Source organism: Dipodomys spectabilis, unplaced genomic scaffold (genome assembly GCF_019054845.1).
Source record: "Dipodomys spectabilis isolate Male_0828 unplaced genomic scaffold, ASM1905484v1 ptg000140l, whole genome shotgun sequence".
Classification (NCBI taxonomy): Eukaryota; Metazoa; Chordata; class Mammalia; order Rodentia; family Heteromyidae; genus Dipodomys; species Dipodomys spectabilis.
The window spans coordinates 4330111-4402199 of NW_024870817.1; positions in this window are offsets into that span (position 1 = coordinate 4330111).

Below are 72089 nucleotides of genomic sequence, written 5' to 3' on the forward strand. Positions count from 1 at the left end.
CAACAATGTAGTAAGGTTCCCTTTTGGCCACATTCCCTCCAATATCTGTTGTTATTAGAGTTCTTGGTTATAGCCATTCTAACTGGGGTGAGGTGGAATCTCAATGTTGTTTTGATTTCCATTTCTTTTATGGCTAGAGAATTTTCAAGTGTCTCTTGGCCATTCTTATTTCCTCTTCAGAGAAGTTTCTCTGTAAGTCTTTAGCCCAATTATTTATTGGACAGTTGTTTCTTTGAGGACTTGTTGTTGGGGGATTTAATTTTTTGAGTTGAAGGTATATTTTAGATATGAGACCCTTGTCCATTGTATGGCTAGTGAAGATCTTCTCCCAATCCACAGACTTTCTATTTGTCTTGCTAGCTATGTTCTTTGTCATGCAGAAGCTCTGCAGTTTCATGCAATCCTGTTTGTCCAACCTTTCTTTGATTTGTTCTGTTTCTGGATCTCTATTAAGAAAACCCCAAGATAAGTATTCAAATGTTTTTTTCTTTCTTAATTGTTTCTAACATATTTATAAGATGATTCCTTTGTTGCTTTGTATGTCCCTCCATTAGAAAAAATGACATCACCTCTTTTGTTAGGAAATGGAAAGACTTGGAAAAAAATTATATTAAGTGAAGTAAGCCAGGCCCAAAGGAACATAGGTCCCATGGTATATATATATATATATATATATATATATACATATACACATAGTATATGGCTAGTACAAGCAGAAAAGTTCAAAAGCTATGTACATATGACCATATAAAATGAGGTTAACCAAAATGAACCCCAAGATAGGGACACAAGTGGTTTTTTTCTTTCTTGCTATTGTTTTTAATGCATTTATAATGTACTATGTGATTTTTTTGTTTCTTTGGCATGTTCATCTCCCACGGTATAACCCCTGTTTTCACTGTATTTATTTCCTGTGCCCTGCATCTTATATATTCAATTTTCTAATTTGGGGAGAGGAAGGGAAAGAACAAAATGCTTAAATAGGAATACAGATTGATCCATTGTAACAATGAGATGTACCAGGTACTATGTTGAAAACAAACTATACAACTTCAGGTGGGGGTGGGGGGAGAGGGAAGGAAGAGTTGGGAAGGTGGGGAGGGAATAATATAAATGTACTCATTACCTTATTCATGTTACTGTAACCCCTCTGTACAGTATCTTAAAACTTTTGGTTTATTTACATCACATTTCCAATGACCATATAAAATCATCATTGTCTTATGGCAATATTATGCTTGACAGGTAAAATTTTAAATCAAAATCAAGTTTGAGTAAGCATGCCCTAATTACAAGAGTGGGAATTAACTTCATGACACAGTGTTCTATTAGCAATTCATTATGCTATTGTTGCTGGTGGACACTTACAAATATCACTTAATCGAGTCCACACGAAGTTATCATAATTGCATTGTGATTAAAGAATGGTACAAATTTCTCAGTTTAAAATTCTCACTAGAAAGTATGTGTTTTGTTTCTTTGGAGGGGTTTGGGCTCTTTTTCATCTTGTTACCTTATTGATAAATTCTGTGCTGTCTGATATCATGATAGCATTTTCGTGTCAGGAAATCAAATGGGTCTTCCTACCAACAGTAGTGAAGTCTTAGTCTGTAAGACTTTGCATGGGAATAGAAGTAACAAGAAGAGGCAACAAGGAGGAGCTGCCTGAACAGGTAGCCTCAGGGCCAAAAGTTTGATTGCAAATGACTGCCTCAGCCCAAGGACAGCAGGATATTGAGTAACTGCCCACAAGACAGAAGGTGAATCAAGGCTGGTCTCACATACTAAGCTCTCTATGCCTACTGGGCATATGAGTTTTTAAATATATATGTACATATATATATATATATATATATTACTGTAAAGATACTTTACAGAGGGGTTACAGTTACATGAATAAGGTAATGAGTACATTTCCTACCCAGCATTGTTAACCCCTCTTTTGTTTTTCTCCTACCATTCCTTCCCTCCCCACCTCCTCAACTCCTCCCTCCAGCCCCCAAAGATGTAAAGTTCATTTTTACTATAGTGTCTTGTACATCTCATTGTTACAATGGGTCAACCTGTATCCTTATTTCAGCTTTTTGTTATTTCCCTTCTCCTCCTCAAATTAGAAAAATGTATATATACAAGATGCAGGGCACCGGAATCAAATACAGTGAAAACAGGGGTTATACTATGGGGGAGAACATACAAGAGAAATGAAAAAACAATAACATAATACATTATAAGTATACATTTAAAACAACAGCAACCAAGATCTTGGGGTTCATTTCACTTAGCATCATCTTATATGGTCATGTATACATAGCTTTTGACCTGTTCTGCTTGTCCTAGGCATATACTAGTTATTGCGGATAAGAGAAACTATGGAACCTATATTTCTTTGAGCCTAGCTTACTTCATTTAATATAATAGGGCTCCCCTTTGACCCAGCAATCCCTCTTTTGGGCATTTACCCAAATGATCACAAACAAGGCCATACCAAAGCCACCAGCACAACTATACTTATCGCAACATTATTCACAATAGCAAAGATATGGAACCAACCCAGATGCCCCTCAGTAAATGAATGGATCAAGAAAATGTGATACACACACACACACACACACACACACACACACACACTGAAATTCTATGCCTCCATCAGAAAGAATGACACCGCCCCATTTGTTAGGAAATGGAAAGACTTGGGCATATGAATTTTGGAGTCACTGGACTGAGGGCTTGGGAATTTCATCATCTTTGAGAAGTCTGTCCCAAACAGAGCTTCCTGTAGGCCATAGATCAATGTTTCCAGCTGTTTTCTATAGAAATAACCTTAGAAAGAAAGATAATCTCCTAAAAGTCACATAGCAACTTCAATTTGTCCTCAGGTCTATCTCAGTTCATTTCCTAAATGTTCTGCCTAGTCCAGGTCACAAGAGTCTTTATGTAAGGTAGTTTGGTAAGGGCATAACAGTTAAAGTATTCAAGTCTTCCATGTGCCTTCTTTGTATGTAGTAGCTTTGGAAGCTAAGTTTAAATGCGTGAACTTCATGTATATGGTTTAACATTATATTATCTCTAAGTATTTGAAAAGTTAATAGCATTTTCCCACTTCTTGCCTCTGTAATCTTTCAGAGAACAGAAGGGAATATGCAGATGCATATTCCAGAGTAATAGAATTGTTTCTCTCTTGCTACCCATATTGCACTTATATTTTCATGGGCATTTTCAAATATATATTGAGAGTTAAGGAAGTGTGTTTGTGTGTGTGTGTGTGTGTGTGTGTGTGTGTGTGTGTGTGTGTGTGAATGTGTGTGTGTGGGGGTAAAGAGATGGGAAAATGAAAGAGTGGAAGAAAGGAAGAAAGAAGAAAAGAAAGAAGGAAGGAAGGAAGGAAAGAAAAACAAAGGGAAGAAGGCAGGAAAGGAGGAAGGGAGGGAGGAAGGGAGGGAGGAAGAAAGGAAAGAAGGGTGGAAGGATGGGAGGGAGGAAGGAAGGGAGGGATGGTCGGAGAGAAGGAAGGAAGGTTCTATGGAACTTTACTTCATTCTATTTCTCTTCCCCAAATACTATAGTTGTCCTACTATGAAGAGTATCTGGCTAAATCTAATGACGGTTTCTTCTTTTTATTATGCTGTTAATGTTGTTAACAGGTAAACTTCGTGGATAAAAAATGAACAGTCAGGGGCTGGGAAGATGGCTCAGTGGTAGAGCACTTGTCTTGCATGCCTGAGGCCCTGGGTTGGGTTCCTCAGCACCACATAAGCAAAAATGAAAAGAGCCGGAAGTGGCGCTGTGGCTCAAGTGGTAGAGCACTAGCCTTGAGCTGAAGAGCTGAGGGACAGCGCCCAGGCCCAGAGTTCAGGCCCCACAACCGGACCCAAGGAAAAAAAAAAAAGATTAAAAAAAAATGAACAGTCAAATCCTTGGTAACTAAATTGCTGGTAACACTAAATTCTGATAGTAGAGGTAGTTTTTTTCTTGAATTCGGATTATAACTATAATGTATGTAAAACTGTTTTGGATATACACCATGTGCAATTCTTCACGATCTTGTGATTTGATAAATGCTTGATTATAGGACAGAATCCCCAGGTACTACCCTTAATAATTTCAAATAGCACTGCTGAAAAAATGTGTCTATGTGCTTTGAAAGTAATAGAAATTGTTTGGAAATAATAGGAGTTGCATAATACAGACACATTAATGAATAGTGCAGTGTCTCCTCGCTTTTGGAGTTAGCACTCCTTTCAACCTCTAGGTGGCAGCAGAGCATATCCGAACAGGTGGAGGCTTGTGGCCAGCGACCAGGGAATCTGGGGTATCAGGACAGGAGAACCCATCTATAATGTAGAAGCCAAGGGCACTGTTGAAGACTGAGTAACTGACCAAAGTCACAAAGCTAAAAAATCCTGTAGATGAGCCACAGTTAAGCCTGCAATTAATCACATACAAGCAGGTTTGGGATTCTGAGTGGAACTGCAGTTTTATTTAACAATTATGAACATCGATAGACACATTCCAGGACTCTAAGGAGTTTAAAACACCTCAGTGCATCTTTTCTCCTTTGTTGAGACCCTGGATCAGAAGGAAGCAGGGCTGGGTGTATACTATGTTTTGAAACAGGGGATAATGTAAGCCTCCGTTTTCTCATTTAGAACAAAGAATTCTCCAGGGTTCTTTCACCTTCAAATGTTAGGACTCTTTTTTTTTTTTTTTAATTGTGAAAATACCGTATAGAGGGGTTACAATTACATGGGCAAGGAAATGAGTACATTTCTTATCAAGCATTGTTGCCTCCTCCTTTGTTTCTCCTTCCCATCCCTTCCCATCTCCCCCTCTCCTCCACCAAAGTTGTAAAGTTCGTTTTTGGACATAACGTCTTGTACATCTTATTGTTGCAATGGGTCCACCTGCATCCCTATTTAAACGATTTGTTTTTTCCCTTTCCCTCCACAGATTATACCAATATGGGGTTATATCATGGGGGAGGGACATACAAAGAAACATAGGTCCCATGGTTTCCCTTATTTGGAATAACTGGTATATATCTGAGACAAGCAGAAAAGGTCAGATAAGTTGATGTTAGGTAAAATGAACCCTAAGATAAGTATTCAAATATTTTTTCTTTCATGCAATTTTTTCTAACATATTTATAAGATAATTTCTTTGTTGCTTTGTATGTCCCTCCCCAATAGTATGTTAGGACTCTTCTAGTCTTCGCTACCACTTGCTGATACTTGGATGTCTCCTGATTATTAGTAGTCACAATTTTACATTCACTGTTTTCATCTGGTTGTTTTCCTAGTTTTTACCTTGTTCCATTAACCTGTTTTATCTTTGATCTGTGATTAGGCCTGATTTGCTTTGGTGGTTGTGTTTTGCGCTCTGCTCTCTGTCTACTCTCCCTCCCTCCCTCCCCCCCTCTTGCTGGCTTTCTCTCTGTCTCTCTGTCTCTGTCTCTCTCTGCTCGCTCTCTCACTGGCTTTCTCTCTTTGCCACCCTCCTCTCTCTTCCCCTCCCCCTTTTCCTGTGCTACTTAAGTGAGGCCTGTCACAAGCTTGGGTTAGTAGACTTCTATCCATTTCAGCTGTGATCTTTCCAACCCAAATGAATTCCAGAGTTTAGAGTTCTTAACTTTAAAGGAGAACAATATAAAAAGATGGGTTTTTTTTAAGGTTGAGCTGAAAATTACAAAAAGTAATGAAACTTATAGGCAGCTGGCTTTTTGTTATTTAATGTGAGTAAATTGTGCAAATCAATTGAGCACTGTATAAGAGTATTCAGCATTTATTGCAAATGCTTGGGATTAACTGAAAAAAAAAACACATTTGAGGAAACAAATACTTGAATTTAAGCAAAGATTATTTATCAGTTTTCATATCTTTAAATTAGACTGTCATACATCTTCTTTTTCCTAAGAATAGCAACAGCTATTAAGAAACAATAAAATATATGGAATTTTAATTTCATGCAAAGCCCTGCTAATGAGGACAATGTCTCTTCATTCACAATTCCCTATGGGAGACCCACAGCTTTCAAATCAGTGTGTCCTTGTCATGCTCTGGCTCTGTTGTAGTGTAGCATTTCCTACATGTCTTTCAGCTTATACTCATTGTCATATCTGCATCTTTCAAATCTGGCACACTACGGGGAAACTTGGAACTACAAGGATAACGTAGCCCTATACATGGTGCACTGGGTACACTTCTTCAATTGTGTTAATGATTATTGTAATGCTTATTACAAAGAATGTCCTCATATGTAAGGTAGTTTGGAGGGGTCTTAAGGCCAAGTTTCCAACGTACCTTCCTTATATTCAATATTTCCTCAAAGCCAGATTGTCTTCTAGAAAAATAAAAGCAACCACTAGATTTTGTAGTTAAAGTAGGCTTGGATTCATGCAGCCACACTTGTCTGAGAGATGTTTGGCGAAGCCCTTCAGCCTCTCTGAGCCTTATTTCTCCTTCTTCTGTAAAAATCAGAGCAGTCCATAATGACTATGGGCTTGAGGGCTGGATAATTCTTTGTGGTAAAGGATCCCTGTGCTTGGTAAGGTGTTCAGCAGTGCCTAGTCACTATGCAGTAGTTGCTAGTAATACGTCTCAAGTCACTGTGACCTGAAATGTCTCCAGACATCACCATCCTGTAAGGCAACACTTCCCTTGGTTGGCAATATTTTGAAGCATCTGAAATATGAAAATAAGGGCTGATCGATTGCTGCTTCCCTTTTCGATAGCACATCCAACTCTGTTGTAAGTGGATATTTGGATGTTGACAATAAATTACACCGAGAAATGAGTCAGGAGCCAAGAGCCTGGCGATCATTAGAAGGAATTTAAGGGGTCATTGAGCTGGAATCAGGCATGGAAGCAAGATGAATAATGAATGTGCGTGACCTATATTAGAGTGTGACACCAAACATCTGAAATCTCCATCTACCTGTCCTTCTTAGATAGAGGTGAGGAATCTTTATTGCTTATTTTCCGTATTCTGATCAAGCATTTAATCTTGGGAGACCAGGAGTAATGCAGACAGGTAGGATTGGCCAATGACATTGTTGGGAAGTTTCTAAGAATGATAAACAAAGAAACAAGCAAAGGAAGAACCAGAGCCATCAAGGAGACTGCTATCCTGAGAGAAATACCTATTGTGAGCCAGGATCTGTTTTTCTTCCAGCCAGATCTTACAAATGTCTCCCAAGGGAAGGTTTCCACTTTCAATTGTCTCTTCTCTGTTGTTGTTTTATTGCATAACATGCAATATTTCACTATGATTTACAATGCAGTATATGAAATATTAGTTAAGAAATCCAGAAATCTGGGCCCATATTTTCCTGTGCAACGATAAATATTGCCTTAGAAATCTTTGTGGCAACACACTATATACTCTGAGTATTGCTCGATGTAGTGTGGACAGTTCAATAAATTAGCTTGAAAGGGAAAGGGTAGTAAATGTGAGTCATTGCACCACATGCCGCTATAAACAAACTGGGCTAGGCCCAGCGACATTTCGAAGTCATTCAGAAGTGTTCTGTGAGGTCACCTGCCCCACTAGATGCATATTCTTATTAATGGTTTCTCTGCATTCTTCCTTGTTTTTTTTTGAAAGAAACTTGGAAAGAAATGAAGGAGTAGAGGTGGATGGGAGGAAGTGTCAGCACTGGCAATTAAATTTATTAACTCAATTACCTGGGGTACTAATAAAAGCTATAATCATGAGGCCATCTAAAAAGCATTAGCTGTTTTACTGCTAATGGGGCCCTTGCCAACAGGAAATGGAACCAGATGCTCTTGGTGGGCGCCAGCAGCTGTTTGGTAGCAGAAAATCAAATAGCTTGGACTGTGGTAGGGCATCTGCACTAATGACAAAAATGCTTTGTATTCATATAGTGTCTCCATTCAAGAAATACCAATGCATACTTTGCAAAAAAAAATGAACACATGAGTCCTTATGGGGCTTCCCATGGGAGAGGCTCATAAAGGTAGGATGAGGATTTTATGGAAGGAAAAAAAAAAGCTATGAACTAGGCCTCCCAGGGATGTGCCTTTCCAGGCTATCTGTGACAGAATGAGCTGTAAAACCCTTCTGAGTATGCCCTGGGTTTGCCTTCTCCTTCCAGCTCTCTAGCTGTGGCTGCTCTAGAAGTTTTAGTGCCATCTTTAAATCTGTCAACCTAAGTATCCAGTAAGCTGCTTAAGAGGAGACGTCGACTTTGTACTTTTGACATATGAAATAATTTATTATTTCATGAATGATTTTATGCTGGTCCTTGCATATGTAGATGTGAGAGATGACATCTGAATAGTGAAATCGTATATTAATTTACATGCAGATATTAAAAATGAGCTAAGTGTTCAACCCTAGTTTGAAGAGAAAAATCAAAGCAAATAGTGCTGTCCTAGAGTTCTCAGGACAGCCCCTTGGGACCGTTTGAGATAGGCACACTATCTAATATATGTATGGGCAGTTAGGAAAGACTTTGTGTGATTCATGAAAAACAGAGCAAAGAGAGAGCATAAGAAAGAGATAAAAGGCTATCCAGGTAAAGAGATGCCTGGCAGTCTGAAGCAGTTTTGTTTCAATGAGAAGTTTGAAGGCAAAACCAAGGTTGAACAAAGGGAGATGAGTAAAGGAATTATTGATAGGACTATATTATTACAGGCATATGAAGAACTTCAGATTATCTAGTGATTTAACAAAAGAGCCAGTCAGTTTAGAGATACACACACAATGGCTCACTTATGGAATCAGCCTAGTAGCTCATTAATGAATAAACAAATAGAAATACAAGGCCATGAAAGTTGAAAGCGGGTGATGAGTGAAATATAAAGGAAGAGGGGACAAGGGAGAAGAGAAAAGGACGAGAGAAGAATGAGCAGGTAGGAGACTGTGATGGAAATAATTTCATGCACATATCAAAATCACTTGACCCCAAGAACTTATCCTGTGGGAATGGGAGGAGTGGGAGTGGAGGGGCTGAAGTAATTCAGAACTGAGCAGATGAGAGTAGGACTGTGTAAGAAATCATGGAAGGGTTTTAGAAATAAACAGCACACAGGATCCTCAGGACTTCATAATTGTTGAGGGCAGTGAATACATTGACCTCAGTTTCTGCCAGAGTTAGTGGATTTCGGACTCTGTCTTACTCTGGAGTGTACCCTGAAGAACTAATCCAAGGTGACTGCATATGGTAATGTTCTGCATCTTTGGCGTATTTTCTGCTCTGTTATTTCCCTCTAGCTTGGTGTAGCTAGCCAAAAATGGATCTCAGATTGTTGTATTTACAAGGTCAAGAAAACATTAGCTTTCTGTTTCTTGTAAACAGCAGTTTCCTTGTGATAGCTAGTCGTTATATTAGCTTTACAGGTTGTTTAAACTGCTTGGCAGACTGGAAAACAGATTTATAGGTATAAATAATTTCCTACTGTGGAGTCTCTGTGATGATTATTCTAACGGGACAATAGAAGAAAGATAATAATACACTGGGATGAAAAGTAGAGAAAAATCTGTCAGTTTAAAAGGTAGCAATTAATTTAATTGGCAATGAATGTGTGTGTGTGTGTGTGTGTGTGTGTGTGTGTTGCATGCATACATACTATCATTGGAACTTTCTTTTTTTTTTTTCTGCTCAAGACCAGTGTCCTACAATTTCAACCACATATTTACTTCTGGTGTTTTTTGGTGCTTGATTGGAGATGAGTGTCTCTGAGATCCGTCCACTCTTGCTGGTTTTGAACATTGATTCTCAGATGTCAGCCTCCTGAGAAGCTAGGATTATAACCATGAGCCAGCAGTACGTGGCTCAAAATGACAAATTATATTCACTTATTTGTAGTGAGATGAAGTTGGATATTTTAAATATGTTATGGTGGTTTTTTTAAAAAATAATTTTAACATTTATTTATGATTTTATCTATAATGTTAATTTTTTATTGTATACAGAGCTTTAATAAATCATGGCCCTTCATCATAAGCCTCTTAATAGAATATGTCAAAGGTGATAAGATTCTATCTCATTGTCTAACATTTCTTCTACTTAAAGTTCCCTGTGGCATTGAAGAAGGCAAGTGCCCTGTTTAGGAAGGTCTGGATGCTAGTCACTTGGGAGGAATTGCTGCTTGCATCTGGTAGCTGAGAATGGATGCTGGCTAACAGCCAATAGGAAAATGAAGACTTACATCCTACAACCAAATAAAACTATATTATGTCAGCATCTCTGTGGTGTTGGAAGAGGACCCTGAGCTACAGAGCACAACCAATATGACAAATTGATAGTGGTCTTGTGGGAACTTGAATAAAGGTTTTGTTTTGTTTCAACTTCTACCTTAGAAGATAAATGGCTCATATTATTCTGCAATGTTTGTCATGATTTGTTATGCAGCCATAGATAACTAATATAGTGTTTCTTAGATAAAACATATTTTGTGTAATTTTCTTACTGTTTTAATTTTGTAGAAATACATTCTGTATCAAGATTATTAAATAATCCCCAGCTAGTCAGAATAAATACAGAGTATTCATTAGTAGAGAATTTGGGCATGGTAGCTTATGCCCCAAATCCTAGCATTTAGAAAGCAGAGATCTGGAGGATTGTAGTTCAAAGTTAGTCCAGACATAAAGTCCTCAAGACCTCATCTCAACCAACAAGTCATGCTTCATAGCATGAACCTGTGGTTCCACCTGCTTGAGAGACATAGGTAGGAGGATCAGTCAGAATAAGCGCTGGGCAAAAAATGTGAGCTCTTATCAGAAAAAAAACTATGGAACATCAAAAAGGGGTTGAGGTAAGGTTTGAATTGTAGAGCCACTTACCTACTGAGCAAATGCAAAGCCTAGTTTTCAAACACATTACCATCAATGGAAAACAGCAAAAAAAAATTTACAGAAAGGTCCATATGACTGTTCTGTCCAGCAGATCCTGGAGTGACTGATGAAGAAATGTCCTTCAGTGATATCTCATTTAATAATTTTAGTAGTAACTAAATAATAATCAAATACCACCATGGAGTAAGGAATGGGTTAACTAACAGGCATGGTTAAAGCACAGGTGTCTCTCCACCCTCTGCTTTTATAGGACAAGATTGTCCAGGCGGGCTAGATGAATTGAACTAAGGGAAAATAAACAGAAAGGCCACATTACAAGTGGTAGATGACAGGCTATCAGGAAGCACAGAGGTAGATAGTTTTAAGTAACAGATCCAAGATGCCAGGAATTACTGAGCTAAGTAAATACAAGGATACTCCTCTCCTTTGAGAGGATGACTGAAGAAAGTCAAGCACTCAGCCACACAATCAGGGTTTTCCACTGGTGTCATTCAAACACCAGTGAAATCTCCTGCAGCCAAGCACTGTTTTACAGGGCTTGAGGCTTCCCACATCCATATCTTACATGGGTTCATGTAAGATTCATTCACTTACCTAACAACACCTTGACCTCTTTACAACTTTCTGTTACAACTCTTAACAACTTTCTGTGAGGCACATGACAAATAAGCCAATGATTCTTTGAGAGATTCTTGTACTTTGTTGAAGACAGATGTTGAATTAAAATAAAATTGTCTCTGTAATGGAGAGAAAACTACAATGCTGGCAATGTGCAGGGTTTATTAAGAATGTATAAGAAAAGACAATATTTAAAGAGATTACACCACAGAAAGACTTTAAAAAAATATATTCTTGACCTATGCCACAAGATGTGTTTGTCAGGCAAAAGTGGGGAAAGGAAGATAGTCCAGGAAAAAAATTCCAGTGCTATCAAGACATTTCAAGTACGTTTAAGTTCGTTGCTGGCTTTATTACTTTTACCTGAACACTTAGCACTGGGCTGCCCCAAATGAGTCTTTAATATATCTTGAATTCATAAAAGGAGTATATGTAATCATACAGATATAATGAGAATTTTTCAGGGAACAGAAAGTTGCAAATGCAGCATGTGATGGTCTGTTCATGGCTGTGTGGCCAGAAGCAGCATCAGGAGTTGAAAGAATACATTATGTTGGCCCTCACATTGATATTGTCAGATCTTCACAGAACAAGGGGTCACTATTTGGACTGCAGAATGTAGTTGCTTCCTTCTGTTTAATGTAATAATGTTTAAATGCTAATATATTTAGCTTTTGTAATTTAAATTAAAAGATTTTTTCCAAATAGTAACTCAAACACATAAACTGAATGGTACAGCTTTAAAAGCATTGATAGGATTATTAATGTATCCATGAGCAAAGGTCACACAATGAAGGTGGACTCTTGCACCATGAAGCAGAATTTATTCTTTAGCATTTTTTATACCACACTGAAGGATTTCATGATCTCTATTATCTCAGTATGTTGCTAGGATATAACTTGTACTGGAATTTAGTGTTTGTGTCCTCCAAAAGGTGTCCCTGCACAGAACTCTGGCCACAATTTATCAATATCTGTTTCCTAAACCTGGAGTTCAGAAACTCTGTGACTATAATATGTTATGAAAACAAAGTTGAGTAAAGCCAATGATGATAGAATTTCCTCTTTCATGCAACTCTAAAAATTGATTTGTGAATAAAATGCATTGCTAAATAAAACTTCAAACAATGCTTAATGGCCAGAATTGCTCATAATGAGATAAATGTTGCTTGTTTTAGATCTAGAAGAAAATAATATTTCAGACACATAAATGAATACACAGATACAATAAATATAGAAACTATAAGAAGATTTTACTGAGTCAATATCATTAAAACAATTCAACAATCATTTGTACAGTCCTTCATGACCCCATGAAACACTCCTAGACTTTCAGCACTCACTGGTAATAAAGATATGTTTGCATTTTGTACTCATTGTTGCAGACATTATATCACTGGAAAAAATTTAAATTTCCATAAAATTGCACCAAATTTAGGGTCTGCTGTAACAGGATAACGAAGTATGATCAATGCTTTCTCAAATGTAGCAATAGTAGTCTCGTGTTTATTATTCTTAGAAAGAGATCATTGCATCCCTTGTTCATTAATCATTTCATTGAAATAGAAATGTTAAACTATAGCAGTGTATACATGTGTGTTTGCACAATTACATGGTTATTAAACACCTCAGTCTTATGCAGGTAAAGTAACAGTATTGGGTGATGGGTTTGCACTGGTGCCCTGTCTATTTGCTCTCTGATTCTTATCTGAAAGATTGTCTCTTACTTGGTTCATTGGCATTACTGTGAAGTACCTGAATCAAGGCTGACAAGTTTGTTGCTATGAGATGGCCTATATGTTATAAAGATCTATGACAATGCAATGAATGACAATCGATTAAATGCCAACATTTACACAAGGAATTAGCTGGTTATTGGAAAATGTTACTGAGTCAATACTTTATAGAGTTCATGACCATTAGCACTCATGTTCTCATAATCGTACATAGGATAGAAAATATAAGATATATAAGATATAATATGTAATATAAATATAATATAACATGAATATATATATATAACATAAATATAAGATATGTGAATAAGTATGATTTGCTCCTTCAAGTTTCTTATGTTTATGATTCTTTGCAATAAACATGCATCCTTTTTATTTGCTTACCTTAACTGATAAGTAATCGATAGGAAGCTACAAAGATCCAAAAAACCCAGAAACTTAAAAAATATATACATTAAACTAAATTGGATAATACCCATGTTTCTGAAGTATGTAAAAACTTCTTGAATACATTTTATCAGTTGTGGTTGACCCTGTTCAATTGCCACATTTTGAATATGACAAACTACTGTTTTAACCGGTAGAATTTTGTGATGTCTAGTGATAGCCTCCAAGATGACAAGTGACATTTCCTGTTTAATCTTGAAGAGGATAAATTCTGAGTGAAAAGAGCTAAAATTCAAGCCCATTTCAGAGGGCATTAATACATTATGCAACAAGTTCCTATAAACTTTTTGACTGAATAAATAAGGGATAAAACAAAAAGTATTTGTAGCAGGGTGAATTTGAATACATACATAGTATTGTTAGTGTTAGTATTTGAAATAAAAAGCATAATGGAAAATGAAAGTTTTGTTTTTAAATGAAAAGACTATATAGAAGCCAAGTACCTGAAAATGTTCTTGAAGAAAGTGAAATATTTTAAACAAGTGTTTGTTTTAATGGACTACATTGGACATTTATCTGACATAGATTTTACTGCATTTACTTATATTTTCTATGACTTTTTTGGGGAAGAAAACTATAGATCTTCATATATTGGTGATTGTTGTTTTGGTATTATACGATTTAAGAATCTGATTGAATAAATGTCATCTTGACTGTGTCACATATCATTAATTCTATGACATATTAACATAAGATTGTTTATTGAGGAGAAGTATAATGGGAGGAAAGGGTTATTATGATCTTTTCTTGATTGTAAAGGTCTGGGGATGCAGCTGAGGAACAGACATTTACCTAACATGGGAGAGGCACTAAGTTCCATTCCTTGCACCAAGAACACACTGAGAAATAAAACGAAAATAAGGAATGTGGTTTGCACCTCAGAATCTATCTTTTCTTAAGGAATCTCACAAGAATCTCTGAAGATTCTCTATAGAATTTTTAAAGATTATTTTATTATTGTTTTAGAGGTGATATACAACAGGGTTATCTTCACATTCTTCAGGTAATAAGTAATACATTTCTTCCCTTTTGCTCATCTGTTCCCTCTCTAGAGAATCTTGAATACAGATAAAAGGGGATGTGATACGGTGTCAAAATGACTTACTTCTTAATAAAATTTCTTTTTTATTTTTCTAGTCCTAGAGTCCAGTATGACTGTTTCCTCCATCATCAGTGAAACAGCCATTTCAAAAACACAGTGGTTATTTATTGAGGAAAATCTCTGTTATAAAAGCTCAATAACTTGAAAATAAAAAGAGATTTAGGGATATTTCAATGCAAGGTTTTCTCCTAAAACAATAAAATTCTCTAAATCTGAAATATAAAAAGATATTTGATTCTTGATGACTTCTTGGATATACTGGTTGAGAAAATTCCAAATTCATTCTCATGCTTTCTCCTCCAATGGCTACCAACAGGTTTTGGCCTTTTCTTTTGTCGGTCGTGGGATTGAACTCAGGGCCTGGGCATTATCTTTGAGCTTTTGCATTCAAGGCTAAAGCTCTACCACTTGGAGCCACAATGCCACTTCTAGTTTTCTGTTGGTTAATTGGAGATAAGAGTTCCATGGACTTTCCAGCTGAGGCTCAATTTGAACTGTGATCCTCAGATCTCAGCCTCCTGAGTAGTCTGTTTCAAAGTTCTCATTTGGTATTATTTACTGATTGGAGCATATCATAGATATGTTTACACTATTAATTTGTTTACAATTTTCATAACTGCTATGAGAATTTATTACATAAAATATTTTGTATCATATTTGCAAAGTAATATTACCATTAAAAGAATTAATAGAATCTTGTTGTCACTAATAAAGATGAACTTTAATAGAAAAAGGAAGCAAAGATAAACCTTAGATACATGTGTTGTTTATGATCTAATGAATTCTGTTTATTCATGGCTACCTTTGACAGTTGCCTTGAATAATCCCTTTCTAAACAGGATCTAGAGATGACCATGTACTTTGTTTTGGACTTTTCAACAATGAATCAATACCAAACATACAGTATACACTTAAAGACTTCTCTGTTGGTTGAGTCTGCTTGCATATTTAGTGACATATGATCCTCTCAGCCCTTTTGCTCAGCTAACAGACTGTCATCTCTCAAAAGCAAAGCTCCCTCCATGAGCAGCAGTAACATAAGCAAGACTGTCCAGCTGTGTTCAGGCCCAAAATGATTACCCAGAGGAATGTGACTTAAATGTGTATTTGTTTTCTCCACCAAAAAGTTACTGTGGCCTATTTTGCAGGAAAAATCCAATGAATATAAACACTGGTACCAAATATAAAGCACAGCTGTAATAAAAACAAAACATGCAGCCTGGGCTTTGGTGCTGTATGACAGGCAGTGACAACAAGGAAATTACTCATGAAGTCTGGGTTGCGGGGAGGGGAGTCGGGAGGGAGAGAAAATGGGACCCATAAAGGGAGGGAATAACATTGTTGGACAGGAAATTTTCTAATTACCTTACTTATGTAACTTCAACCCCTCTATACATCTCCTTTACAATAAAATTAAATTATCTTTTTTAAAAAGAAAGCTTGGTAAAAGCTGAAAAATTGGTGAGGGTATTGTCATTGGAGTATATAAAAGTGAAAACTTGAAGGAAGCTGTAACAAATAGTTGACAAACTATCACTATGATATATGATATATGACATATTGATATAGAGATTTTATATATATGTTATACATATACATATGTATACATATATATGCTATATGTCATATGTAATATGTATATATCTATGTCTTACTTCAATCCTGCTCACTCACTCATCATAGTCATCCCTTTACCCTCACGCAAGAAGAAACAACTTAATGTGCACACAGAATTTAGAGGATATAGTGAGTAATAGAACTTGCCTTATAAGGAAAGAAAATCGGCTCTCAAATCCATTCTCCCCAGTAATTTCAAATAAAATGAAACCAAAGTGAAATTCTCAGGCAGGAGAATGACAGTAAGTTCCATGAACTTTTTTTACACTTTCTAAACTATTTCAGATAGAGCCTAATAAATTCCAAAGAAATCCATTGTCAATGTATTTGATTTTGGTACCCCGGTATTATATATACATTTACTTGAATTAGGGAAGGGAAGGGGAACAACCAAACAGTGAGACAAAGTAAAGAGGGGAGCCAATGCAATGGTAACATACACAAGACAATATGTTGGAAATGATCTGTACAACTTGGGGTGGGTGGGGGAAGGGAAAGTTGGAGAAAAATGAGGGAAGTTTGACAAGAAATGTACTTATTACCTTATTTATGCAACTGTAACCCCTCTATGCATCCTCTTGACAATAAAAAATAATAGAAAGAAAATCAGGTTTCTCAAGGTCAGCATTCCCGATGTTGAGACTGTGTACCTCTGCTCTGGATGCTGTCTTATATATGTCCTTCTCCCAGACCCTAACTGTGACCACTGAATATGTGTCTAGATATTGACCTGCGTCTTCCGAAGGCAAAATCACAATCAATTGAGAGCCACTGTGTGAAACCAAAAGTTTCTAAAAATTGTTTTTTTTTTTGGTAAGTGTACAAGTAGAAGTTTAAAATGTCAAGAATGGAGAAAGGTCTACTTAAAGAAGAACCACTGGTATATCTTTAATTGGATAAGATAAGCTATAATCCAATGAATACAACATCTGTATTGTTAAGGAAGTTTTTCTAAAAAATGATTAAACTTAGGGAATTTGATGTTTAAGCTGTAGAAAGACTTCTAGGCTAAAGAAGCTACTAGATTGGATGCAAAGAGTAAATTTTTTTTTTTGGTCGGTTGTGGGGCTTGAACCCTGGGCCTGGGTGTTATCCCTCAGCCCTTCAGTTCAAGGTGAGTGTTCTACCACTTGAGCCACAGCACCACTTCTGGTTTTCTGGTGGTTAATTGGAGATAAGAGTCTCTCAGACTTTCCTGCCTGTGCTGTCTTTGAACCATAATCCTCAAATCTCAGCCTCCTGAGTAACTAGGATTACAGGAGTGAGCCACTAGTGCCCAGCTGCAAAGAGTAAATTTTAAATAAAAGGAAACATGTAAGGAGGCAAATCCAAAGGCTTATGTAAGAGTGAAGAGCAATAGATAATCACAATATGCTAGTGCTTACAGGGGGAAGAATTAAGCCTCATAAGGAAACATTTCCTGCCCCTTGCATAAAGGACTTGAGAAAAACAACAACAGCATTGTAGACTTCAGAAAAGTTACAGAGCAATAGATAGTATATGAGTTTGGAGAGGACTTAACTAGATTTTTTATTTCTTAGGTTTATGAATCAAAACAATACTAAAGTATCCCCAGTGAATTTGACTAAGGAATATCTAAACTTGGATTTTGAAGTTGGTATTTAAGATCTTCAATTATTCATGAGACTTCTGGAGATCGTTTTTATAAATGAATGCTGGAAATGTATTGCTTTGGTCTTGGGAACATTATGGTAGATGTTATTATGATTCTTCATTTATTCATTCTTTGAATATTCATGTCCTCCAACACTAAATCTTGATGCAGTGCCATAGCTTATTTTGGCCAAGAATACAACAGAAATTGGTTTTCTATAAATTGATCACTGAATAGCTTGCCCTATCAGGAGTTGCCTTCTCTGAACCTCTCTCATTCCACCTTGTGGAGGTAGCCAAATCACCTTCACTATCTAGAGTGACTATTATTTCACTTCCAGAAACAAAGACAACAGTGACACCAAAGCATAACCTAACATAGCCAAGACCATTAGGAGAGAAGCCTATGTTAATCCAAGTAAAATTACTGATCTATGCTCCAAATTTTTATCTGAATAAGCAGCTTCCATTTTAAGCCACTAAGCATGGAGTGGTTTTTAAAATATAATCCTCAAATAATTACTCCAACAGAATCTGTTTCTATTCTGCAATTAATGATAGATATACTGCAAAAAGTCATATTTTTTCATACCTCTCTGTTTCTTTTTTACTATTGCCTGCACAAAGTCTACTATGGACAGTCCTTAACATGTGCTTAGTAAAGGGCAATTTATTGTGATCTGGCTCTCATACAGGGATTGGTCGGTTATTGGGTACCAAATTGTCTTCTTTGTGATTTGAACAAATGTTTTACTTTTAAATTGACCTCTTAGTAAGTTCAAGTTACTCAGTTTCCCTTTCCTATCACTCAATTCTAAGGGATGCTTTTAAGAGAAGCTTCTAGTAAATTCTGTCAAAACATTGACAAAAATAAGATCAATGTAATGATATATAAACAGTTGCTGATATTTAAGCTATTTTATCCAAAGACTATCCTAATGATGGAGATGCCCATTATTAATAAAATTAGAGATGTGGCTCATTTGCAGAGCCATACAAAAGGGTGTTAGAGAGGGCAGCTCTTCATCTTCCTGTGGAAGGAAAATCGAAAATAGCAATATGCTCAATAGGCTATGTGCAAGGCCTAATCACAGGGCTCTGCATGTCACTTTATTAATTAACATATAAATAGCGCCATTTCAACCTTGGTGTCTGAATGAATCATCACAAGTCACATCAACTAGATATTTCAATTAATGAGATGGCATTGCATAATATTATAGGGAATGGGTTTCTCTATGACACTTGGAAATGAGAAAATAGGGAAGAGTGTGGCAGATGTTTGCTTCAAAAAGAGAGCTATTCGACACAAATCCAGAACCACTTTGACCTGAGGTGCCATGGAAAATGGGGAATGAACCAGGACAGTGTGGGTGAGAAGAGTTTCATATGTATTGCCTTTTATATAAATATTTGTTTTTGCAATAATAAAGCTTGATGAGGTTTATTTTTAACATATCTTAAGCAATATCATTCCATTTTATGACAACAAAAATGAGACAAATCATCCATGTTCCCTGTTCACTTACAGAATTTCATAACAAATCCTCACTACTGCTTATTGTCAGATGATAAATTAAGAAATTCTAACCTAGTAATATGTTTACATATATTAGTAATGTGTTTATTGGTAACTTACATACAAATAGTACAAGTAATATATACAAATAGTACAAGTAATATATACATATATATTAATGAAGGCATCTAGAAAAAAAATATATAGCATTCTCCAACATCCTGAATCATTTAATTTCTTTTTTAAAAATTTTTCTGTAACTAGGGCTTGGTGGCTCATGCCTGTAATCCTAGCTACTCAAGAGGCTGAGATCTGAGAATAATGGTTCAAAACAACAAAGTCCATTAGACACTTATCTCCAATTTACTGGCAGAAAACCAGAAGTGGCATGTGGCTCAAGTGTGAAGGTGATAGAGGGGTTACAGTTACATAAACAGTGTCACCCCTTCCCTCATCCTCTTCTAGTTTTTCCCCTCCTGACTTCCCTCATTTCCAACATAATGTCTAGAGGATTTCACTGCTGAATTGATTCAGCCTTTGTCTCATCATTTCTTTGTTTTCCCTTCCCCTCCCCAAATCAGATAAACTTAAATACAAGACAAAAGGTATAGAAATAAAAAACAGCAATAAAAGAGAATAAGTCAAAGAAAAAAAAGAAAGAAGAAAAAAACTACAACAAACAGTATAATAAAAGAAAACCTTTTATTTCCATTTCTTAGAGTTCATTTCCATAAGCATCATTTTATTATGATTTTATGCACATAGCTATTGAGCCTTTATGATCTCTAAGAATGTCCTCCACTGGTCTCACTATGTGAATGTCTAAAGTTCTGTATAATTTTTTATATCCAAGTGTATTTTTTTGTGTTTACTCATAATCTATAGGCATTTTCCAGTTATTTCAAATGAGGAAAACCATGCAGCCTATATTTCTTTGGGTCTGGCTTATTTCACTTAATATGATTGTTTCCAAATCTTTCCATTTCCTAACTATTGAGGCAGTGTCATTTTTTCTGATGGAAGCAGAGAACTGCATTGTATATACATGCCACATTTCCTTGATCCATTCATCTATTGAGGGGCATCTGGGTTGGTTCCATATCTTAGCTATGGTGAATAATGCTGGGATAAACATAGTTGTGTTGGTAGCTTTAGTAGGGCCTTGTTTGTGATCATTTGGGTAAATGCCCAAAAGTGGGCCTGCTGGGTCATAGGGGAGCTCTATGTGTAGTCTTTTGAGGAATCTCCAGAGTTTTCCAGAGTGGTTGAACAAGTTTACACTCCCATAAACAATGCAGTAAGGTTCCCTTCTGGCCACATCCCCTCGAGCATCTGTTATTAGAGTTCTTGATTATAGCCATTCTAACTGGTGAGAGATGGAATCTCAATGTTGCTTTGATTTGCATTTCTTTTATGGCCAGAGAAGTCAAGCAATTCTTCATGTGTCTATTCTCTGAACAATTTAATTTCTAATCACAGCAAAAGTATTATTTTTCTAGTCAACAAAAATAATATAATGTCCACCAAACTTTTTTCAAGAAAAAATAAATTTAGAATAAATATGAAATAAATTAATAAAACAATTCCTAACTGGATAGTTTTTTAATAGGTTTCTCCTCCCCTCCTCTTCCCTCTTTTCTCCTTCTCTCTTCTTTTCTCCTTTCTTATTATCTTCATAATTCCCTCCCTTTTCTCTTCTTGCCTTTTCTTTTCATTTTGCCAGTACCATGGTTCAACTCTGTGAGCATTCTACCATTTGAGCCACACATGCAGCACAACTTTTTGCTGCTTTTTGTAGAGATGAGTCTCACTAGCTTTTCTGTGTGAGTCACTCGCACTCAAATCATTTAAGCTAATTGTTTTTTACCTTTTTTAATATATTATCCTTCTCAAAAATTTCTGTCCTTGTAATCATTTTCAAAGTTTTACATTAGTTACATCAATTTTTTTCATTATTCATGCTTAGGAAAACATAAAACATGTATTTGTTTATTTTTTCTCCATTTTCTGCATTATTGATCTAAATAAGTAGGGATTTTACAAAGAATAATTTGTCATGGATTACTCTCAAATTATCAATATTTATTATACTAGAATAACACATCATAATATAATAAAACATTAATATGCTAAGAATCACCACATTCTTTTTATAAGTTGACTTAAATACACTATGACATCAATATTGCCTGTTAATACACTAAAACTAAAACAAATGTCATCACAATATTTTTGACAAAAATCAGTTAAACTGACTATATAAATTAGATTATATATTGATACACTATTCATGACACACATATAAAGTAAAAAAAAAAATGCTACCATATATGTATTTTACATTGAAGAAAGAGGTAAAAGGTCGTTTTGTCTTTGTGACGGCTAGAGTCTTATCCTGTACTCTGAAACACAGCCCTGTAATAACTAAGTTAAATGTACTTTCTAGGCAGGAAATAACTGTAGTTGACTAAATTTAATTCTTCAGATTATATTAATTCACTGTAATAGCCTTAAACACTATTGATATTAATTATTACGAAAGTTTCATTTTATCACCTTTGTTTCTTGCATATGTAAACAAGTCTTATTTAGACATCTAAACTACATTATACTAATTATACAAATGAAAACAAACAGGTATTGGCTCAATATTCAAAGTATAGAAAATTAGCTTGAGGAAGAGTCCATTGTTGATTTCAAAACACAGTTCTTAAGCCGGGCACAGGTGGCTCACACCTGTAATCCTAGCTTCTCGGGAGGCTGAGATCTGAGGATCAAGGTTCAAAGCCAGCCCCGGCAGGAAAGTCCATGAGACTCTTATCTCCAATAAATCACTCGAAAACCGGAAGTAGCTCTGTGGTTCAAGCGGTAGAACACTCGCCTTGAGTTGAAGAGCTGAGGGACAGCGTTCAGGCCAGAGTTCAAGCCTCACGACCGACCAAAAAACAAAACATAGTTCTTTCGTTAAACTGGATTGGTGTGAGAGTTCTCACATATTGAACGTAGAAATAGTTCTACAAAATCTGAAGTATTTTCTATCAGGTATTATTCTCCAATAAATTGAGATAAAGAAGCGTGGCAACTTCTCTGTGCACTTGTTTTTCTGTTTTGGTTTTGTTCAGCCATCTAATATGCCCATCAAATCAGAATCTATCTAATTTTTAGCCCTGCCTTCTTTCACAAAATGTTCACATACAGGTGGATCTTCAGTTGTTTTCCTGAGTTACAAATGTACATAATTAATAAGTCAGCTGTAGGGGAAAAGCTGAGTAAAAATTCATTTTTTAAGTTTTTGTGAATTTACTCTTCTTCGTCAATCGTGGGGCCTAGGCGCTGTCCCTCAGCTCTTCAGCTCAAGGCTCGTGCTCTACCACTTGAGCTACAGTGCCACTTTCGGCTTTCTGATGGTTTATTGGGGACAAGAGTTTCATGGACTTTCCTGCCCGTTGCTTTGAACCATGATCCTCAGATCTCAGCCTCCTGAGTAGCTAGGATTGCAGGCGTGAGCCACTGGCGCCCGTCTTTCTCCCTCTCTCTCCTCCTTCCTTCCTTCCTTCCTTCCTTCCTTCCTTCCTTCCTTCCTTCCTTCCTTCCTTCCTTCCTTCCTTCCTTCCTTCCTTCCTTCCTTTCTTTCTTTCTTTCTTTCTTTCTTTCTTTCTTTCTTTCTTTCTTTCTTTCCTTCTTTCTTTCTTTCTTTCTTTCTTTCTTTTTCACTCTCTCTCCCTCCTTCTCTCCCTCCCTCTCCTTCCTTCCTTCCTTCTTTCTTTTTTCTTTCTTTCTTCCTTCCTTCCTTCTTCCTTGCTTTCACATTCTTTTCCAAGCTCTGCTTCTGCCAAGTACAAGGAAGAAATAACATTATACAACCCTTTTGTCTCCAAGAAAGTATAGTAAAAAGTATTTTTTAACTGTGTATGTATATCTGAAGAGAAATTCATGACTACATGATCTTTGAAGTAATCTCAATTTTCTTCTTATTAGGATGGTTTTATTAGTTGTAAAATAATTTGGTAGATTTTCAATGTGACACCAAAAGAAGTTTAACATGATTCAGAAAGTCTTTCATCTGTTTTGTATACCTGCACATATAGACACAAAGTAATGTATTCTAAGCAAGAAAAGCTACATGTGGCCTACAGGATGTGTTCTAAAATTATGGAGCTTATTTTTAAGAATCATGAACTGGAATGTGTCATGATTTAAAGTGCCCTAAGTCCCAGAGAAGCACTACATAAATACTTCATGCAGTATTTTATTGAAAATGTTTGCATTTTTAGATAAAGCAGAAATTATTTACATACCTTTCCTTTTAGTAAATATATTTTGTCAGTAAATATGAAGATATGAAATACATGTCATTTTGTTTATGGTTGAGAAATTTTGTTAGGGAATTTACTTTTTGCTGAGGCATTACTTGCTGAGGTTCTGGCAAATCTTCTTGGCAATATTTAAAAATCAGTATCATTAGAAAATGCTGCATAATTAAATTTAAAATGCCTTTTAAAAATCTTCGAAGACATTTTATGAGGCATTAGTTATTTCTTTCAGGTCACAAACACATATTCTTCCTTTTCCCAAGCTTCAGAAAAGAACTCCCAACTGACTTAAAGTGATGGGAATAAAATTTTTATCATTTTAACTAAAAAAAAGTATATAACTGTATTATTGATATTTTCAATAGCAATATTTTCAATAGCAATATTTTCATTATATGTATATAATATAGAAATAAATAATACATGCACAATCTGTGTTTAAGTATGTCATATTCCTCAATACATACCAATTTCGAGTGACTACACTTAAGTACACTTTTAGAAAACATAAAACAAGGAAAGATGACCTGTTTTGTTCAATAAACTGGGTGCTTGTCCCTCAGCTCTTCAGTTCAAGGCTAGCACTCTACCACTTGAGCCACAGCACCACTTCCTGCTTTTTCTGCTTATGTGGTGCTGAGGAATAAAACCCAGGGCCTCATACATGCAAGGCAAGCACTCTACCACTGAGCCACCTTCCCAGTCCCCTTAAAAAATGATTTTACAAAACAGATTAAAAAAATTACTCTATGAACCAAAAAGGCTACTAACAATTTCTAAAGTGTACCTAATTTTAAAGTACAAAGAAAATTCTCCCATGGTAGTAAAGAAATACAATTTTCCCGAACTTAATGTGCTATTTTAATTCAAATTGTAGAAGCATTTCTTCCCAATTCTAAGTAGATGTGAGGCTGGTAAAGAGCTGAATATGTTTCATACAATCTTCTCATTTACAACTGCCTTCAATTTATATTTAAATTTATTTCCACCTTTATAATTTGGGAGTTGTTACATGATATTTAAAACAACTTGTTCCTGAATTTTCTGTTGAAAATATTATATACCACTGTAATTCCTCTTCTAGCCATATGATATTCTGAGGCACTGTATATTCACTGTGTATGAAGACAATGAATTTCTTTTCTTTTTTGTTGGTCATGGGGCTTGACCTTTGGGCCTGGGTGCTGTATCTCAGCTCTTCAGCTCATGGCTAGCCTCTACCACTTGAGCCATAGCACTACTTTCTGTTTCTTAGTGGTTTATTGGAGATTAGAGTCTCACATACTTTCCTGCCCAGGCTGACTTTGAACTGCAATCCTCAGGCGTGAGCCACCACTGCTGGCAAGAAAATGAATTTCTTATATTTGAAAATAAATATCTGAAGATATCAAGAAGATCCCATTTTACCGGTTCATAGATGAGACCATTTGAAAGACATCAATATATCCTGATGCATTTGATTGCATCACTTAGGCTGATAGTCTTCAAAGTGTGGCTGATGCTTGAGGGAATCTCTAGTTGGTTTGTCTGAAATACATGAATATACATTAGTAATTAAATAAAATAATTTATATGCTAGTTTCATCTCACCAGTCTGTGGAGAATAGTCACAATGTAGTTCCCTTAAAAATCAATTAAACCAGATATGATAAGGCATGCTATACAAGAAAACTTGACAGACTAAGGTAAGAGGATGACAGATTCAAGAACAGCTTGTGTTACTTAGTGAGACTCTGCCCTAAGACTCCAAAAAACAAAGTTACATAACCCTCCCTGAACAACTAAACCAACAAATGTGAAACAGTTATTTAAAAATCCCATCTCACACTCTTATTTCAGATTTTCCTTTGCTATTTCTTTTTTAAACAGATAAATGTAGTTAAATGAATAGGTCATGTATTAAAGACAATGTATTGCTTGATTACATAAATACCATATGTAGGACCCTTAATAAAATTTCTCATCAGTAAATGGCTGATGATAGTTATAGTTTTTATATATCTTGTTTAAGAAATGAAGATCTAAAGACAGACTATTTCTAACTTCAAACTGCTCTGCTGGTTGAGTTAGTGACATAGGAAGAAGAACTGGATTAGAATTATGATTGAAAAGATAATATTGATGTGTTTGTGTGGGAGACACAAGCAAAGTACTAGTACTAGTTCAAGGGCTTTGTCAGAATTTGAAATAATGTATGACTTAGGCTATCAGAAAAATTGGCACATTACCAAGGTTTAGTACTTAAAACAGACATACTCATGACTTGGTCATGAGTATATATGCAGGATATACCTTGTAAGAATGGAAATATTATATAGGGAAGCAATATGGATTTGGGCATGAAGATTAGTGAGTAATACCAGGAACATTGCCATGCTTGGGTGATTTATTCAGTAGTTTTATTAGTATATTCTATTTTGTTCCTACAAAAAAGTCTTTGAAACCTCTAGGTATTTACAGTTTTCTAGTAAGATCATAAAGGCAGTAAACATGCCTATAATGTTTCTAGACTTAGTGCTAAAATGTGTGATTTAGGGAAACAATCAACATTTAAATGGAGAAAATTAGAACATAAAATAACTTCTTGTCATATAAATTATTTTTATGATATACTATTGTAGCTATGTTATGCATAGGCATGTTCTCATTTAAAATGGGTTGCTTGAATATTGTTTATGCTGTGACAGGATACACACTTTTTCTATGCTATAAAAAGATACTAGTTTCTTTTTTCTTATTCAATAAGGATATTCTGTTTATAATAAAACACTGACTTAAAAGTTAGATGTGTCAATATAAATTTGTGACTGCTCCCTCTGCTGAGTTACCTTGCTTCCATGGCTTCTAGTGACATAATTGTGAAGGCAAATACAGAAGTAGTGGGTGACAATTTATTCTGCTTTAATTTAGGGCCAAATAGCGCCACACAGCCACATGCTTGGGATACTATTGTTGAGTATAATTCACAGTTTATTGGCATTGCATTCCCAATATTTTTATGTTTCTTTCCATGGTATTATTTTGAACAAAATTTGTGAATATACATTTGCAATGAAGATCTCAGTGGCATTGTTTTGTTTTTGTTTTTGTTTTTTAAAGAGCAGTTACTGGTACAAAAACACATTGGTCGGTCAAAATCATGTTCTTACTCTTATGTCCTAATCAGAAAAATCACTCAGTCTAGAAAATAACTTCAACTGTCAAACAGATTTTAGGCACATAGTGCATTATGGGTATGTTTAAGATAAATTTGGATTTTTATAGAATGTTTTTAAGAATGATGAAATGCATGTTTGAGATGTGGATATTGAGATTTTTTCAAATGATTTAGGCATTAGAGAAAGCCTGTTCTATATTTTGCAGTTGGTTAAGCCACACATATTATTTTTCTGTCTCTGGTATGGATACTATGTCTGGTATGGATGTTATCTCACTTAGCCTGAACCTTTTCTTTCAGGTGGCGTCACAATGAGAGCTGTATACAGAAAATCCTACTTTCCACCCCTGCCCCTGCATCCTGCCCCACCTGACCTCTTGAAATTAATATTTCATTGCCAAGATATGCTTCCAAATTCATCTCCTCTTGTAGGATAATGCCAATCAGAGTTGATCCATGTGTCTCGGGTACATCCAATGTGGAGCGACCACCAGTACCAGGAGACACATAATCCTTGTACTGCAGTTGAGGAGAATAAAGTCCTGGGTAGTGGGTGAGTGTTTGTGTAGAAACTAGAACTCATATCTTGTAACTCATTTCAATATCACACCCTTCCTGAGGTCATGTCGACACTATAGTTTAGAATTGGAGAACTATTCTCCTACCACTGCTACTGCTTATGGTCCTTAACTCCTCTGTAAGGTATTTTCACAATAAAAAACTTTAAATCTGTTCTTTGGGGTCCAAGAGATTGTGCTGGCACATTACATGCCTACGATAAAGTCATGCACGAGCCTAGTGCTGGTGGTCCAAGTCTATGATTGTAGCCACCTAGGAGGCAGAGATTAGGCAGATTATCTTTTGGTGTTAACGAGAACAAAAAAGTTCTTAAGATCCTTTCTCAACCAATAGCAAGGAGTGGAGGCATATGCCATAGGTCTAGGATTGCAGCCTAGACTAGCATAGGCAAAAATGAGGCTCTATCTTAAAAATAGAGAAAAGCGGGCTGAGGCATGGCTCAAGCAGTACAACAACTGCCAAGTAAATGTAAGGTCCTGAGTTTACACAGTAGCATTGCAAAACAAAATCTAAAATGAAGAAAGGACAGTCATGTGTGCATGTGTTGTAGGGAGAGCATGATGCATATTGATCTTGTGTCCTGATGAGCCACGACCCTGCTGTGACACCATAGCCAGGATGGCAAGTATGCATATCCTGTTCTCTGAGTGAGCCACACCATGCTGCTTCCCTTTGCACTGTCCACATTGAGAAGAGAGCAGGCTCCTCACCTCTATGTCACTCAGCCCTTCCCAATGTCCCACCCACTGTGTTTAGGGTTGTTCAGAACACTTCAAGTAAGGAGAAAACTGCCTCATGAAAAATCCCTCATCAGTATAACTTGCAAAGTACAAAGGTGCTCTCTTATTAAATTTTTCATTGTAAAACATCCAGTCATTTTTGAAGACATAAGTGAAAAGATATATGAGCAAAATATACTTTCTAAAGTCATAAAGTGTGACTACTGTAATGAGATTTCCCTTAGACAAGCTTAGATCAAATCATCAGGCATAAATTGATGATGTGGGCACTCCTATGGTTTAGCCACTACATTTTTCTTTAATAAATTATATCCCTTCAGTCAACTATGTCTTACTTTCTTTTTCTTTATATATTGTTAATGTTTCACAAGATTTCATATTATTCTATGAATTTAGAAAACAACTTACTTGATGGATTTATATAAACAAATCCACACTAATGCAAAATGAAAAAAAATATGTCACAGATGAGTTCAATTTTTCAGATTTTCTTTATCAAATGTGACAGGTAACATTTTTACACAGAGTATCTCACTATTTTCTTTTTCAGGAGATTCATGACAGCCGAGTAGAGACTGGAAATGAATAAATGCAAGGATAGTAGCAATCTCAAACGCTCTCAACAGAAAATTATTACTTCGTTTACTTCTTTTTTTAAAATAAGTTGCTTTGTTTTGCCAGTCCACTTCCAATGTATGTTGGCAAAGCTTTAAATAGTCTCTTAAATTGTGTCATGACTTATACCACAATATGGATTCTATAAAAACAAAATAACTGAATTTTGTATATTTAATATAGAATTTACATTTCTAAGTCACACTGCCTTGAATTGAACGTCAATATAAAACTTGAAAGCAAATTTTACAACTTTGGGGTCTGGGGAGGGAAGAGTTGGGGAGGTGGGGAGGGAAAGGATGGTAGGAGAGAAACAAAGGAGGAGGTAACAATGCTCAATAGGAAATATACTCATTACCTTACTCATGTAACTGTAACCCCATTGTACAGTATTTTTACAATAAAAATATATAAAAAATATGAAAAATGTTCAAGAATATATCAAATCTGTACATGTACAATGTTGGAAATATCCTTCTATGAGATGATGTATTGTAATGCCCTTAATTTGAGAGGCAAATTGATTTTCTTGCATTTACTATAAATTGATATTTGTCATTAATTCTCTCTTTATGAACTTCAAAAGATTTTCAAAGATAAGTTTAAAAATAAGCAGGCAAAAATGAAGCAGTATTTTATACAAGAAAGCATTTGGTAGCTAATGCTATTTCTTTTGTGAGCCACATTTGTAAGCAAGGGCACTTTGTAATAACATTACTATGGTAAATTACAATCACTCTTTACATTAGTTGCTTTAACTCTTGTGAATTTCTTTGGGGATAATGAATGGTGTTTTTATTTTTGTTTCACAAATTTATAGCAAGACCAATTTACATAGAATGTATTTTATAAATGGTTGGTATATAAATTAAAAATGCTAGAACAACAAACATTTAAGTCTATGGTCTGAAACTGATCATTTATATGATGTCTGACCAATTAACAGTTATTAAATTTAAGAATCCCCAATTATATTGAACTTGATGAATATTCAACCTGAACTAAAACTTGTGTTTTATCAATAAGAGTTAGAGAAGATAATCAATATTCTAGAAACATTATTAATCAGTGGAAATTTACAATCAGAGCTCTGGTTTTAAAAGTAATAGATGAAGGAGAAATAACAACAGAAATCCCCATATTCTAAAATTTGATGACATTACAATTTATATTATTCAATTAACCCTTATACTTTTAAAACTTGTGTTCAAATTTATTTTCACATTTTCTAACAAAAATATTTATGTCCTTTGCCACACAGAAGCTCTGCAGTTTCATGCAATCCCATTTGTCCAACCTTTCTTTGATTTGTTGTTTCTGGTAAAGGAATTCTATGCTTCTATAAGAAAGAATGACACCACCCCATTTGTAAATAAACGGAAAGACTTGGAAAAATTCATCTTAAGTGAAGTAAGCCAGACCCAAAGAAACATACATCCCATGGTTTCCCTTATTTGCAATAATTAGTATATATCTAGGATAATCTTAGCAGATATGTAGAACAGCTCAAAAGTTACATACATATGACCATATAAGATGTTGATAAGCAAAATGAACTCCAAGGCACGGACACAAGAGGTTTTTCTTTGTTGTTGTTTTCAATATACTCTGATTTCTTGCTTTTTTTATATGTTCTTCCCCCTATGGTATACACCCTGTTGTCACTGTATTTGGTTCTGGTACCCTGGTATTGTATATATGTTTATTTGAATTAGGGAAGAGAAGGGAAACAACAGAATGGTGAGACAAAAGACAAGGGGGAATCAATGCAACAGCGATATACACAAGACAATATGTTGGAAATGATCTGTACAATCTGGTGGAGGTTTGGATAGGGGAGGAAAAGTAGGAGAAAATTGAGGGAACAGGTAACAAGATTGACAAGAAGTGTACTCATTACCTTACTTAAGTAAGTGAAAACCCTCTGTAAATCACCTTGACAATAAAAAGAAGAAAAAAATCACAGCTCTTACACATTCAAAGAAAAAGAGAAATGTACTTATTACCTTACTTATGTAACTGTAACCCCTCTGTACATCACCTTGACAATGAAACAAAAGATATATAGGAGCAGAATTATCACAAAGAAAAATTTTGACAGGGTTTCTGATGTATAGCTCTAAATGTGAGGACACCACATATGCCCTCACATTTAGAGCTATGAAGCTGTGTATCCATTGGATCTGCTATGCTTCTGAAGAAAAAAGAAAAGGAGAAATTAACTCTCTCCAGAGAAGACTCCAGCAGCATTATAAGTGAGGCTTACGTTTACTGTTAGGAGCCTCTGCCCATGACATCAGGTGCTTGGCAGGTTCTTGTGCTGCAGGATGGAGATGAAAAGAATAAGGGGCTGCCCTGCTGAAAGGAGTTAGGAGGTTCTCCTACAGAAGAAGCACTGTCACACTGTTTCAGGATGTGGACTTCCATCCTCATCCTGGACACACTCATGTGGAAAATGATGCTTAGAAATAGTAGGAAAATGGTCTCCTTGCTCTAAAAGAGTTTTCTAAAACTACAGGCACAGAAAGACAAAGAGATATGTGTCCTTTTATTATTATTTCAGAGCATAAGCATGATCTGTAGATAAGATAGTTACATCTCCCTACTAAGATGAGAAAATCTCTTTGATAGTACATTCAAACAAATTGGAATAGAAAAAAAGAAGACCTACAAGAAAGCTAGATGAAAGGGATGCTCTGATCACTAGGTAGAGGTTATCATGCTGAGAAAATGAAACATGATTTTCTTGTTTTGTTGTGTTCTTCATCTTCAGGGCTGTGTATACTTAAAAAGACTTCTGGCGCTTAAGTTCTCATGTCTAATTCTCAGGTGGTCTGTCTTTTTTTTAGCTAGCACTTGTTTATAATTAATAAACTTTAACATATTTTTATACTTATTTTTAAAACTAGTATGTATAATTAAGAGATAATTTAACTGTCAAAAAGATAAGTGAATTCTGATTGAAAAGAATAGAATGAAAGAATATTTATAAATATATTGAAACATGCTAAAATTTAATTATAATTTGACTATTATTTTCTCCGTGAGATCTGATATATCTGATCTTATTTGAAACTTTTGAATACTGTTAATTAAACAATCACATTCAATAAGTTCTTCTAACTTTACTTTTAAGAAAGTCATATACTAAAAAATGAGCATTTTGTTATAACCAACCTGGGCATCAATACAAAAGGCAATGCAATTTTGCCAAATTTTTGAGGAGTTAGTATAGAGTAAGCACACAGAGGTCTAAATATTTTCAGGGCTTATTGATGTCTAACATATATATGTAAAAATGTTGGTTATTCCAAAAGGAAAGAACACAGATTAAATTCATTAATAAAACTTTACAGGTTTTATGGAAGTAACAATTATCTGTAAGCCTCTAGGAAATGATTTACATTGTGTGGATTAAGTAAACAGAAATTCTAGTAAAACCAGCAGCAACAAGTAGCATGGCTTGCATATTTTCTGTTTACAAAGTTCTTCTAAATATGGGGTGCTACATCCAACTCTGTAACATATAAGAAGACCTGGAATTGTATTCAATTTTGTAGGAAAAAATGGAACCAAGAGTTTGAGTCACTTGTTTAGGTCACCAATATGTGGCTGAGTGGGATCCAAATTGAGATTAGGCAAGATGCTTTCTCTATGATGCTTTAGAGAAAAAGGGGGAAAGAAGAAATACAAATATTAGCTTCCTTGTAGTAGTGATCCTAAAATACTTAACAGAAACTAATTAAGTTCAGATTTCTATACAACAGATGCAGTGGACATAGAAAAAGAGATCAATTGGTAGTGGGAAACAGTGGTACCTATTGAACTGACCATTGAAGAATAAATAGCACCTGGCTATGTGTGCCATGTACAGTGAGTAGTGGAAAATAAACAGTCCAATTTAGAAACGTCTAAAGTATAGCAGAGAACATAATGTGCTCATGAGATACAATTTGAATAGAGAATTCACATTCGCAAAGTTCACTTCAATTCAAAATTGCTTTGCTAAGTCCCCACACTCTCTTTGAAGCCTAACTCAACAAAATACTTTGGCAGAAATCATGGTGTTGTGAAGTAAATTGCTGCTGCAAACAAGGAGGAGGAGAAGAGCTATTTGGAGCTTATTCTTGAAAATGACTCATTCAACTCCGTAAGGTTTTGTTTTCTGTCTAAAATGATGATCTGTGATGGTCCTAACAGACTGGCACAGTCACAGAATAAAAATATCTCTATATTTGGGAAATACTAACAAAGAGAGAAGAGTACTAAGACAAGGACACAAGTATTTTCAGTAAGAACTTTCTGTTGCTGAGTTTCTTTTTCTGGAGTTCCTACTTCAAACATCATGCAAAACAGTACACCAGATTGTGCCTATAAATCTACAAGTAAACACAATGGATGGGAAAAGGCTGAAGATTACACTTGGACATGATAAATTAAACAGGACTCTAAACATTCACACAGTGAGACCAAAGGAGGATAGTCTTAGGAGAGGATCACAAAGTCCCATTTGATTATATATAAAATGATGTTTATTGAATGAACTCCAAACCATAGAAACAAGATGTTTTTTATTTCACTTTTTGTGGGTTCCTCACCCCTCCCCGTTGTCACTGTATTTGATTTGTGTATCTTTTGCACTGCATATAAGTTTATCTGTTTGGGAAGGGGTTTTTGTCTTGTATGTAAAGTTTATTTATTTTGAGGAGGGGAAGGGAAAGGACAGAAATAGAGGGACAAAGGGCGAACTTACTAGTCACTATTTTGAAAATTAGCTATGCAATTTGAGGGAGAGGGAAGACAGGAGGGGAAAACCTGGGAGAAAATGAGGGAAGAGGTGACACTGTTCAAAAAGAAATGTACTCATTACCTGAGCTATGTAACTGTAACTCCACTGTATATCAACTTTAGAATAAAAATAAATTTAAAAAATCACTATATCTTAGACTTGTTTCTTCAGTGGTGAAAAGGTTAACTTTAGGCAGTCTAATGGAAAAAAAAAACACAAATTTAGAATGCTGTACTAAAAGCAAGTGTGTCTGTTAGATGTTAATTCATCTTACCATTGAAATCCTTACACAAAAATCTCTACCTTTTAAAAACACTGTATGAAAACACCTTACGATTTGAGTTAACAAGTACTTATAAGAGAGTTTTGTTGTAATATTTCCATTACATTCATTCAGGGAAGTTTGAACAAATGTACCCTTCCCAAATATTCCACAAATCTCCTCCTTCTTCTCACCTTTATTAACAGAATTTGGCAAGCTTCAATAAATATCCTTTCATATATGTCTAATGTATGACATGAAATCTATCTATCTATCTATATATATATATATCAGCCTTTCATCTTCTTTACCTTTCAGTATCCCATCCTATCTTTCCCCTTTCTACTAGTCCTTGTGGACAATTTCCCTTTAACATTCATATTCCATTGATTACTGCTATAATTATCACCATGTTTCTCACTTCACAAATGAATGAAAAATGTGTGATATTTGGTTTCTTGAGTTTGGTTTATGTTGTTCAACATTGTCTCCACATCTACATCCATCTGTTTGGCTGTAAATAGCATAATTTCATTATGCAGATATTTTTCTTGTATGATGGTTTACTTCCCTTCATATATATGCCTGAGATTAATGTGATACACTCAAAAGGCAGCTCATTCTTAGTTTTTGAGGGTCCTCATAATGATTTCCGTAATGGTTATGCTAGCTTAAATTTCCAACAGAAGTTTTCTTTCTTTCTTACTCTTTCTTTCTCTCTCTTTCTTTCTTTTCCTTCCTTTGTTCCTTCCTTCCTTTCTTTCTTTCTCTCTCCCTCCCCCTCCCTTCCTTCCTTCCTTCCTTCCTTCCATCCTTCTTTCCTTCCCCCTCTCTCTCTCTCTCTTTCTTTCTTTCTTTCTCTCTCTCTCTTTCTTTCTTTTCTTTCTCTCTTTCTCTCTTTCTTCCTCAACCAGCATTTGTTGCTGTTTATTTTGCTGACTGGTTGTCATTCTGACTGAGGTGAGATGAAATTTTAGTGTAAATTTTGTTCGTATTTCCTTATGGTAAAAGATGCTGAGCATTTCTTCATACAATTGTTATTTTTATTTATTCTGAGAATTCTGATCTATTCATTTCCTCATTTGTTAATTGGTTTCTTTTATAGCTGTTGAATTCTTGAACTGTTTGTATATTTTGGATATTAATCATTTATCCATCAAGTTGTTTCTTGATTCTGACAATTGTTCATTTTGATATGCAGAAACTTTTTGATTAGTTGAGGTCCCATTAATCTATGTTTTTCTTTATTTTCTGAGCTATTGGTATGCTACATAGAAAAATAATTATGCCTATATCTTCCAATATAGGTTTTCCTACATTTTCCTGTAGTATTTTGAAGGTTTCAGGTAGGTATGCAGAATGACTAACTCCTTCTCTTGCATATAATGTGTAACTTTGAGGACTTTCTTTTGAGGACTGCTACATGGATATCAATTGCTATAATCTATAGTCTATTCAAATAATTTATTTTTTAATTATGAAAATACCATATAGAGGGGTTACAATTACATGGGCAAGATAATGAGTACATTTCTTATCAAGCATTGTTGCCTCCTCCTTTGTTTACCCTTCCCATCACTTCCCATCTCCCCCCCCTCCCATTCCCTCTCCCCCACCAAGGTTGTAAAGTTCGTTTTTCCACATAAGGACTTGTACATCTTATTGTTGCAATAGGTCCGCCTGTATCACTGTTTAAACAATTTGTTTTTTCCCTTCCCCTGCACAAATTATACCAACATCAACTACAGTGAAAGCAGGGGTTATACCATGGGGGAGGGACATACAAAGCAACAAAGAAATCATCTTATAAATGTGTTAGAAACAATCGCATGAAAGAAAAAAAAACATTTGAATACATATCTTAGGGTTCATTTTCCTAACATCAACTTATCTGACCTTTTCTGCTTGACTCAGACATATACGAGTTATTGCAAATAAGGGAAACCATGGGACCTATGTTTCTTTGGGTCTGGCTTACTTCACTTAATATCATTTTTTCCAAGTCTTTCCATTTCCTAACAAATGGGGCAATGCCATTCTTTCTGATGGAGGCATAGAATTCCATTGTGTATATGTACCACATTTTCTTGATCCATTCATCAACTGAGGGGCATCTGGGTTGGTTCCATATCTCAGCTATGGTAAATAAGGCTGCAGTAAACATAGTTGTGCTGGTAGCTTTAGTGTGGTCTTGTTTGTAAACATTTGAGTAAATGCCCAAAAGTGGGATTGCTGGGTCATAGGGGAACTCTATGTAGTGTCTTTTGAAGAAACTTCATACTACTTTCCAAAGTGGTTGAACAAGTTTACACTTCCACCAACAATGAAGTAAGGTTCCCTTCTGTCCACATCCCCTCCAGCATCTGTTGTTATTAGAGTTCTTGATTATAGCCATTCTAACTGGGGTGAGGTGGTATCTCAATGTTGTTTTGAGCATTTCTTCATGTGTCTATTGGCCATCCTTCTTTGCTCTTCAGAGAAGTGTCTCTTTAAGTCTTTAGCCCACTTATTTATTGGACAATTTTTTCTTTGAGGATTTGTTGTTGGGGGATTTAATTTTTTGAGTTCCAGGTATATTTTAGACATGAGACCTTTGTCCATTGTATGGCTAGTGAAGATCTTCTCCTAATCTGTGGGCTTAACTTTTTATATATCCTTAAGCCTCTTTTCTAGTACACTAACTCCAGCCTTATTCTTACAACATCTGGAACTGGAAAGTAGAAATCATTCACCAAAATATATCTTAGATAAATCTACCTGTGAGACAACTATAATGCATATGATGTATCTCCAGCTGAGCCTAAAAGCAAAGGACACATTCATCACTCATGTACTGCCTTGTTCCATTCCTAGGCAGCTAATCAACTGTTTTCCCTGAGAATTCAGAAGAGGGTCAAGTTCAATTCCAAATCTTCATTTCCTGACAAAACTCTAGCAGCCAAGGTCATGTTTTCCAAATCCTTACGCCTGTGCTCAAAGATCATGACGCAATAAGGTTAGATCTGATTCTACTGACTATCAAATACGCGCTACAATGAAGGCTCTGGTTTCTCTCATCTCATTTTATTTAAGAGGAAAAGGATGCAGAGAGACATTCTTCCTTTCTATTTACACTAATGATTGTAAATAATATTTCTGGTCTTTTTTCTATTTATTCTAAATAGTGATGTCTGGTTTGATACTTGTTAATAGGATTTCAAGAAGTGAGCCTAAATGTTATTGAAATCATTCTTCCTTGAGCTGAACTTTCAGGCCTCAGAAGAAATTTTTGGAGGCAATGGAAAATGTTATGTCCAAAGTTCACTAAATGTATCTGTAGATTTGCCCCAAATTAATTTGAACACTGGTTAAAAAACAATAATCTAGACACACCAGTCTTGTAGATATAGATATAGAGGCTTTCCCTCGTTTTTTTAAGTTGAGGTAAATTGTGAAACAAGTGGAACCTATATTATATGTAAGTTAGAAGTTTCAAATTAAATGTCGTTAATTATAGATATTAAATGAACATTTTGTTTCCCCAACTCTTAGTAGCATTTCCTTTTGTATGTCAGTTGAACTAAAATAAGAGATGACTTCATATATATTCATTGAGTTATCTCAGATACTATTCTAGTAAATTTCCTTATAGATGCTGAATATTATATATATAAATACATACACATGAGAAAAAATTAAACTATTTCCAACTCAAAATTTGGTGATAAGAAAATACCAAACTCAAAGGGAATATTACTTAGTCCTTGATATTAAAATATTAACAAGGAAAAACTTGCATGTTAAAACTTGAAAAAAATCATTACCAGTCATTATTTCATAGTTTCATAATTATATTAATGGTTGTTTCAATATCTTTTGCACTTTTAAACTCAAACCAAAATAAACATGGAAATATTACTCATCACTCAGTAAAGACAAAGAAGGAAGTATGTAAATTAATTAATTAATGTCTGTGGAACAATTTAGTTATAAAATAAGGAAAAAATAATTTAATATTTATCTGCAGGAGTTTGGTGTAATCACCTTGTTTTTATGTCATATGTATCCTCTTGTTTTTATGTCATATGTATCTAGAGTCATTTTGGTTTGTTTATAACAAATGCTATACTTAAAATGGGTTATTGAAATACACAGAATAGAATACACCGATGTCAAAAATTGAAAAGGGATAAAACACAGAAAACAAGAAAATGTTTTCATTTTTTTGTTTGTTTTATGGCAGAACCCCTTATAGGGAACTGTCTTTTCAGAATAGACAAATTACATTGATTCCTATATAGGGTCCCTGATAAGTAATATTGAATGCTGAAATAAGACAAAAGTGTCACATAATATCTTCTCTCAAATATAGTTTATATCTATTTATGTGCATGGTTTGTAATATCTACTGGTAATAGTATCAAATCATAGTTTTGAATTTTCTCTCAATTCCAGCTGCCTTTGTCATTGTCCTGTGCTGCTTGAAAGGAGAAATAAGTGGTTTGATAGGTTTGCTTCATGATATAGGACCTTGTCACTCACAGCAGTGTCCTCTTGACCAATGTTATTGCTGATGTGTTTTGTCACTTGTGTGTATTTGATGTGTCAGTTCTCTGGTTGCAAGACACAAAAAGCCATCACTCTTGTTATAATATCTTAAAGAATAAAGATTATATCGTTAAAGTCCTGGTTCTAGTTTATGCTAGCCATTTCTGAAGCCTGCTTTTATAGTATTTTATGAAAAACTTATAGTCTGTCTTGGGAGCTGCCAAACTTTAGAATAATTAACTTTCTGACAGAGCAATTCCTCCCAGTTTAGGGACCTGGACATTAAGCTATTTCTTCATGTCTGCTTAGTTTTAGCTTATGATACTTCTTGATGTGGTATGTATAAAATATAGCTTTCTCTATTTTTATTTTAATATTTTATATTTAGATTCTCTCAATATAACAATCTGACCAAATTAATTTAGCCTCATATTTATTTCTTTTACTTGATCATAGTTTAGTTTCCTGAAAGGCTGTACCTTCTCTTGTTTTGGAACACATACTGCTAAGAAGAGGACATAGTACTTCAGGTTTAATGCTCACAATGAGTTCTTTCATGAATGCATGAACTTATAGTTTGGATAGTAAGTTTGTTTTTAGTTATTTGTGTGAGCAATTTGAATTTAACCCTCAATACCAATAGGGTATTTTTCCTCATACCTTTGACTTGAACTTTCTTACTCTATAAAACTCCCCCATCTTTAATTTCTATTTATTAAGGATCTACCCACTCACCTTAGAACTCTCTTTGTGTTTAGACAATTCTAATGAAGCAAAACAGAATGGTTCACAGTTCAATGTTAATCTGTGCAGTGTTTTTTAGGAATTAGATCTTAAACTAAGATTTGAAGCAATTTATTAAGAAGGAATACATTTAATTAAACTTAATAAATTTAATTGTTTAAATGCCTTAAAGATCTTCAACAAAAGAAAAACAAAGTATTTACAAGTGAGAATTATTTGAATAATTCAGAAACAAAGTTGAAATGGATTTAACTAGGTGGATTTTTTGTTTTATTGTTTGTTTGTTTAGTTTATTATATTTCCAGTCATTTGGAGCACTAGTAATAAAGGCAAATATATATCTAGGATAATTTTATCACATGAGCAGAAAAGGTCAAAAGCTATGTACATATGACTATATAAGATGATGCTAAGTGAAATGAACCCCAAGATATGGAAAAAAAGAGCTTTTATCTTTGTCGCTGTTGTTTTTTAGTGTGTTTATAATGTACTGTGTGATTTTTTTGTTTCATTTTTATGTTCTTCCTCCATGAATAACTCCTGTTTTCACTCTATTTGATTCCGGTGCCCTGGATCTTGTATATACACTTTTCTCATTTGGGAAGGGGAAGGGAAATAACAAAATGCTGAAATAAGGTTGACCCATTGTAACAATGAGATGTGCAAGACACTATGTTGAAAACAAACTTTACAACTTCAGGGAGTGGGGCAGGGTAGAGCAGTTGGGAAGGGGGGAGTAATGTGATGGTATCAGAAAACACAAGAGGGGTAACAATGCTGGATAGTACTCATTACCTTACTCATGTAACTGTAACCTTTTGTATAGTATCTTTATAATAAACTCTCTCTATATATACATGTATATATATATATATATATGAAAGATAAAACCACTTGTGTCCCTATCTTTGGGTTCATTTTGCTTAGCATCATCTTATATGGTCATATGTACATAGCTTTTAACCTTTTCTGTTTGTCTTAGACATACACTAGCTATTAAAAATAAGGGAAACCATGGGACCTATGTTTGTTTGGGACTGGCTTACTTCACAATATAATTTTTTCCAAATCTTTCCATTTCCTAACAAATGGGGCAGTGCCATTCTTTCTGATGGAGGCATAGAATTCTATTATAAATTTATATATATATATATATATCATATTTTCTGGATTCATTCATCTACTGAGGGGTATGTGGGTTGGTTGAATAATGCTGCTATATGTTGGGTCTTCGACTGTCCTGTGGAAGACAGACAGGGTCCACGGAAAGGTAAGTGTACCACTTGACCGTTCCCCAGCATCCCTTAGCCTAGGAGACAGTCAGACCCAGCAGGGAGTCAAGTCAAGCAGGAACTCGTTTATTACCACACAGCAAGCACTTTTTAAAGCAAAAAACCACGGGGCATGGAAGGGGAGGAAAAGGAACCAACCAATCACTGTAGAGGTCACCCTATCATGCACTTAAGCTTTCTATACTTTCCCTGCTGTCCACAAGCTGTTCACGCACTTACATCACTTTGCCTGGTTGTGGTATCTAGTCAGATTTTAACATAAACAACTCGGGCTCTGCCCACTCAACTCCCTCTCAGCGCCATCTTTGCTGCCCATGTGCCCTACAGCTATACACATAGTTGTGTTGGTAGCTTTAGTATGGCCTTGTTTGTTGTCATTTGTGTAAATGCTCAGAATGGGTTTGCTAGGCCATAGGGGAGCTCTATGTGGAGTCTTTTGAGGAACCTCCATACTGTTTTCCAGAGTTGTTGAAGATGTTTACCATCCCACCTTTATTTTGACCTTTGGGATTACTTACTATGCAACTGATAGAACTGGTTCTTTCATCTGCATTCACACTGCCATATAAATATATCTCAGCATTATTTCTCTTTACTTTGTAGTTCTACTTTTGTTTTTATCTTCTATTCAAAATTTTTGCTTTTTATATCTGATATTGGCATCAACTATTTTGCATATAATTTTCAATTTTCTAATAACCTTCAGAAAATAAATTATTTATAGTGAACAAGCTGACAAAATTCTTGAAATCAACTCTTCCAACGCTGACTTGTGTCATGTGCCCAATTTACTTGTATAGTAAAAATGCTGATTGTTCCTACCAGATTCTCTGCCTGCTACAGATAGGCAATGTGTTGAGGGGAGGAAGATGTGAGCAATTTGTTTATGAATATCACACATAATAAAGAAGGTAATGTATAATGTCTTCCCCAACAAAGAGACAATTCATGTTATCACAGATAATTAAAATGTGAATAACAACAACAACAAAAATCAACGTTTGAACTAAGTCAATTAAGTAATAAAAGTCATATTAAGAAATGCAGTCAGCTGTGCACTGCTTGTTCATGCCTGTAATCCTAGCTACTCAAGAGGATGAGATCTAAAGATTGCAGTTCCAAGCCAGCCTAAGCAAGGAAATCTTATCTCTAAGTAACCACCAGAAACAAGAAGTGGAACTGTGGCTCAAGGTAGTAGAGCACTAGCCCTGAGCAAAACAAACTCAGGGACAGCACCCAGGTCATGAGTTCAAACCCCAGGATTCAGGGCAAAAATAAAGGAAATGTAGTCAAAGCTGCACCCTTCTAGGTGGTATGCCAGAAAATCATTTACTCCATTTCTCTGAGCCCAAGCTTCACTTAATTTGTAAACTATTTATAATGCTAGATTTCCTCAAGTTCTACCAAGGATTGGTATAAAAAACATGATAACAGAGCTTTCTGATTGTTTTGTTTTACCCTTCCCCTTCTCTCAGAGCTTGAATGAGTGAAAGTACATCTTGAGTGCTGGCCTGAGTCTGAGGTATATTAAATTGATTATAAAGTGCGTTATAACTCTGTGTTGCTATAGAGCTAATGAAAAGATTCATAGCAGTTAAAAGCATGGATATTGGAGGCAAATAGTTTTAAATAGAAACATCTAGCTCTACATCATATCAGCTATATTACCTTTGACATATAAATCAAAACTATTAGCATTCATTATTTTATCAATGAAACATAGTTGTTTTTTTATCATTAATTGATAAAATACATTTAAGATTGAGTAGCAAAATAGCTGTTATCTACTAAACACTCAGTAAATAGTATCTCTGTCTATAGGTAAAATCTAAAAATAAAAGAAATTTTGTCAATATTATTCACTGATTTGCTTCTATAGAATTAATGATAGATACCAGATTATCTGGCATCTCACTAATTGACAATTTTGTTTATTTAATGCAAGGTTCTCTTTGTGGTGATACTGGAATCTTTGGAATATTTTATGATTATTTATTTTAGTATGCATATGATTCCATGTTTCATAAAACTTTCTTTTGGCTTATTTAAACACATTAATAGATTTAATGAGTGGAGAGACATTACAGAAAATTTAAAATTCAGAATGTACTTACTACACATGATGTTTCTCTCCCTATTTGCATGTCCTGGAACTCTCTGAAGCCAAAATATTTAGATGTACAGGTGGATATATCCCCAGGAAATCATGCTTTTGGTTTGTAACATCCCATAATATACTGTTCTTAGATTGTTTCTATGAGAAATAAAATGAAATTGTCATTTTAGTAACCATATATACATACATACATATACTTTTAATAATCTGTTAATAGTATCTTTTTATGTTTACTTGATGCTAATTGTACCATCAAGAAAATAGTTTAGCTGGGCACTGGTGGCTCACAACTGTAATCCTAGCTATTCAGGAGGCTGAGATCTGAGGATCACAGTTCAAAGCCAGCCCAGGCAGGAAAGTCTGTGAGTCTTATCTCCAATAAACCACTAGAAAACCGGAAGTGGTGCTGTGGCTCAAGCGGTAGAGCGCTAGCCTTGAGCTGAAGAGCTCAGGGACAGCGCGTCTAAGCCCAGAGTTGAAGCCCCACAACTGACAAAAAAGAAAAGAAAAGAAAAGAAAATAGTTTGCAAAATAGTTGTGCTTATGAATATTTTGGTAGAAAATATGTATTCATCAGTATGTGAGTAGGTACCATAAACACTAGCTATTAGACTAAAATCAATGTGTTTTCCAGCACCTATATGTTCCTTTAGCCATTTCATATAAGAGGCCTTACTCACGTAAATGTAACCCCTCTGTACAGCATCTTTACAATAAAATAAAATTAATATATATGATTGTGTATTTTATATGAGTATTTCTAAATGCATTTTGACAAATAAAATTGTCTACAGAAAACATCAGCCACCATCTAGAAACTTGTCATATGGCAGACATGTATTACAATGTATACATCTTTTCTTGGTTAAAGGAAGGCAGAGTGTAGTGTCTGGATCTTTCTGTCTTTTGTCTATGCACTTGGGAAGTGGAAAGGATAATATCCTGTTCTATTTATTTCACAATTTGGCTCAGAGAGAGATAGTGATTGATTACATATTCGGTAGTTCTGTCTTTCCCAAAGGCATCACTGTTTCTATGGTTCCAAGCTTGAATAGGTGGAGATTCTGTGTGTGTTTTTTTTTTCTTTCTTCCATCTTATACTTGTGCATTTGTATGTTGCAGAGACAGACTCCAAGGGAGTCCTTATTCAGCAAACACTTAAGAATTCCTGAGAGCTCACTGTTATCTGTCATTCTTTCTACCAGCTAGATTTATTGCCCTCAGAATGAACAGATTATCAGTAACCTGCATTTGCACGTTAAAAAGGTTTTGGGCAGAGAATTGTTGTGCAATAACCACATCTATAATTGATGTACTGCGAAGATGCTATGATGCTAAATTTGTCATGTATTAAGAAAACAAGTTCTCCTTTCCAGGGTTCAGTACACATGGTAAGTGTTTTTCTTTGCTTTCATTATTATTCTTCTCACCCTGAAGTTTTAGGATGAAGTACTACCCAGACTTGCTTAGTTAGGAGATTCTAAATATGTCTTATGAATTCCAGGAACTCTCCTGCTGATTTAGTTAGACGTATGCCAGGAGATCACAGAAACTGTGTGCATTCTGTACTGTCAAGACCGATGATGCAGAAAGTTGCTCAGGATAAATGCAGTCCAGCATTATTTCCCTGTCCTCAATCTGTAAAGTGAAAATGGATTTTACTTGCTCATGGCTGCTTATATTCTCAATGCACAGGCTGTGCATTACCTAGAATTTAAAATTACATTGTCTATGAAAGCCAAGTACATAGAAACTTAAGGGTAGAATATGAGTCTCGTAATTCATTTAAATATACATATATTTAAATTTGTACTGAACTATACATATATATACTTTTATTTGAATTAATTTGAATTAATCAAAGAGATATAAGTAGAGACTGGATATTTGCTAATTCATCCTCCAATGATGTAAGTCAGTCCTTGTATATTTTCCCATTGCAAGAAGTGAATTCTATTTATTGTCACAAAACTATTCAAGTTGGATAGTTTGTATTCATTTTTTATTGTAGGTAAGGTAATAAGTATATTTTTGATCAAACGTATTAGCCCTTCCTTCATTTTTCTCCTACTTTCCCTCTCCTCCACACCCCATCCCCAAAGTTATACAGATCATTTCCAACATATTGTCTTGTATATATCGCTGTTGCATTGGTTCCCTCCTTGTCCCTTGTCTCATGATTCTGTTGTTCCCCTTCCCTTCTCTCATTCAGATAAATGTATATACAATACCAGTGTACCAAAATCAAATAGAGTGACAACAGGGGATATACCATAAGGGAGAACACATAAAAGAAACAAAAAAAAAATCACATAGTGCATTAAAAACAATAAAGACCTCTTATGTCCATGTCTTGGAGTTAATTTTGTTTAGCATCATCTTATATGGCCATATGTACATAGATATTGAGTTATTCTGCTAATCTGTATTCATTTTAATCAAGGGCTTTTCCTTTATTTAAAAGTTTTAATGAGAGAATGAATAAAAGAAAAACACAGAGAAATAGAGAATTGATATCTCCATCTCTCCAATGAATATTTTGAGAATTATACTACAGAAATAAGCTCAAATGACACGGGATGTGACGCTTTCATAGCCTCAAATGAGATTTTAGTATGGCATCATTCTCCAGTAATGGTTGTAAGTACTAAAGGAGTATGCCAACCTAACAACAAATAAACGGCAGTTTTTTTTTTTTCCCTTGTGCAAAAGATTCTGTTGTGGCAAAATTTATACTGTTTGCAGAGTTACAATAATTGAAACATGGTTATGTGATAGAATTCATACTTATGAATGATTGATATATTTATAGTATTTCAGCCCTGTGATACCTAGCCTCAGAAATAATACTTAAACCCTTAGCAGATGTACAGCTGGCAAGGAGCTTCTGCCATTCTGTTGCCTGTCTTTTCAGTTTAGTTACTATATCCTTCACTGTACAGAAGCGTTTGGGCTTGATGAATTTCCTTTGCCAATTCTTTCTCCTATTTGCTGAGCCACTGAATTTGTATTCAGGAAAATTTCTTGTGTATTCCAATAAGTTCTAATGTTTCCTCTCCTTTTTGCTGTAGTAGTTCCAATGTCTTAGATCTTACATTGAGATCTTTTATCCACTTTGCAAGGTGAGAGACAGAGCTCTTAATTCAGTCTTCTGTGTGTAGATTCTAGGTTTTCCCAGCACACTTTCTTTTTATCTATCTCTATGTTGGTCTTTCTTTTTTATTTCTTTCTATGGGGGGCGTCGGGGAGGGGACTGAAACTTAAAACTCATGTATGGTAAGCATGTACGTCTCCAGCCTCAGGATACTCGGTCTTAGGAGTTCCTTAAGACTGTGTGTAGCATGGACTGGAATAGCAATGCAGGCATGCTATTCTTGTTACTTTGAAAGTAGAAACACAAAGATTGTGATTTAGAGCAGCATAGGCAATGGGAGAAAGATTTTGTCTCGAAACAAAATAAACTAAAATGGCCAGGTCAGGTGTGGAGGGAGGGGGTTTGTGGGACAAAAGGAACAGGAACAGCACTTGCCTAGCAAATGAGGGGCCCTGGCTCAATCTCCAGAACTTTGAGAAAAGCACAACAACAAAAGGAACATTTCTGCTTATCAGAGGGAGAGGCACTGGTGGCAGGCAAAGAAAGAGGCAAAACAAGTGATTATGTAGCAGTAATTATTTTATTAAATATTGCTGCCCCAGCATGAAGCCTTCAAAATGTGTTTGTGTGAGCCAAATCTGAATGTGGCCTCTCTGACTCAACCTCTTGTACAGAGGAGAAATTCATCCTCTGAGTCGGGCTAAGGGCCATTTGCTGTTTCACACTTGCTGCTCTGGGCTGGGGAATGGGTTGTTGGCATTGTAGCAAGTGTTCTTAATTGAACATAAAGCCAGAAGGTGGCAATGTGTACCTTACATTGCAAATCAAGTGAATTTTTACTTTTTTCTGGAATGATTTTTCTATTTAGATAATTTGTTGCATGGTTAGAATGATGATGCTATGTAGACCTCATTCTTTAGCATTTTTAAGATTCCAAATTAAACAATATATTATTATATAGTGTTATTATACTCTATTATTATATATTATTATACTATAAACTATATTATTACATAGTGTTATATATTATATATTTTAAAATAGAGTAGTATCAATATTCTTGTGCTCTATTGTGCAATATTGCATGAAGAATTTCTTTGTTTTCAATGTGAATATTTGCTTTATATTATTTTACACACAAATAAAGGGGAAAGCTTTAAAAAAATATTCACTTGGCTCCAATGGTTCACATCTATACTCCTAGCTACTCAGAAAGATGAGATTTTAGGATTTTGGTTTGAAGATAGCCTAAACAGGAAAGTCCATGAGACTCTTACTTTCAATTAACCAACAAAAAGCTGGAAGTAGAGCTGTAGCTCAAGTGTTGAAATGCTATCTTTGAACAAAAAACCTTAGGGACACTTCCCAGATCCTGAGTTCAATCACTGGGAGTAGCAAACACACAAACACACCCATAAAAGAATAGTTAATGGCAGACACAATGGCTCAAGCCTGTGATGATAGCTACTTGAGAGGTACAGGCCAAGGGATCATTTGAGTCTATCCCTGGAACAAAATATCAATATATTCCATCTTAAATAATAGCGGGCACTTACCTGTCATCCCAGCACAGCAAGCAAGTACAGTGAAGAGAACTGCAGCCCAGACTCTCTCAGGTGTAATGTGAGACCCTGACAATAATCAAGACTAGAAGGGGATGGAATATGGCTCAACTGCAGAATACCTGCCTCCCAAGTGCAGGTCCCTGAGTTCAATAGCAAGTATTTCCAAACACATAACAAAGTTATAAACCATATAACATGCCAGTATAATATGTTTATTATCCTGGTTTGGAGCAGAATGTGTATTTGGACAAATGACTGATAGTTGTCATTTACAAATGTTTGTATAAAGGCTTAGAAAAAATTATATTAAGTGAAGTAAGCCAAGCCCAAAGAAACATAGGTCCCATGGATTTCCCTTATTTGCAATATCTAGTATATGTATGAGTCAAGAAGAAAAGGTCAGATAATGTGATGTTAGGAAAATGAACCCTTAGATATGTATTTAAAATTTTTTTTCTTTCATGCACGTGTTTCTAACGCATTTATAAGATTATTTCTTTGTTGCTTTGTATGTCCCTCCCCCACAGTATAACCCCTGCTTTCACTATATTTGATATCGGTATAATTTGTGGAGGAGATGGGGAAAAACAAGTCGTTCAAGGATACTGGTGGACCTGTTGCAACAATGAGAAGAACAAGTTGTCATGTCGAAAACGAACTTTACAACTTTGGGGGGGGGGAGATTTGGGTGGGGGGGCTGGGGGAGGCTGGGAAGGGATGTGAAGGGTAAATAAAGGAAGAGGCTGCAATGCTTGACAAGAAATGTACTCATTATCTTGCCCATGTAATTGTAACCCCTCTGTACAGTATGTTCACAAAAAATAAAAATAAAAAAACAAATTTTTGTATAATTATTTCTATGATATTTAAATGTAATTTTGTACCAAAAGCGTTCTGTGCATTTGCTAATTCTTCAGTTTACTCTAGTGACCACATTCCTTTTAATTTTCCATGAAATTACTTAAAATATATCTTAAAAGACACAGCTATGGAACATAACTTCAAAGTCTGCTTTGTGTTTTTTGGTATACTAGGTATATTAGTAAAGCCTTTGCTTTGTCACGAGCTTCTAAGCTACAATTTTTAAAACTTGTATCCTCTAAGGAGTCTCAGCCAGAGGTTTGGAAGTACAGACTATTTTCTAAAGGTGATTTGCTTTTTGAAATGCAAGTAGGTGGTAATTCTGTATGAGATCTGCCCACTGCTTCTATAGTTCCCCAACCTTTTCCTGCAGTGTGGAAAATGGGCCCTACTGACAGAGGGAAGCACTGGGATTCTGATTCACCAAATTGTCAGGGAAATAAAAGCTCTCTGACCAGACTTGGTTAGGCAGTGACAGGGGAGAGAACATACCGCATATTGTCTTAGAGGAAATATGAAACAAAAGGTAGTAGATAATATGCAGTGTGACTTTTTAGTCAAGGAATGGAATCCTCATAGGTTTCATTTATAAACATTTCCCTTTTCCTATATGAATAATGCCATATGCAGTTTTTTTTAAAGTGTTTCTTTCACTTAAAAGAAGTACTCAGACTAGATGCCAGTAGCGCATGGTTGTAATCCTAGCTACTCAGGAAGATCATGGTTTAAAGCCAGCCCAGTCAGAAAAGACGGTGAGTCCATTAGTTCTAATGAACTTCCAAAAAGTTGAAAGTGGAGCTATGGCATAATTGGTAGAATGCTAACCTTGAGGAAAAATTCTCAGAAACACTGTCCCAGGCCCTTTGAACTAAGAAATGATGCATAAAAAAGTACTTAGAATAAGAGTTTTCTTTATAGGAATAAGGACTTTAGACATTCCATTTTTACCTACCTTAAACAATCCTATGTGGGGAAAAACATCCACATAGTATCAGACTGAGTCATTTCTACACTTGAAGTAATACTTTGAATCTTTTTTTTCCCTTTAAAGTGGACCAAATCACACTTATGCATCCACATTTGTCCTGAGCTATCTATACCAGCAATGTAGCATTGAGAGAAAATTTTCTTCATTCTTTATGTATTTAGTCACAGTTTTGTAATAATAACTAATATAACTTAAATAATTTGTGTATGTATTTGTGTGTGTTCACACAAAATTGACTATGGAAATTTAAGACTACTGACAGGGAAAGTAGTAAGAGAATGATTACATCACATGTACTAGACACTAAGGACCAATTTTTATCAGACATCTACTCTCACTTTATTCCAAGTGCTTTTCCTACATGGATAAACTTAGATTTGCTTTAATTTTGTTTGAAGTCATTTTTACTTGAAAAGAGTGAAGTACTATATGCACATAGTAATTGAGCCTTTGTTATTCTCTCCTAAGAATATCTTCTTTCAGAATCACTGTGCGTACCTCTAGAGCCTTATAAAATTCATCATATTCAAGTGTCGTTTTTCCTTTTTTAACATTCAACATATTTACTTAATGTAGATTGTAGGTTTCTTGTTTATCTGTTCTGGGAAGTGAAAGGAGAAACACAGGAATGGTAGAAAAAGGATGAACAAAATGCAACCGTGATACTCACTAGACACTATGTTGAAAATGAACTAAACAACTTGTGAGGGAGGAGGCCTGGAGGGGAAAATTGGGAGAAAATGAGGAAAGAGGTGACAATGCTCAAAAAGAATGTAACTAAATCCCCTTTACATCACTTTTACAATAAAAAGAAAAAGAAAAAAAAAAGAAAGAAATGTACTTATTATCTGACTTATGTAACTGTAACCTCTCTGTACATCACCTTACAATAACAATAAAATTTAAAAATAAACAAATCAATGATACAGAAGTACTTTCATCAACTTACTTTACTACAATGAGTCATTATAGTTCATATACATAAACTGCTGAACAGATTCTTACAGACAAAAGAGAAGATTGTTTGCTTTTACTTACATGGTGAGATTGGTATTATGACAAAAAGTAGAGAGCTGAGGATACAAACGAGAGAAAGTATCTACTTCTTTTTTTTTTTTTTGGTCCGGTCGTGGGGCCTGAACTCTGGGCCTGGGCACTGTCCCTCAGCTCTTCAGCTCAAGGCTAGTGCTCTACCACTTGAGCCACAGCGCCACTTCCAGCTTTTTTTCTTTTTGCTTATGTGGTGCTGAGGAATCGAACCCAGGGCCTTGAGCATGCAAGGCAAGTGCTCTACCACTGAGCCACCTTCCCAGCCCAAGTATCTACTTCTTGATAAAGTCTGAGTTACCTAATGTACTTAATGAGTATCTTCTTGTTTTCTAGCTCTGAACACAGAACAACAGCCATAAGTGACTCTTTGCTTTGTGGTAAAGTGATGAAAAGAAAATAAGAACATAGCAGTATAATAAAGGTATAATAATATAATAAAGGCTCTGCATAAGGATCTATAATTTCAGATAATTATCTTTTGAGAATTATAGAATCCACTGTTTAAAAGTATTAAAACCAATTATTATGTCATCTTTTTTTTCCACTAAATTTTCTTTCATGACTATTTCTTCAATACTGTAAAAAAAAAACCTTGACAAAAACCATTTTCTCTCTAATCAGGAAAAAACAAACAAACAAACAAACAAACAAAAAACCTTGCAAAATTCTTATAGAATAGTTGGGCGATATTGTTATCACTCTTAGAACTTCTCAAATGTCATCTACAAGAGTTTGCTAGGGAATATCGATACAGTTAGACTTTAACTATGTTATTCTTTTTTTTTTTTTTTGGGTCCGGTTGTGGGGCCTGAACTCTGGGCCTGGGCGCTGTCCCTCAGCTCTTCAGCTCAAGGCTAGCGCTCTACCTCTTGAGCCAAAGCACCACTTATGTGGTGCTGAGGAATCGAACCCAGGGCCTCTGGCATGCAAGGCAAGCGCTCTACCACTGAGCCACCTTCCCAGCCCCTTAACTATGTTATTCTGTGAGACTCTGAGAATGCAAAGGGCAGTCTTCAATTCTGTCTCATAGTCTTTATTTTAAAACTATGGATTAGCATTATTCACTAAGAACATGATAAAAAGCAGATGTGGAAATATCCTAGTAGAATGACAAATGTTCTTAAAAGGTAAAAATAACTGCAAAGATCTCAAAAAGTATTCAGTACTGTGAAAATATACCTGAATTTAGATAGGGCATCTGAGACCTTCTAAAGATACTTAATTCCTATTAAAGCAATTTTTCTTTTATGAAAAAAAGTTATTTATATAAAGAAACTAGAACTTCAGGTGAGAACTGACATATATTTCAACAATAAATTAATTAGATTTGAAGTTGAAATCAATGCTTAAAATTTCTAACATAGTTGAAATTTCTAACACATTTTTATTTCTTTGTTTACTTATACTCAAATTTTTATATGTACTTTTTAATTAATTTATTGTTATTATTATTATTATTATTTTGTCGATTGTGGAGCTTGAACTCTGGGCGCTGTCCCTCAGCTCTTTAGCTCAAGGCTAGAACTCTACCACTTGAGCCACAGAGCCACTTCTCGTTTTCTGAGTGATTTTTTTGGCTATAAGAGTCTCACAGACTTTTCCTGCCCAGGCTGGCTTTGAACTGCAATCCTCAGATCTCAGCCCCCTGAGTAGCTAGGATTACAAGCGTGAGCCACCGGCACCTGGCTAATTTAATTATTTTTAAAAATTGTTCTTTAATGAGAAATAAAGGGATGCTCTTCAGGTCAGAATGCCAGATATTGCCTTCAATCGTAAAAATGGTCAAACAGTTCTTATTCCCATTTTATTTTTAATTATATTTAAATAGAGAGTTGCCTACATTTTTAACATTTTATGTCAAAATGTTTTTCTCCTATTTCTCTTAAAAATAGAGAAATCTCTAATTTCTCAAATATAAGACCTCTTTAAAACAACACACTTCTGTTGCTTTCTTTTTCTCTCTCCCTTCCTTCCTTCCTTCCTTCCTTCTTTCCTTCCTTCCTTCCTTCCTTCCTTCCTTCCTTCCTTCCTTCCTTCCTTCCTTCCTTCCTTCCTTCCTTCCTTCCTTCCTTCCTTCTTTCTTTCTTTCTTTCTCTCTTTCTTTCTATCTTTCTCTCTTTCTTTCTTTCTTTCTTTCTTTCTTTCTTTTTTCTTTCTCTTTCTTTTCTCTCTCAATTTCTCCCTCCCTCCCTTCCTCCCTCCCTCCTTCCCTCCATTCTTCCTTTTCTCCCTTCCTCTCTCTCTCTCTTCCTTCCTTCCTTTCTTTTTTCTTTTTCCTTCTCTCTTCCTTCCTTCCTTTCTCTCTTTCTCTCTTTCCTTCTAGCTGCAGTGTTTTTTTGTTTTTTTTTAACTCTGGGCCATGCTCTTGTCAGACAAAGCACTCTTGCATTTGTACCATGACCCCTGCCCTCTCAAATTAATTTGTATATATTGAGATGATAGTTTTATTTTCCTGTATGTGGAGGTCCTTTCAAATATGTTAGAAAATATGTCAATTAAAGCTATCAGTGCTAAGCAGAGTAAGAAACAATTCGAATATCAAAAAGCAATTGTCACAGTGTAGACAGTTTATGCGAGCATGGCTGTCTATCACCATTTTCAACTAAGACAAAGTGCTAGAGATTATATTAGAAAAGACTTGCTCCACAGGAAAAAGCTGTGTGCTCTCTGATTGGATGTAAACCAGTCATCCATAGTTCAATTTTCATTTATCCAATGTGTGAAAATGAAAGAATAAACAGAACACTAAGGTAGAAGCAGGCATTGTTTGCAATGCTTACAACACACAGCTTTCTTAAATGGGAGGCCATTTCTGCGCATTTAATCCTTCCCTGGTTGGATCTCCTGCTGTGTAGGACTCACTATGAAAAGCCGGCACTTGTATGGCACTGCTGGATACCAAGTGTAACAGGATTTCAGAACCAAAAGCCTTCTAAAATTTCCTGTGAATTCCCTATATGATTCCTTAAGCATGCTAAGATTTCCTTTGTTATTATTTTTGTGTGTATAGTTTCTGATTAATTACACAACTTGAAATGCTGCTGCAAAACCATGAGTCATAACAATGTCATACCCACAGTGTATGAAATATTTTTCTCACAGAATTTAAAATAGAATGTTTCAATCTTATTGAACAGGTAAATTTGGGAAATTTCTTTGCTCATTGTTTGCAGAAATGTTAATTAATTTGTAAATTATAATTACTTTAATATACTGCTCCCCAAGATACTTGAAAATTATACAAAGGAAACAACAGTTGCTTTAAGGGAGTTAAGTTTCCTCATATCAAGAGAAGACTAGAAATCTGAAAAACAGAGAAGTGAAATCTAAGAGTAATGTTTTTCCTATACTCTAGGGAAAGACACCTGCATAGAGGCACAGAGCAGAAGTTGCTGATGACATGTTAGTAACATTTGCTGAAATCTTGATGCATTGAAAGCTGATAGTGAACTGCCATGAGAGTTAAAATTTCTGGAGGTCACAGCTAGGAAGAGTTCCCTTCCTCCTACCTTCTTTCCAGGGACCCAGCAAGTTCTCTCAGTGTGATCCAGTAGTAGAATGAGTAAAACTGATGAGTGTGTGATTAAAGATGGATATACCATCATTCCTTTGTCACTAATCAATGCTGAAAACAAAGACAATCAGAAGATGCTAACACATCTGAACAGTGTTGTTACATGCTCTCATTTAATTGATATATGTATATAATGTTCTGGAATCCAATAGCAAACCCAGCTTTCATAGTAAAATCACAAGTCTCATTTCCCATAAGACACATCTTAATGAAATGAAAAAAATCATCAATCACATAAAGGATATTTAATGACCAAAGTGAAAATAAACTAGTATTTAATGGTAGAGACCAGAAATGTCTCCCAACAGTTAGAAATTAAATAAAATATTTCTAAATAATGGTAGCTAAAGTAAATCCCAAAAGTGATTTTATCTATTTTTTCATTAAATAAACACAAACTTAAGAATGTCTTTCCTATGACTAAAGCAATGGTTAGAAAAATACTTCTATCATTAAATTAATTGGAAGATTTGAAATTCTTCTGTCTGCAAAACAGAGAAGAGATAAAAATTATTTATCACTATTAGAAAAAAATTAAGATTAGAGCAGGTTAACGGAGTTGAAAACGAAAATGATAGAGAAAAATCAGAGGGAAAACTAGTTTTCTGAAAAGACGTATATTTGATAAGCCTCTATCAAGGATAGTCAAGAAAAACAGAAAACAGATAACACTATTAGAACTAAAAAATTGTCTTCACTCTTCTTTCTATCAACAATGAAAGGATAAAAAGGTAATAATAGAAATAAATATGCACTTTTAAGCTTGACAATCTAGAAAACATGAATCAATTTATTGAAGTGAGTAAGCTACCAAATGAATGCAAGAGCATATTATATAGAGAGAGCACATTACCCTATTCTATGAAAACTACAACCAATAATCTTCCAACTAAGAAAACACCAAGTATGGTAAAACATCAAGAAAGTGAACCTTGTTACTTTTTTTTTTTTGCTGATCATTGAGCCTGAACTCTGGGCCTGGATGCTGTCCCTTAGCTCTTCAACTCAAGGCTAGCACCCTCCCACTTGAGCCACATCATCGCTTCCAGCTTTTTCTGCTTATGTGGTGTTGAGGAATCGAACCCAGGGCCTCATGTATGCAACGCAAGCGTCTACTACTGAGCCACCTTCCCAGCCCCACTCTGTTAAAAGAGCAAAGAACTACAGATTTGTCACAATCTTTTCCAGAAGCTGAAGGAATGTCTTAATTAATTTTATGAGATCTAAATTTCCCAGTTATGGATGACATTGATCAAGATGCATTGTACTCATAAATTAACACATTGAATTGAAACACTTTTTTTTACAACTACAATCGTACATGTAATGCTAGCTACTCAGGAGTCTGAGACCTGAGGAATACATTTGAAGCCAGTCTAGGAAGGAAAGTCTATGAGATTCCTGCCTTCAATTAACTACCAAGAAAAGCCAGAAGTAGAGGTGTGGCTCAAATAGTAGAGCACTAGCTTTGAGCCAAAGAAGCCCAAGACAGTGCCTAGGCCCTGAGTACAAGTCCCAGAACTGGCACACACACACACACACACACACACACACACACACTCACACACACACACACACACACACACACACATACTCACACACACACACAACACCCTCACTTCTAACAACAACAGCAACCAACACACACACCAACACATTGACACATACATACATACAAACACATATATGTGCATGTGGACACACACACACACACACACACGCACCAAATGAAATAACTAAATAACCAAAACATGAAAATTGAATACAGAAAACACACAAAAATAAAACCATAGTTCATTATGTCTCATGACTTTCATTTTTTCATTCTTGCTTGGCAGGTATTTGAGTCATATATCTCAGAGCTTTTCCCTTTAATTATTTTTCATATTAGGTCTTGCATTTGGCCCATACTCACACTATGATCTTTCTACCTCCACATCTTATAGAGATGGGATTATAGGTGTGAACAACCTGCTTGTTAATTGAGATGGAGGTCTCACTAACTTTTGGTCTCAAATCCTCTAGAAGAGGCAGAACTAGAGGTGTGAATCTCCTTTGTCTGTACATTATAGTCTTTGGAAATCTATTTGTACTTAGCTTTGGGTATGGCTAATGTTCTTAAAATTTTTATAAGTAGTAACTTGTTTATAAGCTACTGTGATCAAATGCTATCATGATTGATTTTTTTTATTTCAATCATAGGAAAAACCTCTTATCTTAGTAAGCTTTACTAATTTAAAAATGTTTATCAAAATGATCCAACAAGACAAATTACATGGATTCCTTCTAAGAGAAGAAATAGTTAAATGTATTATAGATATTTTCTAGAGATTCTATCAGTGAAATATAAATAACATATATGCATTTTAGGTTCAGAAGTTACAAGTACCCAAGAAATAAAGTAGATTCATAAGTTATAAGTACCCCCCAAAAAACAAATAAACAAAAACTATATATGGTGCATTTTTATAGAGTAAAACTAAATAACAGAATTACCTTTGTTACTACCTTTGTTTGCAACTATAGTGGCTGTGTTGCTTTCGAAGATAGATCTAATTGCCTTCCTAGGACATGGAAGGAAAAGAACCAATTTATAGTGAAATATACCTGTATACTGTTTTGAAAACATGCATTTTTAAAAATACTAATATTACTTATTCTGAAATAAATAATTTTCTTTTAAAATAGAATTTTATTATTATTATAAAAGTGTTGTACAGAAGGGTAACTGTTTGATAAGGCAGGCAATAAGTGCATTTCTTTTTGGACAGTGAATGGATACAGATTTTACATACTGCAGTGTTGGAGGATTTTTTAAATTAGTGTATATTAATTGTACAGGGAAACTTTATTCACAATATTTCTACAAAATAAACAATATGCTCTAATTAACCTCAATCCCATTTTACTCTCCCTCAAAATTTCTACCTCCTCCTTAGAAAAGTTTCAATATTGTATGTTCATATGTGTAGCAAAGTTTTTCAATCATATTCAATCTCATTTACTATTTCCATCCAGGATAGAGTTTTATTTACTTTGGACAAAAGTAATAAATATTTTAGTGAATAGAGAATACATACATACATACATACATATATGCATATATGATATATATTTATATATGTGCTTATTTTATAGCAAGCATTCCAAATATTTCTAATAAACGTTGTGATGAATCCTGAGCAGTGAAACAAAGAAGTATTCATTTACTTAACTTGTATTCCAAAAATTATTTTTAATTCTCCTGGTATTTCTCCAGAAGTTAGTGAATTAAGAATCAACAAAATTGACACATGTTCTGATCATAAACAGGTTATGTTTGGGAGTATGGTGACAAGTTAATGAGATTTTAAAGAGACTATAAGGGGAATGGAAACCAAAATAAACAAGTAAAACTTGATCAGGACTTCAGGGAAATGAGCATAGCTAGAAATGGAGATGAGGTAAGTATGCCATTCTCCATGGATTTGTGTCTCTTTTTTTGATAGCTATTGTATTCTTAATGTGGTCAAGAGAAATATTTCATGAAGGATCTTTATTAGTATCTCATGAGAAATATATGTCAAAAACAGGAAAAATATGTGGCCTCATTTTCAGCACCTGTGGTCTAAAGAGAAAGAAAAATAAAATGATGGAAGAGACATGCCTGCCTGTTCCATGTCATTTTCTTTCCTTCTGTGTTTCCTTAAAATTGATGTTTCTTTATAAATTATCAATTTTCATTGAGATGCTTGCTAATCTATTCTACTTTCGGACTTTTGAAAATAAACATTCATTGATAATTTTATTCTCCACCCTGAAAGGAAGTAGAACCTTTGAATTACCTCAATGTACTTATTTTTCAATTCTATTCCTTTTTTTTTTTTGACAGTCCTGGGGCTTGAACTCAGGGCCTAGGCACTGTCCCTGAGCCTCTCTGTGCTCAAAGTGGTCTACCACTTGAGCCACACCAATTTTAAATTTTTCTGTTTATGTGGTACTGAGGAATCGAACCCTGGGCTTCATGCAGGCAAGGCAAGCACTCTAGCACTAAGCCACATTCCAGCCCTCATCTCTATTCCTTTTGACACTCAAATTTTCATATGAAATCATATTTCTTGTCTCAGAATAAAATTATTGCTAATTCTTTTGTTTATAATCTTTCACCTTCTCTAATCTTTTTCTATGTTTCTATGTATGTATATATGTATGTATGATGTATTTATGTATCTATCTATTGATGATCTATCATCTGTAATTAATTATTTTAACAATAATACTATTCCAGTTTGATACATAAGAAACTAATTAATTATATAAACATAGTAGAGTATTAGTACAGAATATGTTAATTGTTTAAACTTTGTACTTTATAATCCCAAGAAATATTTAGTTCTTACCCAGTCCTGGGAAATAATCTATAATATATCTATTTTGCAAACTATGTGCTTGTTGATTTGAGCCCTTTTGGGTTATTTCAACAATATGACTTATATTTGTATTTTGGGGACATATTCCATCAGTTTAACATCCAGATCAGATGGATGCTAAAGGTGAGATACCAAGTGGCTAACCATGCCTACTTAATAAGACCGAATAAATCCCTATATGTCAATCAGCACAATGTTTGACAATATTCTCTGTATTTTCATGCATCATTTCCAGGAGAAACAACCACTGTCAGCATGACTCCATTGAGACAAAACAGTTGGAATTATCTGGTCACTCTTGGATCTAGTTTTGTGTCTTTCCCATTGCTGACTTCAGTGGCTTCACTAAAGTAATGTAGAACAAATTATGGTATCTCTCTTGAGTTCTGAGACTTCCTCTAGTAAGTTACTGAATTGCTCTAGGGGCTTAGTAAGCCACAAGAAAGGTCTTCAAAAGTACAAAAACAGCAACACAAAAACAACCAAAACAAAAAAAAATCATGTAGCAATGCCCTTTTAGTTGAGACATATAGAAAACCTAAGTCCTACCAAATACTAGCAAGTTTTGATAATAAATTTAGGGACAGAGGTAATCATGCAGTTCAGATAAAGTATATCTGAAAAGAAATCATTCATCACTTCTGAAGTCTGTTCTGAATGAGTATGAGCAAGATGCCAAACAATAGACAAAACCTCTATGAGATAATTATGAATGAATGCAAAGAGTGAGGGTATCATTTTGGCTATGAAATATTTCTATTTTATAGTCTATATGATGTGACATTTTCTAGAGAGCTTTTGTCTCACAAACCTTGCATTTTATGTTTAGTTATTGTAACTGTTTTAGCTAGCTACATTGTCCTAGGTAACTCCAGGAATGAGAGCTGTGGTTCTTAGAAAATATTGATTGAAACAGGTTACACTTGGTGCCTGTTGTATTTGATTTTTCTCTTGTTAAGGAGAATAAATTAACAGGACAGCTCATTAATAACCTTCTTTTACAAAACAAAAAATAGGGCACATAAGATCACTTTGGTGATTTTGCATTTGTTTGTTTTCTTATTTCATCAAACTCAAAAGATAGGAAATTAAATTCCACATTTCGGTGATGACAGCATCAAAGAATTTGTGAACAAATATTAAAGACTACCATGGTGTTTAAAATGATGACCCTTAAACCGACCATAATAAATTCACTACAAAACTTGCAGTTTCCTAGCTTAATTAATCAAATTTCCTGACTGTGTTGCTCCTAGTGATATGCCATACATTTAGTAATGAGATTGAACAGCACAAAAGGATTATACTGGTAAACCTACTTGTGTAAGCTAAGGTTGAACTTCTATATGTTGTTATTATAAAATGTGGATATATTTTGACTTTGGAAACCCTAGTTTTTGTCTTTTACAACTTTGCTTGACATTTCCTTGAAACTAATTTTTTCACTTTTTCCTTTTCATATGCATATGTATCAGTCTTCCAAAATAATATTTTAATAATTAATTTTCAATGTATCTTGCTCATTGTTTTGTTTTCCTTCAAGAGTAAAATTTCATTTGGACAGCACTCTATGAATTTAAATACCCAGAGTCAAATTTTTTATTTCTAGTTCTGATTGGTTCTTTTTATATGATTTTAAAATTTTAATTGTTATTGTAAACGTGATGTACATAGGGATTACAGTTACATGAGTCAGGTAATGAGTACATTTCTTTTTGAACAATTCTTCCCTCATTTTCTCCCAGTTTTTTCTTCCATCCCCCTCCCCTACAAGTTCTATAATTCATTTTCAACAGTGACTATCACTGTTGTACTTGTTCACTCTTGGTCCCATCATTTCTGTGCTCTCCCTTACTCTCCCCAAATAGATCAATTTACATATAAGACAAAATGTACAGAAATAAAAAAATAATGACAAAAGGGAAAAAAAGAAGCAAAATAACATAAAACCTCTTGTTTCTATGTAAGCACAGCCATGTTCCTTGAAGCATTGTTTACCATAGCCAAGATATGGAATCAACACATATACCTCTCAACAGATGAATGTGATATATATATATATAAATATATGAGTTTATATATATGTATAATGAATATATATATTTATATGCATATATATAATGGAATTCTTTGCTTCCATCAGAAAGAATGTTATTGTACCATTTGTAAAGAAATGGAAAGCCTTGGAAAAAACTTACATGAAGTAAACCAGACCCAAAGAAACATAGGTTGCATGATTTCCCTCTTTTTTTGGTAACTAGAAAGTGCCTATAAATAAGTAAACACACTGCATGGACATAACAAATTACACTTGGACATAACAAATTATACAGTACTTTAGACATTGACACAGTGAGACCAAAGGAGGGTATTCTTAGAAGATCAGAAAAGTCTCAATAGCTCTGTGCGTATGGTCATGTAAAATGATGTTTATCAAAATGAACTAAAAGAAGTGGAAACAAGAAGTTTTATGTTATTTTGATTGATCTTTTGTTTCTAAACAGATTTAATTTTTCCTATTTAAAGCTATCTAAAATTTTTGTAACATGTTATTATTGTTTATGTTGTAATTTCTTTTATTCTTTTTTTTAGTAACTTATATAATCAGGTTTTTTGGGGAAGAAAATACTAGTCTCAAAATATCTTGTTTTACTTTTTATCAGAATGGAAGGCTGTAGGTATGAAAATTTATGAAAGACTTGAAAATATTTAAAATGCTTCTTTGTAAATTACAAATTTGAATTATTAGAGTCAATGTTCATAGATGACATAATTCAGGGCTTTAAAATTGGACAGAATTGAGTTCTGTAATAACCAGGTGACCTCAATTCCATTTCAAGTTAAGTAACCTTGGCAAGTTACTTAATTGCTCTTTAAATTTATTCAGAGGAAAAAAAATTTATTCAGAGACAAAGTGAGAATGATAGCATTTCTTTTCTTCTGGAGTTATGTTAAAGATTAAAACAATAGTGTATGATAGTTACATAATGAGTAGTTGTTGCTATATCATCATTATTAATGTAAAATTATAAGGAAGACTGCCATTTAACCAAAATTTCAGTCACTGAATGTCCCATGTAATGGTTGTGTGTGCGTGTGTGTGCCAGTATCAGAACTTGAACTCAGGAGTAACTTCAATTCCCTATGTCTCTGTTTCTTTTTATTATTATTATTGTGAACATACTGTACAGAGGGGTTACAATTACATGGGCAAGATAATGAGTACATTTCTTATCAAGCATTGTAGCCTCCTCCTTTGTTTCACCTTCCCATCCCTTCACAGCCTTCCCTTCCCCTCCCCCACCCAATCCTCCCTGCTCCCCCGCTCCCCCGCCGCCCTGCACCAAAGTTGTAAAGTTTGTTTTCGACATAACATCTTGTACATCTCATTGTTGCAATGGGTCTACCTATATCCCTATTTGATGTCTCAGTTTCTTAAATAATTAAGTCTACCAAAATCCACCTATAAAAACATCTCTATCTTTTGGGGTGGTACTAATTAGATTTGAACACAAAGCCTTAAGATGTGTATGTAGGCAGGTGGGATACTGCTCAATCAGACCATTAGCCTTCAAAGATTTTTCTTAATCTCATTTTTTAAATTCTGGAAATGTGGATTGAACTTGGGGCCTAGTAATATAAAGGAAGAACTCAGTCTCCTGATTGAGCGGATCCACAGTCCCTGCAATGATTTTTTAGAATGCATCTCATTAATTATTTTGACAGTTTTTTTCCTTTGAATTTTCAAGCTTAAAACAACTACATCCCGTAGTTAATATTAATATTAGTCTTCTTACTGCCAACAATGATTTCCAATCAATTTGCTGAAGTGATTTAGAACTCAGATAATGAAATTTGACAACCTTAGAGGAATCTCATTTCTACTTTTCACTGTATGAATGACTTGGGCAAGTTACTTAATTTCTCTCTACATTGAGTTTGTCAATTATAAAAATGAGGATAATAAGGGATCCTATTGGATGCTAAAGTGCTTAGTGAATGGAGAAGCTCATACCAAGTTCAATTTCAGCATAGTTTTCAAAGAAAATACTTCATTGTGTAATCCCTCAGAAAGTGGATTTTCAGTACAGTTTAAAAATAAGAGCTATTCCCTAATTTTCAGATGCATGACTTTTGACTCATTTACAACCTGACTTGATTTCAATGAAGTGCTTTGAGTATTGTACTTATTCCTAAGTAAAGGCAACTAGATTAGTAACTGGCACAGAGTATAGTAGTTCTGTAATGAGTGTGTGTATATATGTGAGTATATATGTAAATAAGGTACTATGTATAGTGGAGAGCAATAAAGAGCTAAGCTTCAAAAATTTGCTCTTTCTATAAGAATGGCCTATAGACACATGAAGAAATGCTCAACTTCTCTAGCCATAAAAGAAATGTGAATCAAAAAAACAGTGAGATTCTACCTCACCCCAGTTAGAATGGCTATAATCAAGAAATGTAATAACAACAGATGCTGGAGGGGATGTGACCAAAAGGGAACTCTCCTGCATTGTTGGTGAGAGTGTTCAACCACTTTGGAAAGCAGTATGGAGGTTCCTCAAAAGACTTCAAATAGAGTTTCCCTATGACCTGGCAATCCCACTTTTGGGCATTTACCCAACCGATCACAAACATGGCTATCCTAAAGCTACCAGCACAACTATGTTTATTGCAGCATTATTTACCATAGCTAAGATATGGAGCCAACCCCGAAGCCCCTCAGTAGATGAATGAGTCAAGAAAATGTGGTATATATACACAATGGAATTCTATGTCTCCATCAGAAAGAATGATATTGCACCCTTTGTTAGGAAATGGAAAGACTTGGAAAAAATATATTAAGTAATCCAGGCCCAAAGAAACATAAGTCCCATGGTTTCCCTTATTTGCAATAACTAGGACATGTCTAGGACAAGCACAAAAAATCAAATGCTATGTACGTATGACCACATAAAATGATGTTAAGGGAAATGATACCCAAGGTAGGGACACGTGTTTTTTTCTTTCTTGCTATTGTTTTTAACATATTTATAATGTACTATGTGATTGTTTTTGTTTCTTTTGTATGTTCTTCCCATGATAAAACCCCTATTTTCACTGTATTTGATGTCAGCGCCCTGCATCTTGTATATACATTTTTATAATTTGGAGAGGGAAAGGGAAATAACAAAATGCTGAAATAAGGATACAGGTTGACCCACTGTAACAATAAGATGTACAAGACACTATGTGGAAATTGAACTTTACAATTTGGTGGTAGGGGAGGGAGGATTTGGGGAGGTGGGGAGTGAAGGGATGGTAGGAGAAAATCAAAGGAGGAGGTAACAATGCTCAATAGGAAATGTACTTATTATCTTACTCATGTAACTGTAACCCCTCTGCACAATATTTTACAATAAAAACAAGACATTTGATTAAAAAAACTCAAAAACAAAAAAATCTGCTCTTCCTGATGGAAATGGTCTGATTTCTCTCTTACTTACTTTTCTTGATTTTTCTTATCAACAATGTTAAGAACCCAGTATGTGATTACTTTGCATCTTTTGTCCTCAAGTAAATAAAATATGTAAACAAAGAACCTGATATACAGGATAGAAATTTGTGCTATATCAATCTATTCTTATAAGAATCTGTTTTTAAAAAGCAGTAACGATCAGATATCATATAAATATTTTGAATTTTCATATAATTCAGTGGAAGTTCAACATAGGTATTATGTATAACCGCTAATTTTTTATTAATTACTAGTATTTTATGATGGGAATGAACCACAGTAAAATGTTTAAAACATAGCAACGTATCTGGTCTTCCCTTAGCACACACAATAATTTTGGCTATTATACTGATATACATAATCTTATAAAGTTTATATGTTTTCATAAAACATATATATTATTTTTTAAAAAAAATCATAAGTCTGTTAATACTGTCACATGGAGTTCCTTGTTTATTCTTTTAAGAAATTACAAGATATTTTCCAGTTTGGCCGTGATCTTTTTCATTTTCCATTACAAATGTGTGAATGAGTTGTAAAGTTCATTTTTTGACATTACGTCTTGTACATCTCATTGTTGTAATGGGTCCACCTGTATCCCTATTTAAACCATTTGTTTTTTCCCTTCCCCTCCATAAAATATTTGGCGGGGTGGGGAGTGGGGTGGGGTTGGGGATGGCAAGGGGGCTCTGAGGGGGGTGGAGAGGGGAAAGGATGGTATGAGGAAATAAAGGAGGCAACAATGCTTGATAAGAAATGTACTCACTATCTTGCCCATGTAATTGTAACCCCTCTGTATGGTATTTTCACAATTAAAAAAATTACAAAAAACAAATGTGTGAATGAATCTGTTTTCTCCATCTCTGTTAGCACTTGATATTAAAGGGTAGTTGTTCTTTAGCTTACACCATCTCTATTTCTATGTATGTAGGGCATTTCTTTTTACTAACAATTGTGTTTCCAACATTCTGTATACCAACTAAAGGACTAAGTTGAGTTCAAACATTAGTTCTATTTTGACATTATCTGCCTGAGCTTATCAAACCACACAAGTTAAGGTCCAGTTCCACAAAATCTTACAACTTAAAATGCCAGCCCTAAGTCCAGGTCATATACAATTTTGATTAATATTAGGAGTTTTCAGTGCTTTTTCTTGCAATTAATAATAATTTTCTAGAGTGGCTCATAACATTAAAAAATTTGCTATGATGACTTGTTTATTATAAAGTTTATTTAAATGAATGAGCAAAAGCACATATAGTGAAAGGGACTGAAAGGGACAAATTAGAACTATATTTGATTTAGGTGTCCTGCATTTTGTATATACATTTTTTTTAATTTGGAGAGGTGAAGGGAAATAACAAAATGCTGAAATAAGGATATAGGTTGACCCATTGTAACAATGAGAGGTACAAGACACTACGTTGAAAACCAGCTTTACAACTTGGAGGGGGGGAGGAGTTGGGGCGGTTGGGAGGGAAGGGATGGTAGGGGAAAAACAAAAGAGGATGTAACAATGCTTAATAGAAAAGGTACTCATAACTTTACTCATGTAACTGTAGCCCCTCTGTACAGTATTATATATACATATATATAAAGACTAAAGGAATAACAAGTCACAGGTAATTCTACAACCAAAAAGACAAATAACATTAAATATTAAACCATGAAAAATAGTATTTGGTTGATGTGTCTCTGAACACAATGGAGTGAGTTTTGAGTAAATAATTAGGCTGCCTCTGTCTCCATTTCTATTTAGGACATAGAAGTTTCAAATAGCATAGACAGGCAAATCCTGGCAACTTCTTTCCATCAAGCATGTCCCAAACTTGAAAATTATTTTTTTGTACTTTAAAGACATAAGATAAAAATAAGATGTGCAAAGATGTATAAATGTTACATTGATATAGTAAATCATATTACCGATATGTATAGTCAGGTTATAGTTTTACATCCATTTATTTATGTCTTCTTGATGAGAAGCTAGACTGTATCTAATGAAGTTTACCATAGGTGCTCACTGATAGGAGGAGATGAGGGGGAAATTTTTTGTAAGCAGACCTTCCAAATTATAATAAAAATGTCAGCCTCTCATTTGAACCTTGTAAAGTAGGTTTTGTAAAGTCACTTTTCAAGCTAAGACACTAGCATTTTGATATGATTAGGGTTGCTTTATTCCTCTGGCAGAAATAAGAATTGATTGGAACAGACTTTTAAAAACTATAGCTTGGGATTTTTTTAAATTAAATGAATATGTATTAGAAATAAAATGTAAATAACAGCAAGGGTAACCTAATATAAACCTGAGAATATCTTAAAGCCTGTGGTTTGCAATGAAAGCTTACACCAAAGGAGCAAGTTAGAGTGGTAGAGAAAGGGAAGGGAAAGAATGTCAGGAATTGTTAGTACATGTCCCATGCTGGCCTAGACATCCTCAGGCATATATTTTTACATTCAACCAAGAACTGAGTGGTTTATACTTTGGTAACTTTTTTAGAACAAATAGCAAGTAGCAAACTACAACTAACAATCTGCACTTTTAGATGACAAAGTGTGTATTATTTCCTCTTTGAATAAGCAATTGACATGAAGTGATACCTATGTATTATTGAAAAAGAATGTGACATGTGTATCACATAAGATAATAAATATGAGTATGATGCAGTTAGGAAAAGCCATTAGCCCAAAAACTGATTATACTTTTATGAAGGATAATCATGGCATACATAGAAAAAGAATGATTCTCTGTGTGATATACTAATACTTGGTCAAATGTAAATATTATTTTAAATATTAAATTAAATGAAAATTATAATATTAAAATATTATTTTAACCTGAAAAATGAATATTGGTCATTTCTCTATGCCATTACATAAATAATACATCACCAGTGACTTATACTTCTTAGGAAAGACTTGTATATTGATGTTCTTCCTATATCATTGAGACATTTGTAAATTGTAAAATATTTTTCTACTATAGAGGGCACATTGGTAATTAGAGAATTTTCTGAGAATTATAATACAATGCCTTTACATCTTTTGCATTTATTAGTGTACAGGTAGCTTACAGACCAAAAAATAATTTGTTAATTGATATCAGTGTTTCCTGAACAATATTGCCACATTTTGATTGATAAGGAGAGAATACTAATGAAGAGTTCAATGGCATAGCATTATCATTCTACACGCCTATTAGCTCAGTTTTGTTGAGAAAAATACATTTTCCTTTCATTTTTAAATACAATAAAGCATAAAATCCATGAAATCACCTCCAAAAATTCTGAAGCATATAGGATTTTAACTTTTATTTTATAACAGGAAAAATGAATTTTTTTAATTAATAATCAGCATCCATTGTAGTGGACAGTAATTCAGGAAAACGAGATTGAAATAGCCAATTACAATGACTGCTTGTGGGTAGAAGGATGAAACATTGAAAGCTACTGGGGAAAGGCATACAGTGATATGTAATATATAATGGGCATATTTGTGTCACAAGCCCATTTATTTCACCAAATTCAATGGAAGTTAGCATAGTAATATTATTCATTTAATGTAAGTATTTAATGCTTATTTAATGTATACCATTTAGTATAATCAGAAGAATTGGATATAACTTTTATGAGTTTGATTTCTTCATGATTCTACATAAATGAAAATGAGTATGATTGTGTGTGTGTGTGTGTGTGTGTGTGTGTGTGTGTGTGTGCCTGTCCTGAGGCTTGAAGTTAGGGTCACTGTTGCTGAGGTTTTTTCTTAAAACTAGCATTCTATCTCTTGACCCACAGTTCCACTTCTGGATATTTTGGTAGTTTATTGAACATAAGGGTCTCACTGCCTTTCCTGCCTGGGCTGGCTTTGAACTGTGATCCTCAGATGATGGTAGTAAAATTATAGGTAGGCGCTACCAGTATGCAGTTCTGTTTTTTCTTTAATTTATCCAGAAGCAATGAGTTCAAATTATTCCAGAAACTTCCCTTTCACTTACATCACTGCTATTGGATCCAACAATATTTCTTTGAATGTTTTATTCATTACATGACTTTAATTTCTGCTCCTATCCAATCTATACTCACAGAGTAACTATATATGTCTTTATACTTTGCTTAAATTAGAAGATAAATTTAAGTACATTTAAAAGGGAATCTGAATGGCAAATTAATATTTCATCTTTTGTCAATGTTTGGGAGTCATATTTAATTTAACATGGGACATCATTTAATGTTGAAAGTATTTAATTTAATGAAATTGATTATGATAAAAAGAAAAAAATGGCAGAAAATGGTTGTGAATTTAAGTCTTGTTGGAAGCAAACACTTCCATTTATGGGCAGACTATATGTGGTATCCAGAGAATCAGGTGTCATGCTCATCCATGGAGAGCACTGGTTAACTGCACAAGCCAGTTAAATGGAAACAGGCTAAACCCATTACACGACTGGTTTTTGATTCACTTCTTTGGCTCTGTAAATGACAGCCCTGGCATGTCCTGTAACTCCACACAAAGGACTTGGAAAATCTGTGCTGTCGCCATTGTGCTTCTTCCAGCAAATGAAAATGGCACAAGCAACACTGTTTATAATGTGAAGCCAGCTCAGCCCCACTCCACCCACTGGGTGGGTGTGTTTTTGGTACCAACTGCTCTTTCAGATGAGTGGTTCTGAAATGGTGGCAGATGTTGTGGGCTTTACTATTTCTCTTCAGTAAGGCATTTGTGTGCACTTCAGTTTTTTCATTGGTATGCTATGCTGTCGGCATGTTTTTCCATTCTCATTCTGCCTTACTCATATCACCATCACACTTCTAAATATCATGGGTATGAATAACTTATCGTCTTCGAGCATCAAAATTTTGCCATGATCAGAGCAGTTAGGAAAGTATCTTGTTTCTTCACATTTCTTTGTGACTGAGAAACACTGACATTTTCTCACCACTGTCAAGTAAGTTTAAGCTCTTCCAGAAACTGGCCTTTCATGTCCATTACTGCTGTCTAATCCAACTGCATTTTTCAGGCACTATGATTCTGTTCATAGCACATTCTATTTTCCATAGGAAGGGGATTTACATGTGCCATTCTCCAAAAATGACACTTGAAGGATTATTTTCAGCTAAATGTGATTGAGAAAAAAACAACAACAACAACACGAAAACACTATGTACCTAAAAACGAGGAGTATTCTTTTTTTCTGTTGAAGATATTGCTTTATTTCATTCTGGAAAGAGAAAACTATTATCACTGGAGATGAAGACAGCACTGAGGTTAATCTGAATGAATGAAGTATTATTAAGTAACTATTATTTCTTATTGGTAATGGGATTTCAAACCAGAGCTTTGCTCTTGGTAGACAAACATTCTATCATTTGAGGCACATACTCAGTCCTTCTGCTTTCAGTTCATTTTTCAGAGAGGGTTGTTCAGGGCTAATCTCAGACCTTGACCTTTCTACTTGTTTTATTATTTATGAATATTTTTATTATCATTAAGTAATTGTACAAAGGTGTTGCCATTCCCCAAAGCAGTTTATGAATATAGTGCATCTTGATCAATGTCACCCCTATCAACGTTCTTATTAACCCCTCCAAAATTATCCTTTTCCTTATCTTAATTTTAGGATTTTATATACATATATTCTCTTTCACAAAGGTGTTGAGGTACACAATGCATCTTGATCTGGGTTACCACCTCAACGTCTTCATCCCCCTTGGCCCACTCCTTCCCTTATATTTGTCAATTCTGTTGTATATACAATGAACTCTTGAATGCATTTTCCCTCCTTTCTCCTTTATTCTTCTTCTCTTCTTCCCTTGGCCTTCCTATTTTTATCTCCTGAGTAGCTTTCATACATGAATCATCAAACTCATTTACATCTGTGAAATAGAGTCTTGACAGTTCTTTTCCTGGGCTGGTTTAGAACCACAACCACCTTATCATTGCCTCTCAAGTACATGAGAACATACCTGTGAGCCCCTGAATCAAGCACTATGTAACTCTTACCTTCCAGTTGTTTTACAATATGTGTGTAATCCCGTAACTTACTGAAGTTCTTTAAACATTTTTATCACTACAATTTATTGTCTTTTGCTAACGTTATCTATATGTACCTGTTTTTTTTTTGTGTGTGGGGGCCAGCTTGACTTCTTTCATATAAACACAGTAGTAGTCACAGACGTTTGAATAGCAAAATAAAGTTACTAGGCTTGTTCCTCAGTTTCAGTTTTGTGAGTTTCATGCATTCACCATGCCTAAAACAATGCAAACAGCAGAAGGAAATGTTTTCCTTCTCTTGTATGTTGGAAATATCAAAATTTATATATGAAGCCCAGTAATACATCATTGCCATCTACAATTCTGTCAGGACTAATTGGTAGAGAGTAACAGTGGCATAATATGTATTATTTTAGAGGCATTGCAATGTAGCTGCAGAAAGACTTGTCAGACTGCCAGTATTTAAACCTGTTCTAATGCTTACTATGTGACCTTGAGCAAATCATGGGCTCCCTTGCCTTATAATATTTATTTATTTTTAATGTCAGAACAAATGAATTTCCTCATACTGTCATGGTTAAAATTACATGCCCGCAATAAATCATATAAACTACTTGAATCTGAACGTTCAATCAATGTTAGATTTAAATTACAGGGCAAATGTAGCAGTGTGAAAGCAACCTGTTTCATAAACTCCCAAACTAAAATCTGATCGGTGTAAAACAATTCTCAACGTAAATTCCAGCTGCTGACTTTCATTCATTTTAAGCTTATTAAAAGTGTTTTGATTTGTGATTCCATTTTGGTTTTATTTCTTCAAAAGGACTCTTAGTTAACCCATGGCTAGAAATTCTGGTATGAAGTTTTCCTCAAATAGAAACCCAGGTCATGACAGCTCAATTCAACCTAAGAATAATTTCACTTAATCAGTACATTGGATGGTACAAACATTTGTAAAATGTAGTTTCTGATGCGAAGAGATGTAATTTCCATCTGTTTGGCAGAAGTCTGGGAATCTGCTTTCTCTTCTAGGAAGTGGGGGCATTTTGAATACAAATGAACTGCCAATTTTCTCCTGAAGTTTAGTGGTTGAAATAAGACTTTTACTTTACATGACACATAAGATAACATTATGTCTATATAAAGGTAGATTACATCTGTACTTAGAGGAACATAGTTTTGATCTGTAATATATTTATATGATCAGATAAAACCTTACCTCACATTTTGAATCTAATTATGATATTCATACTTCAAAATATATCTTTGACTAAAAAGAAATTTGTCTAAATTCTCATTTTTCATGGTAGCTTCTTAAATATTCTAGTCTCCCACCTCAATTATATGATTCTTAATTCTTGTTTCCAACTTCATGTGATTTAAGGAATGGAATAATTTGATTAAAGTGTACAAAATAAGATTGTCATGGCCATAAAGTACTTTCAAAAGTGGGCTTTCTTTCCTACTCCCATTAGATGACTAACACAATGGAGCTGGTCAGGACTTTCTCTGGTCAGCATTTTCTATTTTGCAGTGACATGCCCCAGGCACATATTATGTTCACAACATCCAACAATTTATCAATTTTGCATATACATTATTTTTGGAATGATTTTGTAAGATATATTCAATTCAATAAGGGAATATATTTACACTAGGCCCTCATTTATAAGTGAGATCATATTTAAAATAAACACAAGTTAGATTTATCCTTGTCATTGACTTCTTCCTATCATGAAACTTCAGAAACTTCAGGAAATTTGCCTTTTGGACAATGCTACTCTACATGGTTCAACATGTAATTTATCACAATATACACATATTTACCACTTTGGAATTTATAAAGCTTATTTTCTTAACATCTAAGTACATATGTATAATAATTATTTATCAGTTGGTTTTATATACTCTAGAATAATATAAAGAATTTATATTTCATAACTTCATAGGAATATCTACTACTCTTCTATTATCTCAAAGGTGAAGATCTTTTAGCATAATAACAAATCTACTGCTTCATGAGATTAGCTATCTTGAACACTTTGGAAAGAGAAATATTTTCCTTTATCTTCTTTTATGGTAGCGTGTGGTACCTTAGTAGCCACCTATGGGCTCCATTATATTAAATAATAGAGTAGGTATAAGATGTACAGGCAAATAACTAATGTATGTGCATGCTCTTTTGCTCTTTTTCTTGGACATATTATTTGGTATTTTTTATGTAAACCAAATATTTGTAAATACCTAAAAACATTTTTAATGTACTTCAGTATATATAAGTGAGTGTTTATGGTGGAAAGAGCAATAATGACAATAATGACTTCTATGTATGTGTTCCAAGGCTATATTGAAGCAATGAACATAGCTTATCTTCTTTCCATGGCTTTCATTCTATAGGAGAGATGGACACCAGAGAAGACCACACACCTGCTTGGTTTTCAGTAAGGGTGAATGGAACAGC